The sequence below is a fragment of the Quercus lobata genome, chromosome 11 (assembly GCF_001633185.2).
Source record: "Quercus lobata isolate SW786 chromosome 11, ValleyOak3.0 Primary Assembly, whole genome shotgun sequence".
NCBI lineage: Eukaryota > Viridiplantae > Streptophyta > Magnoliopsida > Fagales > Fagaceae > Quercus > Quercus lobata.
This window is the reverse complement of record NC_044914.1, coordinates 24187949-24260037: the sequence shown is the minus strand read 5'-3', so window position 1 is coordinate 24260037 and position 72089 is coordinate 24187949. Positions and strand designations below refer to the sequence as shown.

At 33.3% G+C, this 72089-nt stretch overlaps 2 protein-coding genes across 18 annotated transcripts; both read right to left on the bottom strand.

Moving 5' to 3' along the window:
• Positions 1–14582: 14582 nt before the first annotated feature.
• LOC115968134 (MADS-box protein JOINTLESS-like) lies at positions 14583–43508 on the bottom strand. Of its 15 annotated transcripts, XR_004086670.1 has the most exons (13): positions 42943–43218; positions 42222–42452; positions 35037–35115; positions 33758–33822; positions 33569–33668; positions 33432–33473; positions 32457–32495; positions 32238–32368; positions 24769–24836; positions 24570–24623; positions 23896–24018; positions 19075–19208; positions 14583–14669 (listed from the first exon to the last, which is right to left on the bottom strand). XR_004086670.1 is itself a non-coding variant. In XM_031087401.1 (12 exons), the coding sequence occupies exons 3-11, from the start codon at positions 42425–42427 to the stop codon at positions 24571–24573; spliced, it is 783 nt and encodes a 260-aa protein (XP_030943261.1). In that variant the 5' UTR covers positions 42428–42452; positions 42943–43029; positions 43236–43508; the 3' UTR covers positions 21562–24018; position 24570. The 15 variants fall into 15 exon arrangements, 9 of the variants coding, with proteins under 9 accessions (XP_030943261.1, XP_030943262.1, XP_030943260.1 ...); XR_004086669.1 differs by lacking the exons at positions 14583–14669; positions 19075–19208 and adding an exon at positions 21562–23593; XR_004086671.1 differs by lacking the exons at positions 14583–14669; positions 19075–19208 and adding an exon at positions 21562–23380.
• Positions 43509–64587: 21079 nt separating this feature from the next.
• LOC115968132 (beta carbonic anhydrase 5, chloroplastic) lies at positions 64588–68839 on the bottom strand. Of its 3 annotated transcripts, none has more exons than XM_031087396.1 (10): positions 68555–68839; positions 68412–68470; positions 67867–67934; positions 67607–67775; positions 67474–67522; positions 67007–67120; positions 66850–66903; positions 66185–66267; positions 65921–66026; positions 64588–64997 (listed from the first exon to the last, which is right to left on the bottom strand). In XM_031087396.1, the coding sequence occupies exons 1-10, from the start codon at positions 68636–68638 to the stop codon at positions 64797–64799; spliced, it is 987 nt and encodes a 328-aa protein (XP_030943256.1). In that variant the 5' UTR covers positions 68639–68839; the 3' UTR covers positions 64588–64796. The 3 variants fall into 3 exon arrangements, with proteins under 3 accessions (XP_030943256.1, XP_030943257.1, XP_030943258.1); XM_031087397.1 differs by having other exon boundaries at positions 65921–66023; XM_031087398.1 differs by lacking the exon at positions 67867–67934 and having other exon boundaries at positions 67607–67774; positions 68555–68837.
• Between the last annotated feature and the right edge of the window lie 3250 nt (positions 68840–72089).

Sequence of the window (72089 nt, the reverse complement as noted above, 5' to 3'; positions counted from 1 at the left end):
AACCTAACGGCATATGATTCCCCTTTGGTAAGTTTCGAGAGGAAGACCGTTACTCTAAGGGGCCAGATCAGACTGCCCATACAGACCGATACAAATGTGGTAGAGATGGATTTCATTGTAGTTGACGCTTATTCACCTTACACAGCTATAGTGGCTAGACCTTGGCTTCATGCCCTAGGGGCTGTCTCTTCTACACTACACCAAAAGGTGAAATACCCGTCGGAGGGCTAGGTCAAAGAGATTGTGGGGAATCAGACCATGGCCAAATAGTGCATAGTGGCTGCCATCTCACGCCAACCTAGTGCTGAACCCTTGGCCTCTACTAGAAAGGGCTTATAGCAAGCAGCCACCCCGGCATTGCCGGTAATGAGTCAGCCAAGGAGGTAAAATGTGAAGATCTAGAAAAGGTAGCCGTTGGCGTTGATCTAGAAAAGTTCTTTCAAGTCGACTTGGAACTACCTCCCCAAGAGAAAGAAGAACTGATTGGGTTTTTTAGAGAAAACGTGGACGTGTTTGCATGGGACGCCTATGAGGCCCCAGGGGTTGATCCGAGCTTCATCTGCCACCACCTAAATGTTAACCCATCCGTTACTCCCAAGAAGCAACCACCCCGGCACCCGTCGAAAGAGCATGCCAACGCTATTAGGGACGAAGTGATGAAGCTCAAAAAAGCAGGAGTTATCAAGGAAGTTTTCTATCCCGAGTGGTTGGCCAATATTGTAGTGGTAAAGAAGAAGAGTGGGAAATGGCGAGTTTGTGTGGACTTCACAGACTTAAATAAGGCGTGTCCAAAAGACCCGTTCCCCATGCCTCTGATAGACCAGTTAGTGGATGTAACTGTAGGCCATCCTCGGATGAGTTTTTTGGATGCCTTTCAAGGCTATTGTCAAATACCACTAGCCTTGGGTGATTAAGAAAAAACAGAATTCGTGACTCCTATTGAAAATTACCACTACAAAAGTGATGCCTTTTGGTTTGAAGAATGCAGGGTCTACCTACCAAAGGATGATGACTAGAATGTTTAAACCACAGTTGGGTAAGAGTATTGAAGTCTACATAGACAACATGATGGTAAATAGTAAAGTGGTGTCCGAGCACATGGGAGACCTTGGAGTCATTTTTGACATCTTAAGGAAACACAAACTGCGTTTCAATGCCTTTAAATGCTCATTTGGTGTCAGGTCTGGCAAATTTTTGGGCTATATGGTAACTCATAGGGGAATTGAGGTGAGCCCAGATCAGATCAAAGCAATTCACAATTTGCAACCTCCTCGGAACCCCAAAGAAGTCCAGAAACTCACTGGAATGATCGCAGCCTTGAATTGGTTTATTTCTAGATCTACGAATAGGTGCCGCCCTTTTTACCTCCTGATGAACAAATGGAAAGGATTTGAGTGGTCTGAGGACATCGCTTTGGCCTTCCAGCAACTTAAGGAATACCTATCCCAGCTACCTATTATGTCCAGCCCTGAGGCCGACGAGATTTTGTTTGCCTACATTGCGGTGGCCACTCATGTTGTAAGCTCATTTGGTGTCCACTCATTTGGTCAGCCTTAAATTTTTCCATCCCTTCCTCAGACTCTACCAAACTCTTAAATCTACCCATCCTCGGGTTTAGAGAAGCTAAAGAAAGTTGGGAAAAAGAGGCAAAGGAAGTAAGACATAGAGAAAGGAAAGTAAAGAAAATTTAAAAAGTTTGGAAAAAACTTACAAGGATGAGGAAAGTGTCCTCGGACAGGCTTTTGAAGAGACACGAGTGAGTGAGAAAGGTTGGCGGATTCAACGTATATGCACAGGAGCTCCTGAATGCAAAGGTAATTTGGGCAAATTGATTTAAATGGGTATTTATACCCAAATCGAAGTAGCAGCGGGAGTTTTCCTGCTCATGAGTTGGAAAAAATCTCCATCGTTGGATTGCCATCGCGACGTAGAATGTGGGGGTCAACCAGCCGTAGGAATTTAATAAAGATACGCTCTAAATACTGAAGCGTCAAGAACATTCCTTGGGCAGTTAAAAAGGCACTAACGCTGGTAGAAGACAAGACGTGATAAGCCTAAGGTACGACCGAGGACATCAAAATACTCCTTTTTGTCCGAGGTGCCAGACAGCAAAATTTTGAGGAGCTATTATGGGGTCATAGAGCCCAGTGATATACATCCACCTTTTGTACTATGCCTGAGGCCCATGCTGAGGCCCACAATTGCATATGAAGAAGATAGTGGTGATCATGGCAACCCAGGAAACCGCGCCGAGGACAACTCTGTCCTCAGCTAGCCAAAGTCGAGGTAGAAGAAAAATGATTTACCGACAAAGACAATCTTCCAAAGCACTCCAAGGAAAAAGATAAGTACAGCAAGTAAGCACACTAGAGCATGGCGATAGAGCAATTCCAGGAAAAGTTGCTGCCTCCATATTAAATGCTCCACAACTAACACTCTGGTCGCATTAATGTGGAAATGATACATGAGCAGTGGCTTTTCAGACTCACAGCTACTATCTAAGAGCTTTGGGAGAAGGTTGATCTGACAAAGACCAATAACAGCAGATCTGACCTGCACGTGTATGGTGGAGATGAATGAGGAAAGTAGTATATAAGGAAGAAGGAGCTCTGAGAAAAGGGATCGGAGATTTTACTAGAGAAAACACTGTAGCAATCTGAACTAACTTTGTAACCATTATCACTGTCACTCAAGAAATAATAAGTTGAAGCTCCTCGGACTAGTGCTGAGGATTGAATTGCTTGCTAAAGTCCATATTTGTTTTGCTTATTCATTTTCTAAATCATTTTCAACGGTTGCTACACTCATTAAAGCCTAGTTCTTCTACCTGCTCTCTACGAATTTATTGTATTGGGCTTGCTGGGCTTGAATTCACTTATCCCCTAGGTATAGTGCTCAAACTCAGTCCCTACACTAAGGTTACAACCAATTTTGTAACTAAATTTTGTCTTATATATATATGATTACATCATCATTAAACCCGAATTAATTTATCTATTTAGGTTTTTTACTATAATATTGTTTCTATTCTTACTATTTGCATGAATTTCAATTTTCATTCCTAAATTTAAATATAAAATATAAAAAATTTTCATTCTTAAACTTTTTTAAGAATCTTTTTCAATATTTAGGGGAGAAAATAAGGACAAAAAATAATTAAAAAAAATAATTTAGGGATAAAAGAATATAAAATTTAAAATCTAAGGACGAAAAGTGTAACTTTTAAAATAGTTTAGGGACAAAAATCATGACTCATACAAATTTTAGGGATGAAAACAATATTTGTTCCTAGATTTTTACTTTTAAAGTTATCTTATTATAGCCTTTTTTTTTGTCTTAAAATGCTAAATGTGATTCACATGAAAACATTTTTCATGTCTTAATAGGTTACGCTGAAACGACTTCCAAATTATAGGGGACTTGCGTAATATATTATTATTTTCTAGTTAATCACAAATCAAATGGCCAAGGTCTTACTTTGACAAAACTTAATTAAAAAATAATTAAATTAAATTCATAAAAAGGCTAAATTGGGTGGAATAGAGGTAGAGCCAAATATATTGGAATTTTGATCGAAATAGAAAAGAGAGGTCAGTTTGGCCTACTAGCTAGTTTACTCGTTTTATTCGAAATACTTTAATCTGAATTAAAACATAACTTTTTTTTGAGCAAATGAATTAAAACATAATTAATAATTAAAGGAATGAGTTCCCTAGAAACAACTTCTCAGAATATATATATTGTAAATCATACCTATAAGAAGACTAATTTTGGGGCTCATAATGTAACTAAATGGGCTCTTTTGTGTGATCTTGTGGAAATATTTCCCATCTCTTTCATCTAATATTTTTGCCTAGGGAACTTGGAAAAAGAAGGGTTTCATCCCTTTTTTCTGTAATTTACTTTTTCATGTTCTTAAATTATTCAAATTTACACAGCAAAAAAAAAATAATAATAATAATAAAATATTTAATGGTCATCATGATCTCTTTTTGTTTGATGCTCTTACAGGTTAGACAACCTTAAATTATTTTGGTCATGGTTGATAATGAATGTACCACCCTGAAAGTAGACCCCGGGGTAAAAGAAGCTTATTACAAAAAAGTGTTTGATATGATTTTTATTTTGCATTATCGATATGAATGCTGTATTGATGAGAAATCTCAGGCATTGATTTCTTTGTTTTGTGATGCCTTGACAAGATGATTTTTTATCCATTGATGAGAATTATACTAAGTTGACCATTAAAGAGCAGGGTGGGCCCAAGATAATTTGAGGCCTTAACGAAAATTTTAAAGGGACCTTTTATATTTAAATATCACTTAAATAATATTTAGTTTATTTTTTATTATATATTTTTTATTTCAAATCTATTATTAATTCATACTTATTAATATGACTAATTCACCCAAAGTGAGTTAATGATATTTACTATATAGGTTTTACAAATTAGCATATCATCAATAAAAAAAAAAATTTATTCAAACATTCATTTATTATACTGTTTAAGTGATACTAATCATATTACTGTCACATCAATTTGTAAGTTTTTGTTGTAAAATTTATGCTAGCTTTATCGTTTTCATTCATTTAATGGAGATTAGGTTGCATTTCTATTAATTCATATATATATATATATATATTTTTTTTTTTTGAAGAAAATTCTAAACTTATTATAAATTTTATTACAAAAAACTTACAAATTGACGTAACAATGAGATGACACTTCAACAAAAGAATAAATAAGTATTGAAGTATTTCTTATGATTGATGACATGTCAATTTATAGGACTTATGTAATAAAATTTGTAATATACTAGCATAACTCTAATATTTTAGACTTGGAAAAAAAATGAACACCTAACTCACATTTTTCTTTAATTAAAAAAAGAAACTTACTTGCCCCATATTTGGGGGCCTTTCTATGTTAGAGCATCTCTTGCAGATTCTCCAAATTTTTGTACTGTTTGGAGAATGAACAGTGATTTTTACCTTTTAACTACCCACTTTTTCAAATATACTTTCCAACATATTCTCTATCCCATTCTCTATCTCATTTAAATATTATTTTTTTCATCAATTCTTTATTTTTTTTTTATCATCATTTATTCTTTCTATATTTATTCTCAACAATTATATTTTTTTAATGAAAAGTGTTATATTTACAACATTTTTTGCAATACTTTCACCAGAATTATAACAAAATCTTAAATGAAAAGTTGTTACTAATTCTAATTTGAACTCATCACTGAAATTATATTTTTACTCACCAATATTAGCTAATAACAATATGTTACTTAAGATTTATTGTGAAAATATTATAAAAATATTATGGTAGTATTTCCATTCTTTCATCCATATGTTTCCTTTTTATTTTCTTTTATTTTCTCTTGTTTTTTCTGCACCACACACGTATACCCATATATCTCATCCTCTCCTCTTTTTTTTTTTTTTCTCTACTTTCCACTTGATTCCAAAACCTCCTTCTCTATTTCTTTCTCCAGCTCTCTCATTTTCTATTCTTTTTCTTTTCTTTTTCTACCATAATCTAGCTTTCTCTGTGATACGTCTCACATAATCTTGCTTGCCTTTTAGTGTCATTATCTTCAAACACACACAGACACGGATGGAGAGAAAGGAGAAATCACCCTTGCTCCACCACACCGCCACCGCTACTGCTCCACCACACACATACGTCTCTATTTTTTTTCTTGATTTTTTATTGTTGTTCTAATTTTTTTTTTCTTTTCTGTTGTTGTTGTTGTTTTGATTTTAGATTTGTTATTTAAATTAAATCAGTTTTATGAGAGCAAGAATTGTTTTGTGAGAGCAAGAATTGTTTTGTGAGAAGAAACAAAGAGAGAGAGTGTAAGACCCAAAAACAAATCAAAGAAGAAAGAGAAAGAAGTGATAAAATATTAAGTGCTGGAATTTTTTAATGAAAAAAAAATCAATTGCTAATCTACAGTAGCCCATCAGACTTGATGAGCTATTGTTCATGAGCAAAAAAAATTTTGAGTTTTAGAGAGACTGTTGGAGCACTCTTTTCCTCTTTTTTCCAGTTTCATTCTCTACCTTTTGGCTATACATACTCTATTGGAGATGCTTGGCCTAAGGCCATGGCCTAGGCCTAGGGCCAGCCCTATAAAGAGCATACTTGCAACAGCTATCAATAGAAAGCAAATGATCATTCCTAAAAGTCTATGAGATTTTCAATTTGCAGGAGAATTTAAGATTAAAACACAAATAACCCAATACAGCAGATCGATGAAAACAGTAGAAATTAATTAACATCGATAACAAAACATTAAAAACCTATCATGATAATAACTAAGAACTTGCTTATGAATCTAAAGGAATTAATTTCATAAAATATCATAGAGTAACAAGTACAAATAATATACGTGCTTGCATGAATACCTTACAAAAATCCTAAGAACGAAAGTGTGACACTTCCCAAGCTTTTAACATGTTTGACTAATTAAGCTCCACACATAATTGTGTAACTACTTCAATGGTGTTTAATGTGCAACTACTATGCCTGTTGCCGGTGAGTTTAGATGATGAAAGCTCGAAAATGTGTTAATAACACAAGAGCTGTTTAGATCCCTAATTAAAATTATGGCTAGATTGTTTTTACTAACTTATCTAAATGGGGAAACAAGAGTAAATGAAGCGCAATAAACTGATACTACTCTAGTGCATAAACATGAACAACAAATATTAAAAGTAAAGTACAAGAGTAAGGAAAGAGAAATGCAAACAAAAGATAACATGCCGATGTGTTATCGAAGAGGAAACCGAAGAACTCGGCAAAAAACCTCTCCACCGCCTTCCAAGCGATAATCGATCCACTAAAAAATCAGTTGAGATACATGGGTTAGCAAGAGACCTTCCAAGCCTAATCTACCCGATGTACCTAAACCCTCCAAGCTCCTACTTCAACAAGACTTCTCGGAACCGTGTCTTGTCTAGCTCTCCGGATCCCGCAATCCACTCGATTGCATCTGCCAAGCCTCACCGGCTTCTTTTGGCAATTCCCCAAAGTTTTCCAAGCTCCAAAACACTCTCTACACTCTGAATAGGTGTGGGTTGTGTTTGGGTACAAATCTCCTCTTAAGGTATGACAATGAGAGAGGGATGGAGAAAAGGCTGCAATGATTTCTCACTAAGAATGAGTAACTTTCTCTTAAAAAGATGGGTGTGTGTTGTAGAAAACCTATCTAGGGTTTTTCTCTCTGAATGACCTTTTTTACATTTGTGGGTAATAAGGGTATATATAGCATGGGTGAAGGGTAAGCAAGTCACACAAAAAAAAAAAACTCCAGGCAGAAAGTTTCGCGACTATCTCGCGAGAAAGCCTTACTCGCGAGACACTCACAAAAACGACAGCCTGACATGATTCTTCAGCTTTCAGTCATGTGCTTCTCACATGCCTTTTTGCGGGAACCCTTCTCGCGAGCTTCTCGCGAAATGCACTGATCTTCAATTAAACTTGAGTCTTCACCAACTTAATACTAAACTCAATACAATAAAATCCCACAAAATACAAGGAACAAAATTAAAGCAATTACAAAACTTTTTGTCATGGAATAAAGCCAACATAAAACATAGTTGTAAATCACAATTTACAATCTCCCCCTTTGGCTATTCCGTGACAAAACACCCTATAACAGACTCTAGACTTAAACGTGAGTTTGGAAACAATGGCAAACTCACTCACACCTAAATCTAGAAATTGTGATGAACTTGAAACATGTATACTTGTAACTTGAAATACTTGCCCAAAATACATTAGACCCTCAAGGTAAATCAAGTGATAAAAGGACAGGTATAATGTAACAAGTAAATTGCGATCAAGTAAATATCATGTGAAACATGTGAGCATCTTGACGATACACTAAAACGGTCATATAAAAATGACTACAATGATTATATAGCAAAGCAAATGATCATCCGAACATGCAACCAATAAAGCACAATAGCATAAGGATAAAAGCATGTCCAACACAGAAGCATGATGCGATGAGAGCAGTAAAGCATAAATGATACTAAATATAACTCAAAACACCATAAAGCAATGAGAAAACAAGCATAAAGTAAAACAGGAAAACAAGCATAAAGTAAAACAAGGTTTTCTCATAAAAGAATGTCTTCTCCCCCTTCGTATATGCATCTCCCCTATGACTTTCTCCACCTACAAATGTGCACGAGGTAGAATTACTCTCCTTAAGAGTGTGCACATGAGTCATATAGAAATGACGATACAAACCTGTATACTCTCTGGTATACTCTCCCCCTTTTTGTCACGAATAGACAAATAAGATAAGAGGAAGGAGGGAAAGAAAAGAAGATATGAGCAAGGGTGAAAGGTGATGCATGAGGGGTGCAAGATGAATGAGAAAATGAAGCTCAAACGAAAGACAAAAACATCTAAAAAAAATACTATAAAGCATAAAGAACATGACATGCTAAGGATGATGGAACATGATGTAAACCTAGGCATGACATAGACACAAGAACATGTTAAGTGCTAAAAGGTCTAAAAAGACTTAACTAGCATAAGAAAAGTGCAAAACATATTAAGTGTTAGAGTGTGTGCAGCAAAGGTGCATCTAGTGTGCAGATGAATGAGAAAATGAAGCTCAAACGAAAGACAAAAACATCTAAAAAAAATGCTATAAAGTATAAAGAACATGACATGCTAAGGATGATGGAACATGATGTAAACCTAGGCATGACATAGACACAAGAACATGTTAAGTGCTAAAAGGTCTAAAAAGACTTAACTAGCATAAGAGAAGTGCAAAACATGTTAAGTGTTAGAGTGTGTGCAGCAAAAGTGCATCTAGTGTGCATATGAAATGCATGACCAATGCATGAATAAGCACTCACGGGGCAAGGTGTATAAAACACACCACCAATGATCAAAACATGATAACCATGAATAATTATGGTGATCCCCAAAATTTGGTACTCATTGGAGTCCAAAACAACGAAAAAATGCCATTTGAGCATTTTATCGAACACTTAGAGTGCACACACTACACATGTATATTAAACAATGTATGAATATATGAAAATCTTTCCTAAATACATGTTATTTTTGCCATAAGGGGCCAACATCAAAAGTAAATCATCATTTAAAACAAAGTCCAATTAAAAAGATTGACAAAAAAATAAGTTTTCCAACTCCCATTTGAGAAAATCTCAACTATGAATATAAAACCCCTAAAAACATAATCTAATGATCAAAATTAATTAAAAACATTTGAATTTAGTTGGGTTTTGATGTAGAAACATTAAAACAAGGGTTTGGGAGAGGATGGGAGACGTTTAAAACAAATGACCCATAAAATGCCCTTTAAAAAGTTGATCTGGAAATTTTCGTGGGAAGCTTACTCGCAAAAGTTTTCGCGGGTAAGCCTTACTCGCGAGCTACTTACGAAATAGTCGCGAAACTCTCTATCCAAAGTTGAAAAACTTGAGATTTTGACCTTTAAACTCCCAGTTGAGTTTACACATGAAATGGGTCATGAAAACACCTAGAAAACATGTTTTTCATACAAAAACAACTTGAAAAAATTTTGAAAAACATGGGTGATACAAATCACTTCCAAAAACAAACAAAAAAGAACAAAAAATCTTTTTGGTTTGATCCACATATGGTTGAGCATACACATATCACATTTGAACATATACAATTACACAAATGAAATAGATATTCATTGAGCATTAAACTTGTGTGTTGTGTGTGTGAATCAAGTGTGGAATATTCCTTAGACTAGAGTGAAGCTTCAATGATCAATTCAATCAAGTCAACTAGTATTAAGTCAAGTGGTTTATCTCAATTATAGAAATGAACATATATGACCTCCCACAAAAATGATTACAAAATCTTTGAAACTTTTCATTTGTCTTCTTTGCAAATCATAACATTTGATCATTTTTTGAACAATACATCTCATTTTTGAGATTGGTGTTTGAAATTTTTTATATTTCAACATTGAGAGTTAGCCTTTGGCTTTTTGAGCACCATACATTTCAATACAAAAGTCGCTTTCCCTTCTTCCTAGTCAAATACTAGTATGTGCGACAGGCTTTTGCAGCTCATAATCTCTTTTTCATTTTGAGATTTATATTTGGTGAGCTCTATTGCAAAAAACATAAAAATAAAGGTGGGAAGATATATAGGCACAAGTCTATGCAAGTATCAAGACCATCAAGACTATTGACCAATCATTCATGATAAACTTGAAAATCTATTTACAACAATCACACATAATTTTCAAGATTTCTCCCACAAAGATAAATGTGCATACATAACAAGTTAAGTTCATAAATGCACTACACCATTAGTACGAAGGTACTAGGCCAAACTCACATGATATATGTGCTTAAACATATACGATCAAACTTTTTCAATTTTTCACTTTTTATGTGGTTTTTGATTTTTTACTTACACAAAACTAAAACAGAAAAAGTAAGATCAAAACAAAAGCAATGCATACAAATAAATGCAAAATGCATGATAATGAAGCATCTAATGCATGAAGATTCCTACAGATCGAAAGAATTAGATCAAGGACCAAAAGAGCAAAAGTTCAACCATAGGAACCATTCTTCATCCAAACGGAACGATTGTTTAGAATAAGTGTCTCATGAGAAGTGAGACGAGAACTGGAAGAATAAGAACCGGAGATGCACATCAACAAGGAGGTAAGAACATCAAAGACTTTTTCCAGAAACTTACCATTTTCCTCCAAAACCGGTTTAGCTTTCATAGCACACCTTCCAAACAGCTCAAGTTTCTCTTTTCTTTTTATTCTTTTAAGAGCTTGAAACTTAAAGTAATGAGGTCTTAGATAACCAAAGGCACCACAATGGTGACAAATAATGGGTTTAGGTCCACTAGGCTTTTTAGGGAGGGATCTAGCACCATGGTTTTGTTCTTTCTTCAACATGGGACATTAAGGTCTTATGGGACCAATCACACTGCAATGGTGGTAAGTAAGAACAAACTTAGATCCATTCAATTCCCTAGGATGGGACCTAGACAGAAGCTTAGGCTTAAGAGCCTTTCTTTTCACTTTTTGATTTCTTTTGTGTGGAGGAATGTATACGGATTTGTCCTTTGAGGTAGAACACACAATAGGCACAAAATCAGGTACCACAACATGATTGCAACAGATATTTTCATCATTTTTATCAACAGGTTCAACAATCAAACACTTGGCATGCATCTTAAGAGATTCATTTTCACATTTAAGATCATCAACTAGTTTGTTAAACAAAACAAGTTTAGCATCCAAGTCCATATTAAGACATTCAAACTCTTTCAACTTTTCAAGAGAATTTTCAGCAAGCTTCTTATATTTTTCAACCAATTTATTGGATTCATTGAGTTTAACAATCAAATCATCATTTTCACAACGAAACTTGCTCAAATTCTTATAAAACTTCTTAGCTCATTTCTTAAAGAGTTTGTCAACAACACCCATAGATTCAAGTAACATGTCATCACAATTATGAGGATTAGTACTCATAGAGGCATTTTCACAAATACATGGCATGTTACAATCAACAATATTCATAGAAGCATACAAAACATTATCCATGGCAAAACACACACGGGGTCAAGGATCACACTTAGGTAATGAAACCAAAACAAGTGTACCCATTCTGATACCAATTGAAAGCTTAAAAATGTGTAAATAACACAAGAGCTGTTAAGACCCCCAATTAAAATTACGGCTAGATTGCTTTTACTCTAACTTATTTAAGTGCGGAAACAAGAGTAAATAAAGCGCAATAAACCGATACTACTCAAGTGCATAAACATGAACAACAAACATTAAAAGTGAAGCACAAGAGTAAGGGAAGAGAGATGCAAACACAAGATAACATGCCGATATGTTATCGAAGAGGAAACTGAAGAACTTGACGGAAAACTTCTCCGCCGCCCTCCAAGCAATAATCGATTCACTAGATAATCAGTTGGGATACATGGGTTAGCAAGAGACCCTCCAAGCCTAATCTACCCGATGTACTTAAGCCCTCTAAGCTCCTACTCCAACAAGGCTTCTTGGAACCATGTCTTGTCTAGTTATCCAGATCCCGCAATCCACTCGATTGCATCCGCCAAGCCTTACGGCTTCTTTTGGCAATTCCCTAAAGCTTCCAAAACTCTAAAACACTCTCTACACTTTGAATAGGTGTGGGTTGTGTTTGGGTACAAATCTCCTCTCAAAGTATGACAATGGGAGAGGGATGGAAAAGAGACTATAATGATTTCTCACTAAAGATGAGTAGCTCTCTCTCAAAAATATGGGTGTGTGTTGTAGAAAACCTATCTAGGGTTTTTCTCTTTGAATGACCTATTTTACATTTGTGGGTAATGAGGGCATATATAATATGAGTGAAGGGTAAGCAAGTCACCAAAAAAAAAAAAAAAAAAAAAACTTCAGGCAGAAAGTTTTGCGACTATCTCGTGGAAAGGTCTTACCCGCGAGACACTCGTGAAAACGACAGTCTGACACGACTCTTCAACTTCTAGTCATGTGCTTCTCACATGCCTTTTCGCGGGAACTTTTCTCGCGAACTTCTCGTGACCTAGTCACGAAATGCACTGATCTTCAGTTAAGCTTGAGTCTTCACCAACTTAATACTAAACCCAATACAATAAAATCCCACAAAATACAATGAACAAAATTAAAGCAATTACAACACTTTTTGTCATGAAATAAAACCAACATAAAACATAGTTGTAAATCACAACTTTACAGATGACAGTGACACTATACGTACCGGTAACTCCCCACTACAGCCAATCTCATTGCCATTAAGCTCAAGCTACTTGTCAGCAATCTTTCAAAGAATTCAAAGTGGGTAAAGCTACACTGAGTCTGTCATGTTACTAGCTTTGGATTTGGAAAGAGATGTTTTTCAAGGATACTATTGGAAGCTGGAAAGGCATCTGCCAGTCTTAGTTGAGGATTAACTTGGGCCTTGGCCTGGAAAAAACATGGGCTATTTTGTTTGTGTTACTATAATAGTTGCAACTGTTACCTGAAACTAGTTCAAAAGGCAAGGTAGATCCTATTTACATGAGACAATCCACCTAGAGCATCGTGCTCGTAGATTCGGGGAATAGCAAGGACTTGTTGAGCTTTTAAATTTTAGAACCCGTTTTCCTCCCTCCTTCTTTTTTTTTTTTTTTTTTTTTTTTTTTTTTACCTATGTGTTTGTTTCTTCAAAAAAAAAAATAAAAAATTAGGTCTGCAAGAGGCATTAAGCACTAGCATCTGAGTATGTAAAAAAAATCTATTTTATATTCTTAAAATTTACTTTATCTATTTTAACATTTTATTTTATAACTCACTCAATATCATAGTTGTTATTTTTACATACAAGTTATTAAAATAATATAAATTACACCATCAAGTAATATAAAAAACTAATTATAAAGAGAAAGAGAGAGAGTGAGAGGAAGAGAGAGTATGAGAGATTAAAATATATATTTTTTCTTTACAACTCACCCACACCTGGATAAAGCTCAATTTGAGCAGGTGGTTTGCTAAAATAAGAACTAGGGGTTTTTTACACCCCCAATACTAGTGATGTTTTTTATTCTGAGTTCTAATCTCACTTTTTGTTTCTTGATTGAATTGTAGGTTTCTTCTATAAAAAAAAAAAAGGCTAAAATTCAAAACACATCCTTTATGTTTTACCAAAATTCATTTCAGTCCTTTAACTTTGCTTTCATCCATTTCATTCCTCTAAATTTCAGATTTATTCAGTGAAGATTTTTCCATAAACTTTTGTTATATATTGTGGTTAATTTTCCAATTTTTTAAATTAAAAAAATTAATTAATGATTGAAAAATATTTTCCAATTTTTTTTTCAAAAAAAATTAACAAAAGTTGACAGAAATTCCTTAATTGAATAAATCTGAAACTTAAAGAAGTGAAATGAACAAAAGCAAAGTTAGACAGATGACTAAAATGAATTTTAAAGAAACTTAGAGGGTATGTTTTGCATTTTAACAAAAATAATAATAATAATAAAATTTTAAATAAATAAATAAAATTCCCATAACCCAAAAAGAAGAATAGCAGCTTAACCCTTCAGCCAAGCAGACATAAAGGTCATTTTGATAGCTACCCACACATACTGAGGGTAGCCGAATTTGCCATATTTATGGTTTCAATTTCCAATCAGAAACAGAATTGAGTTGCAAAGCACAGCACACTCTAAACAATTGTATAACAAGAACATTTCATTGAGACACAAATACAACAGGGTGTATATATTATATCATATTATTGTTCAGTAAAATGATACAGATCAACAGTAGGTTATGGTTGTGTTGAATTCTATAAATTAAGACTATACGCTGTCACACTCAATGTAAGTTTCAGAAATAAGAAAATAATAATATCAACAAAAACAACACTTGTAGCAAAATTCAGCACCAATAAAATCTGTTTTTGACTGGAAGTCTGCTATTTTTCCCCAAATTGCTACCCTTGTAATCCAGTGTCCACTTCTCAAATGTACAGTCAACAAAGTCATAGTACCCACCATGCACAGAGAGTTCTCCTTTAGCCACTTTTTGTTCTATCCATGGGTAAGTGAGCAGGTTCAACAAGGAATGGTCGACTGGTTCCTGTAATAGTAACGTGTAAGAGTCTTAAGACATTCATGCAAGAACTTCTTATAAATCTGACATATTCTTATACTTTCAGAGCAACTTTCATTAGTTGCAAAAACTTTTTTATAAATCTAACAGTTTTTTTTTTTTTTTTTTTTTCAGCCATAAATCTGACATATTGTCATATTTTCAGAGCAACTTTCATTAGTTGAATGAGCTGTTCGATTTGCACAAACCTCTGACAAATGGAGACCCACCCCAAGTAAGATCTGCATACTTCTGTCCACAACCTTCATTCAAGCAGAATTAGCCTCACTTTTGAGGAACTGCCTTGTATTTCTAACCCCCAGCATATGTAAATTTTGTGCAAAAAGAGTGGCACTTTGCCAAATTTAGCCAAGAATCTAAAAGAGTGAAACCAACCCACGGAGAAGAAAAGAAGTGTTAAAAAGCACTGTGAATGGGTACGGTAAAGAAGATTTTAGGAAGAAGAAGAACAGGGAACCCTACCTTAGCTATATAGTACATCCAAGCTCATTGAGTTAGCAAATTAATTGCAACGGATGGTAGGAAATAAAGGGATTGGCCAGATTTCCTATTTTCATCTTTTGCCTTTCTTTGTTTCAAAGTTATTGTCGTTTGTAATGCTGCTGTTGTCATCTCCCACAAAACCAGAAACGAATCCACCAATGGTTTGAAGAGAGAGAAAGAGGGAATGACTGAGACCAATAGCTTTTAGAGAGAGAGAGAAAGTGACTGAGACAGAATGAACTAGGTTTAGATTTTGGGGGGGACCATTACTATAAGTTCAAGAAAATTAAGATTCCATTTATGGCCGAGCAAAGGGGCTGTCTGCAATTTCAGAATTTGGTCATATATGGTGAAATTTTGGTAAAGGGAATCTAATGAACATTTGTGGAGCATTCTAGGCATATATATATATATATATATATAACCTATACTCAATTGCTTCGCAAAAAAAAAAAAAAACTATACTCAATTATTAATTTAAATATTACCTGTGTTTGGCACCAGCTTATAATATTAGCACATTTTTAACAAAAATTTTTAATAAAAAATTAAATAGGTTGTTTCTAAATGGACACTTTAGTGTGTGATAGTCAATCTATACATACAAGTTTTTGTGCGATGGAGGATAAGGACTGGAATTAAAGTTTTCAAAAATGAGATTCATAACCATACACTTAGATTATATTAGAGTTGAATTTCTATTTCAGATCCAATATATATATATATATATATTAATATAAATAAAGGTGAAATATTATTTTGATCTACAAATTTTATCAAATTTTTGTTTTTCATTCCTCAAACTTTACTAAAAATTTATTTTTCGTCCTCAAAATTCACCAATATCAGTTCATGCAACGTTATGTAAAAATACATGATTACTATAGTAACCATATAAATTTACAGTATCACTATTTATTTTGCATTTTTTTTTATGTATTTTGAGGATGAAGAAAAAGAGTGGATGGTAGTCATTGTATATGAAGAAAAAAAACAATTTAAAAAATCAAGAATAATTGATATTTTAATTTAAAATGTTGTAAAATAGATAATCTGATATAAGTATTTTGAAAAGTGAACGAATAAAATAGAAAATATAGGTTCTTCTGTTAAAATAATAGAAATTCTTGCACCATTAATTCAAATTTTCTAAACTTTATAAAAAAATATTTTTCAATAGTTTAGAATAAAAAATAGAGGAAAAAAATTTTCAATAGTTTAGAATAAAAAAAGAAAAACTTTTTAAAGTTTAATGACAAGAACCGAAGTATTTTTAATAATTTTAGGACAAAAAGAACATTTTAATAATTTAAAAATGAAAAATAAAAAATAAATTTTTAATATAGTTTAAAGATGAAAATAATATTTTAACTTATATGTATAACAGTGAAACGTTAAAAAGTTTTATTTCTATGCATTATTTTATATGTTGAGGATTTCTTTCCGTACAAATGCCATGCCGACAGAAATCATGACATGCTTGTACCCTCGTACGCATCATGTCTCCCACCCCTCTAATTCTTGCCTTATTTACCACTCGTTTATTGCTTTTTTTAGGATTTCCCATTTCATGATTTTAATTTTGTAGTTACTCTGATAATTTTGTAGTTACTCTGTTGCTTTTTTTAAGATAAATAGTTAAATACTATACATATGCACTGACTATACGATTCTTATTACCAAAAAAATTAAAAAGACTATACGATTCAATTTCATTTCAATTTGTCTTTTGATTCTTTCTCTCTCTTATCAATGTTCTTTTTAAGGGGCTGCTTAGATACAACTTATTTTTGTTAAAACAGAAAACTGAAAATTGAAAACTAAAAACTGAAAACTCAAAATACTGTAATAAAATAATTTTTAAATAGGTGAATAGCATCGTGGGACCCGTGAACAATACGTGAACAGTGTCTTTTGTCCCTTGCACAGTGCTCACATGTGATGTTACTATTCATGCGCTAGAAAAAAAAAATGGCAGAAAACGCAAACTTGGGTTTGGAAATGTGGATCCAAACTCACACTAAGGGTCCGTTTGGATACAACTTATTTTTGCTGAAACTGAAAACTGAAAACATTGTAGCAAAATAATTTTTAAATGTGTAAGTAGTATCGTGAGACCCATTTTTAATATATTTTTATGAATAAAGTGGTTGTGGGTCTCATGAATAGTGCTGCTACAGTGTGTGAACAATATTGCTACAGTATGTGAATAGTGATAATTGTCCCCTAGCCTAAAGCAAAATGAGTATAAAAAAGAAGAAGTAAAAAACGCAAACGCAGTAGACGTGACGCGGATCCAAACACATGCTAAGTGTTTGTTGGACTAGTTTATTTTTTGTCAACTTATTTTACTATTCAGCTTATTTTTGTTACTATTTATAGGTCCCACTGCACTTTTTTGATACTATTCATGAGTTTCACTGTATTATTTCAATTAACATTTATATTTATTTACAGTATTTTCAGTAAAATTTTTTCAATTTCAACAAAATAAGCGGATCCCAAACAGACCCTAAGAGTGTATTTGGATACCGTTTATTTTGCTGAAATTGAAAAATTATTACTGAAAGTATTGTAGATAAAGGTAAAAGTTAGTTGAAATAGTATAGTGAGACCCATGAATAGTGCCAAAAAAATGTTGTGAGGCTCATGAATAGTAGTAAAAATAAGCTGAATAGTGAAATAATTTTAATTTTTAATCATAACCCAAACGCACACTAAGTTTCTTTCAGTTTGCATTTGACATTGATAAAAGTTGTCAGCTTATTTTTGCTACTATTCATGGATCTCATTGTATTCTTTCAGCTAACTTTTATCTTTATTTACAGTATTTTCAGCAAAAAAAAAAAAAATTTCAGTTTCAACAAAATAAATAGATCTCAAATAAACTCTCAGTGATTTTTCTGGTCCAAATACTACTTTCAATATTCTTCCCTCTTTTTTTTCGGGAGCACAAAAAAAAAAAAAACAAAAGGGTTATTTGAAATTTAACTTCTATTTTTGAACCCCACTATAATATGGCAGGTAAGAAAAATAGGTTAATTTCTTATTTCTTCTTTCTTTTGTTTGATATTATCATAGAAAAAAAACTAGATTTTTCTAATAGTCTTGTTAGGTTAGTTTTATGCATGAGATTCATAATAGTCTTATCATATAAATTAACAGCAAGTTGAATATAACGTATATTAAATTTACTGCTATCAAATTATAGTGATCAAATTGACAGTGACCTTAAAATAATACTTTTGCTTTAAATAAAACCAAACATGATTGCTACTAACTGAAGCCCTCAAATAAGTGGGAAAAGTTGGCGAGCATGGGTCGCAACTCATATAAGAGTCTAGATGAGAATTTTCTAGGCATGTCTAGTTGTTAGGCCTTATAAGCACAAATGCTCAATTGTCAACAAAACACCAACTCTGAGATCTATGAGTGTTTTAATCTATAGAATCCCTTGTTTTCGTTTTCTCTAGGCAAACCTAAATTGAATCAAGAGGAGAATTCGTCTCATTTACTAGTTGGTTTATGAGGTCGTGTGGAATGTTGGCTTTACAAAGCCTTGTCAGAAAGTTTAACAAAATATTCATAAGAAAGAGAGGAAATGAAAATTTTATTAGACAAAATTTCAAACTCACAAATAAAGAGATCAAGATACTACCTTGAGCACTCTCTACAACTTTTTCTCTTGAACACTTTCACACCACACCACTACCTTATTTTAGGGGGTGAAGTTACGAGAGCTGTCATTAATGTAATGACACTCCATTTCATAATAGAAAATTTTAGAAATGTAGAAAACTCAAAAACACAAATGTTATGCAATGACAATAGACACAAACAATTATTAAAAAACAAGAGACACAAATTGTTATGGAACATCAAAAGACACCTTTTGGTTTACCACTTCCAACACAGAAGCCATGCTTTGTAGATGAGATCGAACATCCCCATGCTACTCTCCTACTGCTCAGCTATAAGTCTTGTTACCATCTCCTTCTTTTTTTTGAAAGGAAGCCCTGTTACCTTATTTGCATGAGATAGTGAGAAAGTTAATACAGTTCAACCCCTAATTCATGTATAAATTTCTGTGCTCATGTCTTGCTTCATGAGATTCATATGATCAAATATACTTTCTTTTAACCACATATATTCATTCTTACACCCGGCTTCGGATGGTGTAGGAACCAAGCCCATATTAGTACTCAGTAGTAGTAAGCGCGAAGTGTATGGGCAAGATAAAGGACCCAAAGCATAGCTGCAGGGTGGCCAAGAATCTTAGCCACATTTAAGCTCCGGGAAATGAAAAGGATAATTTATAAGCTCCAGGAACGGTTTAGCTCCATTCCGCGTGGTTTTTAACCATGTAACTAAGGCCTTTGTTGGGAGTATTCAAATTTCATCATACTTTTTAAGATCTACAATTCCAAACATGATTGTATAATGGCTGTAATGGTGTTTAGAGCAACTATGTCTGTTGCTTGCAGTGAGTTAATTAGATGGCACTGCATGTGTATTGAGAGCTCCCTATTATAGGCAACGGCATTGCCATAAAGCCCAAGTGTTAGTCCATGTCTTGGCGCTTGGGCTAAAAATGTCACCGATTGTGACAGACATGCTCATCTGTAATATTACAAGCTTTGGACAGAAAGTTTGTAGGGAAATTGTTGAAAACTATTAACGCGTTTGCCAGTCTTAGTAGGGTTAACGTGGCCTTGGCTTGGGAAAGAGTCCAGAAAACATGGGCTAATATGTTAGGGTTTTTTTATTTAATTTTTTTTTATGGGATATTATGTTAGTGTTTGTTAACTACTATAAGATGAGTAATGCTCCGGATAGATTCATAACATTTTTTATAAAAGTTAAGTAGTTGACAAATTTTAAATAATTCTAATCTAAATTTATCATTAGCATCATTTTATTAGAGTAATTCTTAGATATTCTCGAAACACAAAAAAAAAAAAAAAAAATTATGCTTTCTCCTTTCATATTCTTAGTAAGATCTACTCATTAAATTTATAATGAAATCCACCATGAATATGAAAAGAACGAGCATAATTTTGTTGTATTATAAGAAAATCTAAAAAAATTTCATTTTATTATTACTATTAACTACTTGTCATCTTCACGGTTATAATTTATAAAATATTTTGTGCAAATTTTGGAGACGTTTGACTAATTGTTATAAGATGCTATTTGCCTCCCATTACCACAATCCACCTAGAGCATCGTGCTCCTAGATTCGGAGAACTACATGGACATTTTGCGTTTTAAAGGTTAAGGGACAGCACGATCAGCTTTAATTAATTATTTCCCAATGCAATCTCACTTTTTGCACTTACTGTTTCTTTATCAAATTATAGTTTTTTTAAATAGTATCTGGTTAATGTATGCCTTAGCGCTTGTATTAACCATTCATAATAAGAAAAATTTTATGAAAAATTTAAAAAGTTGTCAATCAATTAGTTACTTTTTCATTTTTTCATAAAAACTTTCCTAAAATAATTAACTAACATATGCACTTAAGGCATACATTAGTAAAACCCTTTTTAGAATACAAAAATAGCTTATTTAGCTAAAATTGAAAATTTTTTATTAAAATTAATGTAGATAAAACAAAAAACTAGTTGAAATAGTATAATGAGACCCATGAATAGTAGCTAGAATAAAACGAATAGTAAGAAAAGTAAGCCAAACTGTATAAATATGAAAAATAAAAATAAAAAAACCCTGCATTTTTTGATTAAAGTCAAACGCAACTTTAGAAAAGAATTAAAAAATAAATTAAAAATCATTCCCTCACCCCCAAAAACAGAAAAAAGAAAAAAAAAAAAAGAGAGCAATGCAGCTAGCTCTTTAGCCAAGCAGGTATAGGTCATTTTGATAGCTACCCATCAGACATCAGTCCATCATGCACAAAGGGTAGCCGACATTTACATATTTATGGTTTCAATTTCCAATCAGAAACATATTTCGGTTGAGTGCAGGGGCACAGCACACTCAAAACATTTAGATAACAAGAATATTCCATCGAGACACAAATAAAAAGTGGTGTATATATTACATCATTGTAGATTGGGAAATTTTCGATCAATTGCAAATTCCCATGTACCATCACGCATGTTCGAGAATTGCTTATTTATGTAACTTATTTACTTAGTGTGAGGTAAAAAGCTAAGAACTTAATTTTCAAAAAACTAAAAATAAGATTATTTGAAATAAAGTTAAAATAAAAAGTAGTGTAAATTCGGCAAAAATACATAATTTAATAATAATAATAAAACTAGTTTTTAATCTATTGTCAAATGTACACTATAATATGTTCAAAATGGTCAATTACAATGTGTCACATACTACTTAATGGGTCTCACTATCGTTATTCAAAACCAATGAAATATTCCAAATGTCATTGAATAAAAATTACAAAGAATACCTGAAAGCCAATCACATGCCAACACATGTTAATATTTTAATTTAAAGTGTCATAAGTAGTCTAATTAAATGCTACCATGTGTTATTTTAAATTAAGACAATTTGCCTAATCAAATGGCGATGTACATGTGTCTCTTTGAGAACCCCCTCCATTTAAATTATGAAACATGTCATCAATCAAAGTCAATCATATGCCATTAAACCTTCTCAAAATTCTTATAAATAGAGACTCCCATTGATCTTGTAGGATGACATTCATAAGTCTCAAAACTCTGCTAGAATCAAGCTCTAAAGCTTGTAAGAACTTCAAGAATTTCAACTATTGAAGGTCTGTCAAATTCCAGCTCCAATGCCACGAACAATTTCTACATCAAAATCTTCAAATACGAAGAACATTAATCCCTCCAAGCCTTAAAGTTCTACTAAAATCGAGTTCTGAAGCCTCCAAGAATTTCAATAATTTCAAGTTTTGAAGCTCTATCAAATCAAGCTCCAAAGCCCTAAAGAACTTCTACATCTAGATATTCGAATTTGATAGACATTCATCCAAATCATCCTTCCAACTATCAAAGTTCTACTGGAGTCAACTCAAAGCCCTAGAGACTTCAAGTACTCTATTCCATCAAAGTTTTATTGGATTTAAACTTTAATGCCTCCAGAAAATTCCACCACAAATCTTCAAAGACGAAGAACATTCAAATTACATGAAGAATGAGAAATCTCTAACAAGCGCACAACAAGAGATTCATTGCAATTTCATTCCAAAGGAGAAGATAGAGAAGAGAATTCACCTTATTGGCTATAATGATAGTGATTGAGCTAGAGACATGGACAATAAAAAAAGAGTACTAGTGGTTTTGTATTCGATTTGGGTGATACTGTGTTTACATTGACTTCTAAGAAGTAAACCTAAGTACGTTGCTGCTACCTCTAGTGTTTGTCATGCAACTTGGCTTAGAAGTTTGTTGAAGGAGTTGCAAAAGCTACAAGAAGAAGCTACAAAGATATTTGTAAACAATAAATCGACACTAACTCTTGCCAAGAATCTAGTCTTTCACTACCAAAGCAAGCAAGTCAATACAAGGGTGTCATTTTATTCGAGAATGTATTGCTAGAAATGAAGTTCAACTTGAGTTCCTGAAATCACATGATCATATTGCAAATATCTTCACTAAGCCACTAAAGTATGACACCTTCTACAAACTACAAGCTACAAGCCTTACTTGGAGTGATAATGAAAATAGGTTTAAGAAGGGACGTTAGAAATTAAACTTGTTTTTAATTAAAATTTCATTAATAACTGTGAGTTTAATAAGTTAAATAAATTGCAACAAATGCATGTGGGGGGTTTCTTGAAGTTATGTCTGGGATTTTATAAATATAAAAGTTTAGAAAATAAATGTAGTTGGAATTAAGAGGATAGATGGAATAGTATATATAACCGATGCATCAGAAAATTTCAAAGCAAGAGTGAAAGAAGAGAAATACAAGTGTTAAAGAGCTCTCTTACACTTCCCTCTCCACACTCTCTCCCCTTGTGGCCTTGTGTGTGCTTTGTGATTGAGTTACTTTCTTTGAGTAGCGTGAGTGTTTGGGAGTGCAAGTGAGAAAAGGGCCACTAATTATTCCAGAGTAATCCAGTGTCCACTTCTCAAATGTAGTCAACAAAGTCATTGCAGCCACCATGCAGAGAGTTCTCCTTTAGCCAGATTTTGTTCTATTTATGGGTATGTGAGCAGTTTCAACAGGGAATGGTTAACTGATTCCTGTAATAGGATCGTGTAAGAGACTTAGACACACGACATGCAAGAACTTTTTATAAATCTGCGTATTGTCTTTTCCAGAGCAACATTCATTAGCTGCATGAGCTGTTTGGTTTACACAAACTTCTCACAAATGGAGACCCACCCTTACCAAGATCAGCACCATTCTGTCTACGACCTTCATTCAAGTAGAAACTGCCTGGTATTTCTAACCCCCTGCATATGTGAATCTCGTGCATAACCTTTGTGCAAAGTTGATTTAGCCTCATTTCTAAGGAATTAGCAGGCATTCTAACCATGTCTAAAGGGAAATTTTAATAATAGTCATAAAAGCCCTCAACTTTTGTTTATTGGGTAAGGAAAAGAGAAATTTAAAGGAAAAAAAGTTTCAGAAGAGTGGCAGTCCTGTTTATAAAAGAATGCTGGGCATCTTCAATAATCCATTCAACGTGTGAAGCATAAAATGCACTTTGTGTTAGCCAAGCGATAAACATTTCTGCATTAATATTGTTATTTACCTCAAATATATGACACATGCAAAAGGCTAATATGCTCCTGTAGGCATGTACTTCATCTTGCATGCTCATAGGGGCACGAATGCCTCCACAACGACTGTGGCCGATGACTTAAATGTTCACAACCTGCAAAAGAAATTGTCCTACAATAAAAATAAAAAGAAAAAGAAGAAGCAAAACCTCCTCAAGATTTGTTGCCGAATAGCTGCCCATTTTGTTTTATATTTTAGATGCTAAACGTAGAATTGTCAAGTCATTGAATTTATATTCTTTAACTTTTCAAGAAACTTATCGTTCAGGAAATTGAAAAATTGGTATGGTTATGATTTGATAAATACTTTATGTTTAAATTCAGATTCCTAAACTATTTCTAATAAATTTTTGAAGGATATACTTTCATTTCTGAAACTTGTTTTCCAAAACACAATTTCATTCGCTTACTCGAATTTATACTTTATAGTTTTTGTAGGACTTTGGACTGTACTTCTCCATAATCATTATTTGGTCCTGGCACCCTATTTTTATGACGACATTTTATTTCCAAGTGCTTAGCGAATTATTATGTCACCTTGGCCACCATCAATAAAACAACATACATGAAACGGCATCTAGGATACATAAGTTATGAAACAAATTAAGAAGCCTATGTACTAGAATTCTAGGCACAAAATACATACCTCAAGAGAATTTACAGCAAATTCTAATGCCACATTTATTTCTGAGAGTCCACCCTGCAAAAGCAAAGAAGGAAAAAAATGAAGGGTAGAAAACTAGAAATACTTCGTGGCCTCAATTTTTTCTACTGAGAAGTAGACATTCAAAATAAATGAAATGCAATGTGATATGCACCTCAAATGGGGGAACCAAATTAGCTACCTTTCGGACCATGAATGCTTCTCCTGGTTGAAACCCCAGGATGAATGATCAGGGGCAAACCCTTGAGTCTGCACAAGCAATTATCATGAACTGTACTGGAACTCAGTTTTAATAGGCTGTATATCTATTCTGATTTTCAGAAATAAATTGAGCAAAAAAGCCATAGCTTATCCATCCAAGATGTTCTCAACATTTGTGTAACAAGTGGAATAAATTATTTGGGAAAGGATTCCGTCCCATTTAAATCGTCCAATTTCTCTAAACAGAATATCACTTCTCTAGAAATTCATGGAAATTATTAAGCATGCTATTAGTCTCACATCTGACTCTTACAACTGTTCTAGGCTTCTAGCTGAGCTGGTTCTAACTATAATATAACTGAAGCTGATCCACATTGTGTTTTTGTGTTTGTGTCAAATAATAAAACTCCAAAGCCACAGAACACCCCCCCCCCCCCAAGAGTCTAAAAATTTCATAGTTCACATGCAGAATTCGAAGAATCAGAGATGTTGCAATTGTGCCCTAATCTTTATGTAATGTCATCATTTCCAAGAGGTGTTAATAGCCTTTCTCATTCCAAAGTACTAAGAACTAGTGAAAACCCTTCATGGATCAAGTTTTTGTTTCTATTTTTAGTGATTTGAATTCAATTTTCTATGTCCCAAAAGTAAGGGGGAAAAAAAAAAAAAACCCCATTTTTCTCTATTTCACGAAGAACTTTAAAAAAGGGACCTAAAAAAGTCATTGACATTTGATTTATAAGTCTTAGCTAGCCCTAACATGTTAAACGAAAATTATGATGAGTAACTTGAGAGTGAATACCAAACTACATACATATGACGCAGTTTTGATATGTAAGCATATAATTTAAAATGTAGCTATATTAATTTACTTTCATTTTTTTCATACATATATATATATATATAGAGAGAGAGAGAGAGAGAGAGCCAAGACAACTACCGGTGAAAATGGCTGAAATTTGTGAAGTACAGGTCTTGAATTTTCTTTGGCGGCGATGGTTAAGATAATACATGCATTTTATAGGTCAAGGAAGACTATGAAATAGAAGAACAATTTACCCTAGAAAAATTCAATAAAAAGAAATAATAAAAGCACAGTGGGATCATATTATATTATGAATTATGATATCATTTTTCCCAATTTGTAGCAAGAATCTGTATTCCAAAATTATAGGAAGCACACAAGAGTTACTTGATGGAGCAAGATTTACTTGAAAGTATACATTAACAAATTTAGACCTTAAACCAAATGTACTCAAAAGCCCCATTCTTAATAAAGAAATGTGAAGGCGGACATGTAATACTTCAAAGGCAATCACACATAGATAAACAAACCTATTGCAGAATTGTGATTCAATTTCATGCCCTGAATTGTCATCAAGAACTCGAACTATGCAACTTAAGGAAGGGAGCAAACCCTACAAACATAAGCACAATTGTCAAAGTATAAATATATATGTTGTTTGAGGATTACCATGTCATCGATATTGGAAGAAATTACTGGAATTACTAATACTTTTGCTGCTCTTCAAGCATCTGAGTTCCAGTTCATCTTATGCAAATTATCAATAGTATGTCTTGCCAAGATCAGTCTCTACTGTACAAGCAACCTTTCCCATCACCTTCTACTTTATTTTCCATTGAAACAAATTTGATTTATCCATAAACATGATTTAGCATCCAAAATTTACCACATACATACTCTCTTTGAATCAACTGATGGAAATAAATTGGTCTTACAGAAACTTAATTACAACTCTGAGCTAGGATTTATATTTACTTCGACATGGCTTTTTTTTTTTTTTCTTTTGTATTTGAGAAAAGGGAATCCGTGTATGCTTCTTCATCTTCACTATACTTCAAATTCATTTAGGGAAAGGTAGCCTGCAAGACATAGAAACATGCACTAAGGCAAACGGTTTCTCTATAGTAGCAGCATGCATTTCTTGGCATGCAGTCAATGATGAGATTTTTTTTTTAAATTTTTTTTTATACAAGATAGAAATTCTACTCTAGCCTAATCTAAGTGTATATGTGTATGAAACTCTCTCTTGGAGACTTGAACCCTAGTCCTTACCCCCCTACACCTCACAAGCACTTATACCTGTGGAGTGACCATCGCACTAAGGGTATGCGGTGGTGTCAATGATGATAGTTAAGTTGCTACACAAACAAACAAATTGTTCAATGATGAGTTGAAAGTGACATCACCTTGTGGTTGCAACCATTAATTTCGCCACCAAATTTATCTTTCAGTACCAAATAAGCCCAGATTTACTTTAAAATGGATTTAAGAATATATTGTTAGAAGTTTAACTTGTTTTTAATTAACCTTTCATAAATAAGTAGGAGTTTCATAAGTTAAATGTAGTGGGAGGTATATTGACGTTATGTGTGGGATTTATAAATGTAAGAGTTAGAAAAATAAATGTAGTGGGAGTTAGAGGTTGGATGGTGTACTATATAAACCTATTCATCCATCAAGTTCTATGCAAGACTTGAAGAGAAATATAAAACATTAAAGTGTTCTAACTCTTCCCTCTCCACTCGCTCCCTTTATTTAATTTGTGAGTGTGAGTCTCTTCTATACACTAAGTAGTGTGTGAGAGTAAGAGAGGAAAGGCCCATCAATATTTTTTTGTTTTATTTCCAACAAAGTGGTATCAGAGCCAATCGGTTCATGGTGAGAATGGCTATTGCCAATGGGATGGTGTCATTCCAATTTGCTTGACTTACCAAACAAAACTTTGCAAATTAGAGTATCCGAATGAAGGCGTTGCTCGGATCCCAAGATGCGTGGGAGATTGTGGAGAAAGGTTATGTGGAGTCACAAGATGAAGAATCTTTGACTCTAAACTAAAAGGAAGCCTTACAAAAGGCTCGGAAGAAAGATCAACAAGCTCTTACGTTGATTTATCAAGGTTTGGATGAAATCATGTTCGAGAAAGTCACAAATGCAACTTCATCTAAGCAAGCATGGGAGATTCTTAAAAACTCTCTAACAGGATTTGATAAAGTGAAGAAAGTTCGCCTTCAAACATTGAGAGGCAAGTTTGAAGGTTTGCCCATGGAAGAATGTAAGGGCCCGTTTGGTAAGAGATTTCTAGTACTGTTGTTTGTATTTTTTGAAAATACATGTGGGTGAAAAAGTGTGAAAATACGTATAATATTGTTTAAACACAAAAAACTGTTGTTTAAACAACAGTAACAAACAGGTCATGAATCTATCTAAGATTATTTTTCAAGGGTGTTAGCAATTATAAATCAATTAAAGAGATATGGTGAGAACTTGGATGATGTTCGTGTGGTAGAAAAATTCCTACGGTCATTAACTTCTAAGTTTGACTATATCGTTGTGGTGACTAAGGAATCAAAAGACTTGGAGTCAGTGACCATTAACCAGCTCATGGGATCATTACAAGCCCATGAAGAAAGGCTTAATAAGAAGAAGCAAGAACCTTTGGAGCAAGTCCTACAAGCAAAGCTCACCTTGAATGAGAAAGGGTGGCGTGGAAGTAGCCAAAGAGGCCAAGGACATGGATGTGGTAGAGGGAGAGGATCTGGAGGAAGGAATGGTCAAAACTCTCCCAATTATGAAGAGAAGGGTCAAAGTTCACAATCCACAAGAGATCATGGAAGATGAAGTTTCTCAAGACCATACAGAAGAAGGTATGATAAGTCTAACATTAAATGTTATAATTGTCAAAAATATGGACATTATGCTTCTAAATGTAAAAATGCCGCTGACACTGTTGAGGAGAAAACTAACAATATTGAAGATAAGAATGAAGAAGTGGAGCCGACTTTATTGTTGGCATACAAAGAAGAAGACAGAGAAGAAAATGGTGCGTGGTATCTTGACTCTGGTGCTAGCAACCATATGTGTGGGAATAAAAGGATGTTTATGGAGATTGATGAATCGGTGGTCGGGAATGTTACCTTTGGTGACTCATCCAAAGTTTCAGTGAAGAGGATCGGTAAAATTCTTATCCGTTTAAAGAAAGAAGATCATCAATTTGTTTTTGATGTATATTGTGTGCCAAGCATGAAAACTAATATTTTGATTATGGGACAACTCCTTGAGAAAAACTATGATATACAGTTGAAAGATCATAGTTGCTTAATAAGGGATCATAAAAATAATGTGATGGCTAATGTGCCTATGACAAGAAATAGAATGTTCTTGTTAAATATTCAACATGATGTTATTAGATGTCTGAAGGCTTGTTTTAAAGATTCTTCTTGGCTTTGGCATCTAAGATTTGGGCACTTAAACTTTGGAGGACTACAGTTGTTGGCAAAGACGATAATGGTGAGAGGATTGCCTTACATTGAGCATCCTAACCAGCTTTGTAAAGGATGTCTCCATGGCAAGCAATCAAGGAAGAGCTTTCCAAAAGAAGCTAGTACAAGAGCAACCAAGTCATTGCAACTTGTTCATACTGATGTGTGTGGACCTATCAAGCCATCATCACTTGGTAAAAGTAACTACTTTCTTCTCTTTATTGATGATTTTAGTAATTAAGGCCTTAAGATCTGATAGAGGAGGCAAATTCACATCAAATGAATTCAAAGAATTTTGTGAAGCAAATGGGATTTGCTGCCCTCAAACAGTTCCAAGGTCACCGCAACAGAATGGTGTAGTAGAAAGAAAGAATCATTCAATTCTTAATATGGCCAAAAGCATGTAGAAGAGCAAGAAAATGCCTAAAGAATTTTGGGCTGAAGCTATAGATTGTGCAATCTATTTGTCCAATTGTTGCCCCACAAGAAGTGTACAAGAAAAAACCCCACAACAAACTTGGAGTAGGAAGAAGCCTACAGTTTCCAATCTTTGTGTATTTGGGAGCATTGCTTATGCACATGTACCAAATTAAGAGAGATCCAAGCTAGATGATAAAAGGAAGAAGTATGTGTTCATTGGCTATGATCCAAGCTCTAAGGGCTATAAGCTTGAGCACTGGAAAAGTCATTGTTAGTCGAGATGTGGAATTCAATGAAGAAGACACATGAGAATGGAGCAACCAAGAAGAAGAGAAGTATGATTTCTTTCCTCTATTTGAAGAGGAAGATCAAGGGAATGAAGTTCAAGAAGAGCCTATCACTCCACCTCCATCACCAGCAGCATCATCTCTCATTCATGAAAGTCCATCATCGTCATTACTAGAAGGAAGTTCTAGTGAAAGACCAAGAAAAATGAGAAGTCTCCAGGATCTTTATGATTCAACAGAGATTATAGATGGTTTAACACTTTTTTGTCTATTTGCTGATTGTGAACCTACAAGGATTTGAAGAAGCGGTGCGAGACAAAAAATGGAGAGATGCTATGGACGAAGAGATCAAGGCAATAAAGAAGAATGATACATGGGAGCTTGCAACTCTTCCAACTAGAAAGAAGACAACTGGTGTAAAATGGGTGTACAAGTTGAAGAAGAATGCAAAAGGACAGGTAGAGAGATAAAAAGCAAGATTGGTGGTGAAAGGCTGTAGTCAACGACAAGGTATTGATTATGATGAGGTATTTGCCCCAGTTGCTCGTTTGGAAACTATACGATTGCTAATTTCTTTAGTAGCTCAGAATCAATGGAGAATTTTCCAAATGGATGTAAAATCCGCATTTCTGAATGGCTACCTTGAGGAAGAATTTTATGTTAAGTAGCCTATTGGCAATGTTGTAGAGGGGCAGGAAGATAAAGTTTTGAAGTTGAAGAAAGCTCTATTTGGCCTGAAACATGCACCAAGAGCTTGGAATAGTAGAATTGAAAAATATTTCCAAGTTAATCGGTTTTCTAAATGCCCACGTGAACATGCGCTTTATTGTAAGGTGCATAAAAATGGAGATATCTTAATTTTTTGTTTGTATGTAGATGATTTGATTTTTACAGGCAACAATCCAAGTATGAATGAAGACTTCAAGAAAGCAATGACTAAGGAGTTTGAAATGACAGATATTGGACTTATGGCCTATTATCTAGGCATTGAAGTAAAGCAGATGAAGGATGGGATTTTTATTTCCCAAGAAGGTTATGCAGAGGATATTCTCAAGAAGTTTGAGATGTTAAATTCCAATCTAGTTAGCACCCCTGTAGAATGTGGAGTGAAGTTATTAAAGCATGACGATGAAGAGAAGGTTAATCCAACATTCTTCAAGAGTTTGGTTGGAAGTCTCAGGTATTTAACATGCACAAGACCAAACATTCTTTTTGGCGTTGTACTAGTTAATCGTTGCATGGAAGCCCCGACGATGACTCATTTGAAGACTGCCAAGAGAATTCTTTGCTATTTAAAAGGTACACTGGATTATGGACTATTGTATTCACCCTCTAAAGATTTTAAACTTGTTGGCTATAGTGATAGTGATTGGGCTAGAGACACTAATGATAGAAAGAGTACTATTGGTTTTGTATTCTATATGGGTGATACTACATTTACATGGACGTCTAAGAAGCAGCCAATCGTGACACTTTCCACTTGTGAAGCTGAGTACGTTGTTGCTACCTCCAGTGTTTGTCATGCAATTTGGCTTAGAAATTTGTTAAAGGAGTTGCAAATGTTGCAAGATGAAGCTAAGAAGATATTTGTGGACAATAAGTCAACACTAGCTCTTGCAAAGAATCCAGTCTTTCATGACCGAAGCAAAAACATCGACACAAGGTATCATTTTATTCAAGAATGTATTGCAAGAAAGGAAGTTCATCTTGAGTTTGTGAAGTCACAGATATACTCACTAAACCACTCAAGTATGACACATTCAACAAGCTACAAGCCATACTTGGAGTAATCAAGAAAACAAGTTTAAGGGGGAATGTTAGAAGTTAAACTTCTTTTTAATTAACCTTTCATAAATAAGTGGAAGTTTCATAAGTGAAATGTAGTGGGAGGTTTATTGAAGTTATGTGTGGTATTTATGAATGTAAGAGTCAAAAAAATAAATGTAGAGGGAGTTAGAGGTTGGATGGTGTACTATATAAACCTATTCATCCGTCAAGTTCTATGCAAGAGTTGAAGAGAAATACAAAATATTAAAGTGTTATAACTCTTCCCTCTCCACTCTCTCTCTCTCTTTATTTAATTTGTGAGTGTGAGTCTCTTCTATACACCAAGTAGTGTGTGAGTGTTTGTGAGAGTAAGAGAGGAATGGCCCATCAATATTTTTGTTTTATTTCCAACATATAGTATGTTAGTACTTAATGTAATGCTAAATCCAGAGAAATAATTAAACCTCAAGACAGATTTCTCAGTTTGGTCAAGTTCCTCTATTGAACTACAACTACATGCTTGAGTAAATATAAAGCCCCTAAATATTGAGGTTTGATGTAAATATACTTGGATTGAATCCTAAATCTTATTTCATACTTCATCCAGAAACACCCCCCCAACCCAAAAAAAAAAAAAAAAAGAAGAGAAGAAGAGAAAACATTTGAAATCAATGGAATTTTACAAACTTACCCCAACTTGAGAGAAGTGTCTGAACTGTCATTGTCTTGAGAAGGATCAGCTGAGTTGCAAATATTGCTGATTGACTCAGATGACCGACCTTGTTCAAGTACATGTGTTTGAGTGCTAAACATATTCTCCATCTGTGGAAGAGACATTTTTATGACTGAAATAGAAAGGGGAAAAAATGGAAAACAAAATAACGAAAAAAGAAAGAGAGAGACCTATTACCTGTTTTAATCGTTGGTTTTCTGCCATCAGTTGGGCTCCCTGCATTAAAAGAATAAGATGCACAGAAAATTATTAAGACATCTTAGCCTTAAACACAAAATACAATATAGTATGCCTATATGTACCAAACTTCTCATAGAGGCCCATCTTAAGAAATTGATACCCATTTATGGGGCAATCAAAATTGTATTAAGTCAGGTTATAGGATAAACAATTTAACATTCAGTTCTGAAATTATGAGGACAATATTTCAACTAAAGGTTCAATGGTGGTTGCTTGCCATGTGAATTCCTTTCCCTACGCAGTGCACATACAAAGACCTTGGCAAAAGGCTGAAAAAGTTTTACAAATCCAAGACTGCTCAGCTATATTTTTTATGAAATGTACCAACTTGCATCAACACCATTCATTTTGGATGATAAAATAGTTTGTTCTACAACTACTCATAATTTAAAACTATTTAATCACATTTACCAACAATATGGATTTAGTGCAGAAGCTTATATTATATTATTGTAGTCCTAACAAAGTCCTAACTATATTAATGTATTCCTAGGGTTAACATAGAGTTAGTCTACTACTAATTCCCTTCAATAAATACATTGTAATACACATAATTCAATGGTAAAGATGTGGTTAACACTTTCTACTGCTAATGTAGGCCTCTAAGATCAAACCACTTTAATTTCTTGTGTTCCTCTGCAAAAAAATAATAATAATAATAATAATAAAATAAAATAAAATCCTTGTGTTCTTTCTCTCTTACCTTCTCTGTCTCTTTCTTTCCACCTACTATTTCAATATTTTACCATGATAACATTGATTATGGAGCGGCTCATCACTAAAGCAAAGATATTTTTCGTTGAAACTATATGATCTTTTGCTTAAGGGCACTGATCTATTCCGTAAACCCATTCCCAAAATTATAATAATTCTATAAAATGTCTTGCACAAATTTAAAGTTTGGATCATCACCTTTCGCTGAAGGACAGTGATCTCTTCCAGAAATCTTTCACCCTGAAAGACAAAAAGGTTTCTGATATTAAGAGAATATGCATAAATTTCAACACTCCACAAGAATTACAGCAAACAGAGATAACACAGAGACAAGCCTTTGTTTCTAGAACACGGCTCAAGCCTACTTCAAGCACTTTCTCTAGTTTCCATAATTCTTCTATATCCATTCCATGGAGCTCTTCTCCCTTAATTTTCCTGTTAGGTGTACACATTTCTCAACATTAATTTAATGTGGTATGTGCATGTCTTTTCAGTAACAAGTTGATAGCAAGGTAGTTGCATACCTCAGTTCACGTGTTTTCTCCTCAATTTCCTTGCTCAACATGGTGTAGGAGGTACTGTTCTCAAGCTAACATAAAGAATTTCCGTTCATGAACACTTTTTTGTCATGTGATGTGAGCACTTTTAATATATCAATTGTTCTAAAATATGTACACAATTCCAATCCATCTTTCAATAAGAAAATTTAATGCTGCCCTAAATGTTAGGGTCATCATTTTGGGAGTGCCACAAGTAGTCTACGTGTTTCAAAAAAATGTTCCTATCTATTCTTATGGTGGTAAAATTTCAATAAAATGTAAGTTTCAAAATTGTTATGAAATTTTAATGAGAATGGATTAAAAAATAATCTAGATAATTTTTGCTTATGACAATGTTAAAATTTAACTGCATCAATATTAAATTGAAACAACTGGAATACAAAGATGGATAAATGGAAATACACGTAAAGATAAGCTTCAAAATGAGATAATCCACTTAAAGTTAGGAGTGGCCCTATTGATGAAAAGACGAGGGAGAGTGACTTGAGATTTGGTCATGTTCAAATGAGAGTGATTAATGCACCAGCATAAAAGAAGAAGTTAATTTAAGGTAATGGAAAAACGGTAGATGAAAACCAAGAATAACATTGGTACAATTAGTTAAAAAGGACTAGTAATGTAAGTAAGTAATAGACACTACATATCCGGATGGAATAGAATGAAGGAAAAACACGTGGCAAACCCTAATATATTGTTAAGGATCCATAATTGACCGCAAAAAATTTGGGACTAAAGATTTGTTGTTGTTGGATGGTAGTTTTAAGATATGGCTATGGCCTATGCCACTTTTTGGTTAAATTATTTCATTTAGGCATTTGTTAGTCATTAATTTTTGTTGTTTATGATAATTATTTCTTTTTTATATAACTTGTAATTTAAAATTCAGAATAAGATCTCCTCTATTTTGGGACGTTTCCTAGAGTTTGTAGGATTTTATTTATAATTTTGACTTTTTTGGAAATTTTTAATATTTCTAGCCTAGTTTTTTGCTTGAAACCATTAGGGTATTTTAGGGTCTACTTGCCTATTTATATGCCACCATCAAGGTAATTCAAAATTTCATTAATAAAATTTCTATGGTTTTTTTCAATTTTGTTTTTCTAGCGGACTTCAAATTTATCCTCGGGAATTAAAGGAACTTCTTGTAGATTCAAAAAAGATTATATTGAAATACTGTTCTGTTTCTTATGACCTTTTACCTGCATGACTTATTCACCAACTAAAAAAGTTCAAAACATCATACCTGCAACTCAAGAGACGGTTGGTCCATTTTTCCAAGATTATCTGAGTGTAGATTATGTCTTTCAATTACCTGCTGCATACTTCATACAACAAAAGGATAGCCCATTCAATTATTCTCTCTCTCTAATTTTAATAAAATGAATATGAGGATGAACTTATAAACTACTATAATATACTACTATTTCTGACTAAAATCTAAGAAAAGGAAATTTGAGCTGGTGACTGAAGAATTATTTATCTCATGTTTGCATATCTACTGTTGTATCCAGGCTAACTGCGTTCTCAATTAAAATGTGAACCACAAATGATATTGACACAAACTATATGCAAACTTCTAATTGCAAACCATAAAAGGTGATCATTTATATGAACCCACAAACTATTTATATTGATTGACACAAGGGTTACATTAATTTCTTACTTATTTACAAACATCAAATAAAATGACTTAAAACTTTTTGATTTGGTTCTAGCTATTGCATTTAAATGTTACAACAATTAAAAATTACAGCTTGCAGGTAAAATCTCATAGAAGAATAAAATCTACATCCATAAGGAAGAGCTTTGCACTATTACAGCAATGAAAAATGTATGCAGAAAGTGTTAGTTTGTACAATCTCCATTTTGTTTGATATGGTTACAGAATCGATATGAATGATAATAAATAACATATTGTAGCATTTTAATATTATATAATGAAGACATTGACTACTATCTATTTGAGTGTTTTAACAAAGGTAAGTATAATACGTTGAATAAAAATTCTCTACAAGAATTACTAAAAATATAATGAAGATAGTGTGTCAAAATAATTTCAAAAATATTATATTTGAAAAAAAGGGTAGTATTAGTTGTGCAAGGAGTAGTGTAATAGAATTAGTGTGATACTAATACCCCGGATTATCCAGATTGGATTGGGTTAGTGTGTTTTGTACGGACGCATGTTGAATTTAATATTGGACATTTATTAGTTCTATCTTCTTCTTCTTCTTCTTCTTCTTCTTCCTTTTTTTTATATACAAGATAGAAATTATATGCTAGCTTAATCTAAGTGCATATGCATGTGAAGCTCCCCTCTACAGACTTGAACCCCGGCCCTTACTCCCCACACCCACAAGCACTTATACTTGTGAAGTGACCATCGCACCAAGGATGCGCGGTGGTTTAGCTCTATCTTAGTTATATAATCAATTACAAGAAACATTAATTATAACTTGACTAGGGTTTTTTTTTTAGTATAGAACATATGTTACTAGAGGTCTCTTCGAGTTGTAACAAATGATATCAGAGCCAACCTAGTAATGCCATGTAGCTTAAGGACACTACGTACATTGCAACAAGACTCCAATAAGGACATTAAGAAGTTGGATGGGAGAAATTGTGATACCCCAGATTATGTGATTTGGATTGGATGAGTTTTGCATCAAGATACATTAACTGATTGGATATGCCAATTTGAGATGAATTAGAGATGAATCAAATTTGGAAATTGCACAACGCTTAGCTATTTTTGAAGGCTGATGCTAAGCTTGCTCAACGTGATCAACAAAAAGGTTGCGTTGGTCGACAATTGGTAATGTTCAAAGGTGAAAGCTCTAAGAATGGAGAAGGTAGCTCAAAACCTAAAATTTATTCTAAATATCAACCTAAGATAGCTCTAAAAGGTTGTGCTGGTGAACAAACGAGTCAAGATGGTTGACAATCTTCTTGTTTTTAGGTGTGGGCAAATTGGTTATCCTACAAACCAATGTCCAAAGAAAATGGTATATGTGTATGTGACTTTTGGACGAAGATAATGGGTATGATGCAATGTGAGGAGATTGAATTGAATAAGGTGAATATTAGGTGATCCATTGGACATTTGTAATTCCTAAAATGACTCAAACAAGGATTGACTTAGTCATAGCATCTTCAAATGCACATGCAACTCCCATGGAAAGGTGTGTTCCATTATCATTTATGGAAAGTTTTGTGAGAACATTGTTGCACAAGAAATGGTGGACATGATTTAAGTTGAATATGGAACCCTATCTTAAAGCCTTAATGAAAAGCATGGTTGAAGAAAGGTAAAGAGGTAAAGGTAACTAGAAGATATCTTGTTTATGTTGAAATGGGAAAGAATTATAAAGATGAAGTTTGGTGTGAAACCATCCCCATGGATGTTAGTCCTTCCCTTTTTGGGTGTGGCTTTGGCAATATGATATCCATATGACAGCCATAGAAATACATATACCTCTAAAATTAGAAAGTTAAAAAAAAATTTAAATAAATAAATAAATAAAAAACTCCTACATCTTCCAAAGAGGAGAGTAGTGATTTTCTAACTTTGTCCAATTGTAATATAAGGTAAAAAATACTAGGGTGGTGTACATATTGGTGGCTAAAGGAAAAAGGAAGCTTATTAGTGTACTGATAACCTATCTAACAAAGTGCACTATTTAATGAATCTGAAGGAGCATGAAGAATTGAATACAGAAGTCATGGAGATTTTGAAGAATGAACATTTTTGAGAAAACATGATTCCTTACGTAGTATCAATCTTACTCATGCCAAAGGAGGATGGCACTTCATGGATGTGTGTTGATAACCGCACCAGTAACCAAATTATTATCAAATATTAGTGCTATATTTTAAGAATTGATGACATGTTGTAAAAATTGTAAGGTTATGCCGGGAGAGAGTGTAACAACTCAGTGTAAGGCAGTGGTACTAGATATTTGTATGAGAAACTAGAAAAGAAGAGGAATTAAACCCAAAAAATAAAAATACAAGTAATAGGTGGTAGGGTTTGAAGGGGAAGAAACAAGATTTATTTAAAAATAATCATAGAGAGCACATGGAATTTAGATGAAAATGTTGATAAGATGTAGAATGAAAAGACTAATGTTATTGATAGAGTGGCTAAAGACTGACTTGGAAAATCTATAGGACATGGGCGACCGAACAGGGAGACTTGGCGGGGGAATAAGGAGGCTCAAGCAATAAAAGAGAGAGAAATATAGAAACCTACCTAGATGTTGAGTCAATGATGCTAATGAAAATTAAAAGTGGCGAAGAGGGAAGCAAAAAGGGCTGTTCAAGAGGCTAAATGTAAAATTTTATAGCAAGTTGGGGACAAAGGAGGGAGAAGAATATTTATAAACTTACTAAGACAATGAGAAATGAAAACATGACTTGAATGATATTTGATGCATTAAAGAGGAAGATCAAAGAGTGTTGGTAAAAAAAAGTACCTTAAAAGAAAGATGTAAAAGTTATTTTGATAAACTTTCTAATGTTAACAATATAAAAGATTGGAGCAAATTAAATAACCCAACGAAGGATAGATACTGTAGATTTTCAAAGAATTAGGATGACCTAGGTAAAGGACACATTAAGGAGGATGAAAATAGGAAAAACCGTGGGACTGGATGAAATTTCCATTGAAGTTTGGGAATGCTTGGGCGGTGTGGATGTATGCTGGTAGACAAAACTTTTCCATAAGATCTTGAGTGTTAATTGTTAACAAAATGACTAGTGATTAAAGAATTAATTTAATACTGGTGTGTAAACAAGTTAAAGCATCACAAGTGAGTTTATTATCACTATAGGTTTAAGTCAAGAATCAATATTAAATCCATATCTCTTTAGACTAGTGATGGATATTTCTACTTTATTACATAATTTTAATAGATGAAATTAGAAGGGGAGTAATGCCAAGTAAGAAATTTAGCAAGACACTCTAGAATCCAAAGGCTTTAAGATTAAATAGGACTAAAATAGAGTACGTGGAATATAATTTTAGCAAAAGTAGAAATAAGGATGAAGGGGTGGTTAATTCAATAGTCAAGTGATATTAAATAGAAGAAGCTTTTGATATTTGAATCAGTAATTCATAAAGATAGATGGATTGAAGAGAATGCGAATTATGAGATAAGAGAAAAGTTGATGAAAAGGAGAAGTGCATCAAGAATATTGTGTGATCATATAATATATATCAAGTTAAAGAGAGAATTTTATAAGACTGCTATAAGACCAACCATGCTCTATGATACTGAATGTGAAGCTGTTAAGAAGCAACATATTCATAAAATGAGTGCAACTTAAATGAGTTGTTAAGATGGATAAGTGAAAATACCAAAAAAAAAAAAAAATAGTATTAGAAATGAGGAAATTCAATTTAAGGTAGTGGTGGCCCCTATTGATGAAAAATGATGAGAAGAATCACTTGAGATAGTTTGATCATGTTCAAAAGAGAGTGATTAATTCACCTACGAGAAAGAATGAATTTATTCAAATTTGAGGAAATTAAAAATGGGAGAGAAAGACTGAGTCACTACTTTTAACAAAAAATACAATTCTCCATAGATCATGCATTATATACAATTAAATGTTATAGCTTATAACTTAAATGTAAGTACAAGGGGTTGGTCTAGTGATTCCTAGGATGTCATGAGATCCGTGAGATTCTGAGTTTAAAACTCCTACCCAAAATCTTTGGGTTAAATGTTTCAACTTATAACTTACATGTGTCAATTCATGGGATTGGTCTAGTGATTCTTACGATGTCTTGAGATCCATGAGGTTTTGAGTTAAAGACTCCTAACCAGCATTTTTGGGTTACCCACAAGAAATTCTTCTCTATAATAACTTGGTATGTATGGGATATAGAAACTATACACACTCAAGGAACAATCAGCTGCTCGTAGATCTCTAGACATCCTCGTTAGCCACCGAAAAAAAAAAAGCTTATTACTCATTAGTTGCTAAGCAAGTTTTACAAATACTTCTGGCAAAATTCATGTGCATGGAACATCCTCTCTCGGAGTGCCTTCTAATTTCCTTCAATGTGGGTGACAAACTCAACTTGATTCTAGTGTAATCGAGTGTGCTAGGGTTTCAAAAGATTATTTTTTTCCCTTATCCCCTTTAGATATAGTGATGATGTGGTCTATTAGAGTATAAGGAGTTTTCCTATGGTAATGATGCAGTACATATTAGAAATCGCATTACTAAGGGTAGCACTAGACGCTTATTTTGAGGGAGATTAATGTTTCTGCTCTAGGAGGCTCATTGGGAGGGAGATCAGTGTTTTTGATTTAGGAGACATGTAATATGTATGCCACGTGGACAAAGAAATATGCAAACAGCTAAAATAATGTCTCTTTTGGACAATCAGATTCTAAAACATAATTTGGAAGGTCTCTATTTTGCATTTACGACTATTGGACACATTTCCAAATTTTAATATTGCAAATTTATTATAATAATTTAATTCACCTATAAGACTAACTATAGTCTATAGTTCTAAAATTAGGCTGCTAAAAAATATATATATTCAAAAAATGAGTATAATTGAAATGAGAATATTAATAAGGATATATGAAAATACAAGGAAATATAGGACTTGAAATGAGAAAATTTTCTTTAAGATAAGGGTGGCCCCTATTGTTGAAAAGATAAGAGAGAGTCACTTGAGATAGTTTCATCATATTCAAAGAAAAACGATTAATGAACTGGTAAGAAAGAGTATGATACAAGTTTAGGAGATAAAAGAAAGATATAGGAAACAAAAATTAACATTAATAAAAGTAGTAAAAACATAACATGTCACTTAAAGAAGTAATGAAGATTATGACTTCAAATTAATAGTATTACGGAAGAGAATATATGTTGTTAGCCCTAACTAGTTTATTAACTGACCCTAAAATTTTGAGAGTAAGGCTTAGCTAATGTTGTTGTTGTTGTCTGACCCTAAAAATTTGAGAATAAGGCTTAGCTATTGTTGTTGTTGTCGTCATAGTATTGCTTATATATTTCACATAGAGTAGAATAATTTGTTTCTTTCTTCTCAATCAAGAAAACTTGACAATCTCAATATAATAAATTGCACACCCTTTGAACTTTCGTCGTACACTCAAAATGCAAGGCTAATGATGTTGCTTGTAAGTAGAATAACAATACAACTAAGTTGATATTAATATGTACATATGACTATAGAAGATAGTGAGAAGGGTTATTTAACGAGATCAGACCTATTGAAGAGGCCAATAATAAAGAAATTGCATAAATTAAGGATATTGATAAGACAACATTTTTTTTGGTGTTTCACGATAAAGATTTGTCTTTTAAAGCATGTACAGTCCACTTCGCATTTCCATCCTCATAAAGTTGCTCAAAGCTCTTTATCTACTTCTTTTGAAGTTTGTTTACTGAAAATTGTTTATCAAAAGAGATTGGATGGTGAGGTTGGGGCTTGTTACGTACCTAGTTTAAATTAATATATAATAACATCCCTCATTTTTGTGTTGGAATCTCTAGCATTAGGTTTTATATATACATTAAAAAAAAAGTGTTCAAATTGGCATATGTTACTCTACATAAAAAATTATAATTCCAAACGTTGCTCCTAAGTTTGAGTCCTATAACTTTGCTTGATATTTTATGAAGAAATCATTACAGAAATGCTGTGAATAGATTAGTCAGGATAACAAAAGAGGATTCAAAGAGGTGGAAGTGCAAAAGCACAAAGACCATTAGGCATTAAAGGAAGAGTTGAGGCAGCTAATTGAGGCTTTACACTAAGTAGATGCAACTCTAAAACTTAAGAAAAATAAAATGTTAGATTAGCAATATTACAAGACACAATAACGGGCTAGTAGAACTTCAAAACAAGTCCCCCCCCCCCCCCCGCCCCCCCAAAAAAAAAAAAACCTTCAAAATAGGTAGCAGCAACATTCGTTAAACCCTTGTAGGTGATATTAAAGTCTCTCTTTTTTTTTTTGCCAAAAGAATTCATATTTTTTTTCTGTTGGCAGTAACATAAGATTTTATAGTATTTTTTTTTTCTTTATTTGATGCTACATAGTACAATTTTCAATCACTTCTCTTTCTTTTTTCCAAAAGAATTCATATTTTTTCTTCTTCGGCAGTAACCATAAGATTTTATAGTACTTTTTTTTTCTTTATTTGATGTTACATGGTACAATTTTTCAATCACTTCTGATTTGTTCAGCCTTTTTCTTAGAATCTCATTATTTTGAGCAGCTGGGTCTCTCATCTTCTCTCTCTCTCACCTTAGAAGTGATAAAATCATAGGGAATGCATGAAAAAAATCGATCAAGGAATGGACAATGACATATTATTCTATAAATAGGAAAAGGGTTTTTCTATAAGTAGAAATATGTATGAGACAAGAGATTGAAACCTTGAGCTGGCGTACTCAAAGAGCTTTCCAGTTGCAGAAAAGACTATGAGAGCAATATCAGCATCGCAGAGAGTAGAGAGCTCAAAAGCTTTCTTAAAAAGCCCCCTCCTCCTCTTTGAGAAAGTCACCTGCCTTGCCGTCGTGTTGTCGATCTTCTTAATCTGAATTTTCTTCCTCGTCATTTTCCCTGATAACTGATCACACATTTTCCCTGATAACTGATCACACACCCTTCACATCAAACCAAATTATCAGTCTAAACTAGTATTATAGAAATAGAAACTCTCTTTAAATAATAAAATTCATGCAGAGAGGTACCAAATGTGATATGTAGATCGAGAATATATAGTACGAAAATAAATGACTCAATGTTATGGGTTTCAGATGGTAAAGATCAAAATAAAATCTATTTATACTTGTACGGAATAATTAAGTATCAGATCGAAGATAGAGAATGGGGAATTAAGCTGGAATGTAAATCATGAACAAAATAACAATAACAAAAAACAAAAAAAGACAGAAAGCATTCATCAAAAAAAAAAAAAAAAGACACAAAACAACAATTAGCCTGTAGGCCCTGTACACAAACGCAAACTCGAACTCAATGTATCAGATTAAACTAGAAATAAATAAATAAAAAGATCTTATAAAAATATGAGAAATCAAATTGCACTTGCTCTTCCAAAAAACGAGGGAAAAATAAAATAAAATCGAAGCAAACCTTCCCACAAAATGTCGATTAATTTAGCAGATCTTCAACAAGTCTTGCAGTGATAATGGAAAGAGAGAGAGAGAGAGAAGGTTTGTACTGTGTAGAGAAAAGACAAAGGAAAAGAAGGGAAAGATGGGTTTTGTAAAGAAGAATAAAAAAAAGCGGAACTTTGCCAAATTTAGCCAAGAATCTGAAACCAACCCACCTCAAAGAAGGAAAGTAAGCAGAACTGTAGAAGCACTATGAGGTAAAAGAAGAGGAAGAAGAAGAAGAAGAATAACAACAACAACAGTGAACCCTACCTATAAAAGTACTCCTAGTATGTCCAAGCTAGCTGCTATAGCTCATTGAATTTGCAAATTTTAACGGATGGTGGGAGATAAAGGAATTGGCCAGATTTCCTATTTTCATGTAGTAATACCCCCTTTCTTTGTTTCAAGGTTGTTGTCGTTTTTAGTGCTGCTATTGACATGTCTCACAAAACCAGATACGAAGCCACCAATGCTTTTAAGAGAGAGAAAGAGTGAGACCAATGCTTTTTAGAGAGATACAGTATGATCTAGTTTTTTGGTTTTTTTTTTTTTTTTTTAAGGGTCTTTTTATGGGGGACCATTATTGACTTTTATTCTAGTTCAAGAAAATTTAGATTCCTTTTATGGCCAAATAAAGGAGTTGTCTGCAATTTCAGAAATTGGTCGTTCAAAGTTTGAAGAAAAATGGTAAAGGGAATTTAACGAGTATTTGTGGATGAGTGGCTTACATAATACATACACAAAAATAACTTATCAATAAATAATCAAGTGGATATTTTCTGATAAAAAATAAATTAAAGTGGATATATATTATTTTATATGGTGAGGATTGCTTTCCGTACAAATTGCCATGCCGCTTCACTGGAAAGAGATTATGACATATTTGTACGCTTGCACTCGTCATGTCCACCCCCTCCAATTCTTACCTGATTTATTAGCTATGCTGGATCACGTAAAAGCGGTACAACTTGTGACACATAAGACCTTGTTTGGATTTTTTTTTTTTTACCACTCATCACTTCCTACTTAATTTCCGTCACTCATCTCTTATCACTTAAAACATCCCACCTTATTTGGCACCATTACTCACTTGTCATCACTCAATATTTTTCACATTATTTATAGACCCCATTCCTGTCACTTGCTCAGAGCAAATCTGTTTTGTTACCTGCGAAAGGTTTTTATCCCCATCTTTTTCCCTTTTCTCATTTTCCCTTCCCCTTCTGCCCTATCACCCTCCCAAAGCATAAACCCAAACCCATAAAAATTTCTCAAGCTCTCCGACGTGGGTCCAACAACGCGATCTCCTCCACCAAAGCCCAGCAACGCCGACGAAGTGTGAAGAGACACAAACCCAGCAATTCTCATTTACTGTTATAATCAAAACACAAACCTAGCAAGACCCATGTGAGTATATTATCAAATTTATGTCTTTTTTATTTTCCAGCAAGACCCAGCAATTCTCATTCACTGTTTTTTCTTCCTTGCAACTCAGTGCGCGGTAGTTGCCGGAAGTCCCACTCGAAGCCCATTGGCGAGTCCAGTCATCCATCTCCGTCGACACAAGACTCTCCGGATGCTCCTTAACCGCACGGACCTACGATTGTCTCGCTGAAACGACTTGCCATCAGAGATGGACTCCAATCCTAGATGTCATTGATGAAACGAAAACCCCCAACCTGAAGAAACGAAAACCCAAACATCAAAAAAAGAAAAAAAAATTAAACAGAGAAGCAAACACCCAACCATCAATCACCCATTATGGGTTGAAATAGATCTAAACCATGCGAAATACCACCATATTACCAACAAATCAGATGTATAAATCGAGCTCAAATGTATAAAATACCTTCGAAGTGGTGAAAAAGCTAAGAAAGAGGTTGGGGAGGAAGATCGGTGCAGCGGCGCGAGAAGGGTGTTTCCAAGGTCGGGGCGGTGTGGGTTGGTTGAGCTCCAATCAGTGACTGCATGTGTGAGGAGGTGAGGGCAAGGCAGAGGCAAGCTCAGACTTGTGGTGGTATGAAAATGGAGTTGTGATCTGGTAGTGTGAAATATGTGAAGTGTGAAGGGTGTCTGTTGAAGAGAGCCTCAAAAGACGCGCTGGTGTGACTTTACTCTGATTGTAGGTCCCACTCATATGTGTTTATTTATGGAAATGCTATTGAAAACAGAGTTATGAAAATTGAAAACAGCTAAAATGTGTTTTCAGTTTCCATAACTCATCACTAAAAAATCAGAAAATTGAGTAATGGAAACAAAAACTAAAAACAACTAAAAACAAAATCCAAATAAGCTTTGAGTCATAGGTCCCACCATTTTTGAGTTATGAGTTATGAAAACAGAATTATGAGTTATGAAAATCAAAAATCCAAACACCCCCTAAAGTTGCACAATTTGTGGCACAACTTACACTGTGGCACAAGTTGTACTGCACATCCATTTATCACTCATAACTCACTCATACATAATACTTTTTTACCATTCACAACTTGTTATGTAGTGTCACAAGTTGTGCCACTTTGTATAACACAAACATAACTCGATTAATTACTGCTAATAATTATTGCTCTATTTTGAGGATTGCAATTTTATTTACAGCATTAATATTGGTGGTGTCAAATTGTCATATTGCCAAATTTAACAACTAATATAAAAAAATAAAAAATAAAAATAGGGCTGCATTAGTGGAGCTAAAGGGATAATTTTTGGCTCTTGAGTTACAATGCACAGCCAATTGTTATACTAAAAAAAATATTTTTTATTTGTCCTCTTGGTTGTGATTATGATTGTTTATTGTAGTGGATATATTATTTTATTGTATTGTTTACATTATTTTAATGTGCTGAATGCTAAAAAAAACAATTGATATTGAGTGTAAAGTGATGTGGTAAAATAAATTAAGTAACTTTTTGTAGTGCCATTACAAAACACGGAATTATAATAAAACTAAGAAAGCGAAACAAGGCAAGAAATAGTAGTCGTGGAATTATCTATTACAAAACACCCCAAGGTAGAATGGGGGAGGAGAAAACTACAAAATTCTGGTCTTGGAATTTCATTTAGTAGTTACTGTTAAAGCATTAGTATTTCGATGGTTAAGAGCATTCACATCAATTTGTCTAAATATTTTTGTTTATTTTAGTATAAGAACCTACATTTTCTATTTTGTACAATCACTTTTACAAATACCAACATTTGATTATCTATTATACACCCCATTTTATTTAAATAATCATTTTATTCATTTATTATTACTATTTTTACCTTTATTTGTTCTCACATTCTCTCTCATCTCTCTTGACCATCATGTTCTCCCTCATCTCTTAGCTCTCTTCTCTCTTGACCCCACAAAACCTCAATGGCTAGACCTCTCATCATCATCTTCTTCTTCTTCTTCTTCTTCTTATTTGATGATTCACATGGATTTGTATATGGATTTGATGATATGGTTTTGTATATGAGTTTAGTGAGTTTGAGATCTAGATTTAGGAAAACCATATGGGTTTGATGAGTTTGAGATCTAGATCTAGGATTTGTTTAGTGGATTTTATGAATTTGCAGAGCATTTTGCTAGGATTTAAGAGAAGATAGATAAGGAAGAGAGCTAGGGGAGAAGAGAGAGAATTTGATGTGAGAAGTGAGAGAAAAAATTATTAAAAAAATAAAATACAAAGTTGCAATAACCGTGTATATTTACACAATTACTGTAGCAAAAATTAAAATCTACAATGTTTTAAATAGACTGATATAGACAGTTTTTGAAGAAAAAAGTGTAAATATGACAAATTTTACTTTATCTATTTTAACACCACATTTTACAATATACCCAACATTAAATACCCTATTTTTTACCACTTTATTGAAATATTCTTTCTTTATTTTTTAATTCTTTCTTTTACCTCTCTCTCTCTCTCTCTCTCTCTCTCACTCTCTCATTAATACTTTGGCACTTTACTGTAGCTAGGCACTAAAAAATTTGACTTTTGACACCATTGATGTAGTTATTTTAGCACATTTGATATAAATTCTTTGAAGCTTGGTTCATTCATGAGTTTTTCTGGTTCAAATGAATTTATTTTGTGGTGTATTTTAAATGACAAGACTTTAGCATGTAGATTTGGTTTTAAGTGATTAAAATTTGAATACCTTCTTTGAATAGTTTTAAAAGATCAATAAATTGGATTTGAAAACTCCACTAAAGATTGGATTTGAAACAAATATATATATATATATATATATATAAGATAGAAATTATACTCTAACATAATCTAAGTGTATATGTGTGTGAAACTCCATCTTGGAGACTTGAATCCTGACTCTTACCCTCCACACCCCATGAACACTTAATACTTGTAAAGTAGCAATCGCGCTAAGGGTGCGCAGTGGTGGATTTGAAATGATATTTAAAATCAATTGATTTGAAATCAAATTCAAATATAAATTCATGATTTGAAAACATAACTTTGTACTGTTTTAAATATTCTTCTCTCCTTTGTTACTTTCTTTTGGAGTACCCAAAAACAGAGTTACAAAAGCTATTTGAAAATTTACTTTTCTTAAAGCACTACCATCAAGTGTACCTAATGCCAAATATTTGGCATTTGGCACACCAAACACAAACCAATTCTCATTAGGTATTCCAAATCTCAAAAATTTTGCCACACCGTTACAGTACCGTCTCAAATATGAGATGATATGGACATCAATGCCAAAAATATTTTGGCTTATTTTATTTACTTTTCTCTCTCCTCCCATCACATATCTCTCTCTCCGTCTGCAACACATCTCTCTCTCTCTCTCTCTCTCTCTCTCTCTCTCTTTGTCTGGTTCTCTCATCGCCCTCTCGCCACGCCGATCTTGCCATCATCGATCTCACCACGCTGATCCCACCATGCCACGCCGCCGAGCTTCGTACCATCACCATGCCATGCCACGCCACCGAGCTTTGTACAGTCACCACGCCACACCGCTGAGTTTCGTACCGTCCACCACGTCATCGGAACCTCCCACCATCGGATCTCTCTCAATCGGCCTACTGTGGTGGGTTTTGCTTTTGGGTTTGTTTGATTTGGTGGATGTGGGTTTGTGCCAGTGGTGGCTGTCGGTGTTGTTGCGGCAGTGGTTGTTGGTGGCTGTTGTTGCTATAGTGGTGGTTATGACATTGTTGTTGTTGTTGTTGTTGATGATGATGATGATAGGGAGGAGTTAATATATAATTTTAATGTGTAGTAAATATTATTTTAATGTATAGAATTGAATGATAAAATATCTGATAAATGGGATATTGTAAAATAATGTGGTAAAATAATAAAATAGGTTTTTGATGTGTCAAAATGATATTTCTTATAAAACGGCTGATGAGAATGCTCTTATAGAACCATTATTAGTATGACACATACTAGATCTTTTATTTTTCTTTTACTTGAAACTAGCGTATAACTCGTGTATATGCACAGTACAATTAAAAAAAAATTCAGTTACACACATATATGGATTCAAATTATACTCTCTCTTTCTCTCTCTCTTTTAGTTTTTATGTTAATTTATTTTGGATATACACATGAGTTTAATCTTTTTTTTTTCTTTATTGTTTATTGAGTTTTTGATGAATTATTTATATTAAACCCTTCGTCTTTTGCACCTCATTAACTCACCTAGAACAAAAATTTTAAAAACTTAAATAGGACACGTGGTACAAAATTAGACAATAATTGGAATCCAATTTTTTAAAATCTAATTGGATTTTCTTTCAACTTTACCTATATATATATAGATTATCAATAAATAAAAAAATTAGAATAATAAAATTGCTGATTCTTAATTTACACCATTATTTTTATTTTTTTTAAGGAAAAAGGAAAGTCACTTATTAGGTTAATTTTTCTAGTAGTCGTGCATGAGATTTGTAATCCATGTTCTTCATGTATAATTATTATATAAGGATCGTTCATCAAAAAAAAAATTATTATATAAGGATCTATTAGAAAAATTGGTACGAAATATATCCCTTTTCTATTTAGCAAGGTTGCTCTTAGAAAAAAAAGAATGGGTAATTGTTCCACATTACTTAAGAGAGTGTGTAGTGTGAAATATAACTTATCACACCCTCCCTTAAAAGTTACCATGGCTTTTTAGTGGAGTTGTGGTGTGCCTTTGTGTTAGAATCCTATTTCCCTCTCCCCTGTGTGTGTTTATTTCTCAAAAAAAAAAAAGGTTGCTCTTAGATATAAGCTTGATGGATCTTAATAAGGATACCGGTTTAGAATGTGATTATTGCCAATGGCTTTCGCCCATGTAGACTTGTAGAGTTGAAGTTCACTAACAGTGGTACTCTCCATCCTAGCAATGGTACTGGATAAAAGGTATACTGACCCTCTTAAAGCTATGATAGGAGGAATTCAATCTAATCTTGTTAATGGATTAGTTTGGTTTAACATCAAGCCAAATTACTTTATTTCAATTAATGATCCTAATTTAGAAAACACAATTAGGATTAGAATAAAAACAACATCTTTGTTTACATGTTCTGGCACTACAAAAAATATGTTGGCACTTGTTACTGTATTTGCCAAAATCCTAACTTACAATCAAATTTACTAAAGAATATATATTGATTGGCACTAGGTGTCCAAAGCAAAGCACCAACTAATCGTGTGGGTGCATAGGCACTCGACAAGGAGTTTCCCGCAATTACTAAAGAATAATTTTGATCTTTATTTTGACTAATCAATACATCTTTTCTAGGAATAAAATATCCATCAAACTCTAATTGTTTGTTAAATCTCTTCTAGTTGATTACCATACGGGCTTTGGGTTTGGGGTGGGATATAGTCAAGAAAAGCACACTAAAATTGCAATCAACCAATTAAAGACACATGCCAACAGGACCACTCTGTAGACTAGTGGCAACTGGCAACAACTGAAACGACAAAAGAGTAAATGAATCACGAGCATACAAAGAGAAGTATCGTAAGAATACATTAATACTCCTTTAATAGCCCGTTTGGTAGCTCATTTTGAGCACACTTTAACATTTTAAACAACATTACACACTTTTTCACACACTTTTTCGCCTACACGTGTATCAAAAACACTCAAACAATATTACTCAAACTTCTCTACCAAACACCCATTAAACAATTCTAGGTGAAGTCTACTTGCCTAGAAGGTAACCAGGACTTCCCATAAATATACAAATTACATAGAGGAGGGCAATAAGTTTGGTGCAAACAAAAAGTTTGGAAAAGGGAAAGTTGTGCCATTTTCGGTGGTCCTAGCATAACTCTTAGAAAAGTGTGGTTCCCTAATTTGCCAAAACGTTAGCACATTTATTTGCTTCTTATACATATATGTACCGGAATGGTCCTGCAATTAGAAATTAGAGCAGTGAGATGGGCTTGCTTCTTCATACATGCATGTACTATTGTACTTGAATGGTCTTCCAATTTTTATTGCAATTTATCAACAACAACAACAACAAAAATTAAAATTTAGAGCATTGAGAGAGGGAAGAACATGAAAAGTCCCATTTAGTAAACAAACTTGTAATTGTAAAGAATCTATTTCTAAAGTTCCATACCCCAACTTCCAAGCCAATGATGATAAACCATCACAAACTACCCATAATTCAACAATTAAATAGGAGGTTATACCAATTTTACGAGGTAAGCCAAGTATTCTTGTCAACTCATTACTCTTTAATCCATAATTGATTTCTTTTTTCTTCTTTTAATTAGGTGCTAAAATTTACAAACGATAAATCACAATAAATATATTAAAAATCATGGGATTTGATTATAATAATTCAATCCTAATGATATTCTTTGTGATGTTCATGTTTGTAATTTGATCCCCACCTCCCCATCCTTCATTATCTACCTATCTTGTAAAAATAAAAATAAAAACAACTTATATTAAATTACATATGAATTTGTCCCATGATAAACGCCCCTTTCCACCATATTATAGTAGAATTAGAGTGAAATCCAAGTAATTCAAATTCTTTAAAATGATCTTCTCCAAAAAAAAAAAAATTAAGTATGTTTCAAGAATGAATCTTTTCCCAACCTCCATGTTAGATGAAAAGTATAAATTTTCCTTTTTGGCCAATGAAAAAAACAAAAGAATTAGAAATTCACAAATGGTAAATCAAGCATGGTCCTTGTGGACATATGCATTAATGTGGAGCTCAGAGAAAACATAAGTTATTGTAGAAAGTATAACTTGCAGCGATTAAGGGCCCGTTTGGTAGAGGAGTTTGAGTAATGTTGTTTATATTTTTTTGAAATACGTGTAGTGAAAAAAATGTGTGGAAATACGTGTAATATTGTTTAAAAATTGAAAATGAGTTGTTAAAGAACTCTACCAAACAGGGCTTAAGGTTTAGACCCTCAGCCTACATGTACTATCGTAGAGGATTCTAGAGGGAGATTTTTTAAAGAATTTCAAAGGGGAGAAGATTGAAGATCGATTTCTGCTAAAATTAATCAATATCTTATCCCTTAAGATAAGATTTCCTCCTAAATTAAATTTTCTAATCTTTCAAGACATAATTTAGGGTTTTGAAAATATGGTGGTGTAAGGTTGAATTTATTCAACCATCTAATTGGCTTTATTCCGTACCAAATTTGCTTGTAATTCAGCATTTAGTAACCCTGTATTTAGATGGGTTTGATGTAAGGGTAGTGACTGAGATAGAGTGAAGATTGCTCAAGAGTGTGCAAGAAAACAGAGACTTGCGGCTGAGACTCGCGGGTGACTCGCGGCTGCAAGCCGCCAAACGCAGAACACGTACCAAGCATGCTGGAAGGTGAACAGTCATGCAAGCTGGAGCACTACAGGACAAAACAGGACAACTGGCCGTACGGTTATCTCGCGACTGGATCTCGCGACTTAGTCAAGCCGCGAGGTCAAGCCGCGAGCCACCCCTGTTTTGTAAAACCTGACGTTTCACATTCCTCTCCCACTCCAGTATAAATACCCCTTTTACCCACAATTGTAAGAGAGCTTTCAGAGAGAATTTTGAGAGAGAAACCCTAAAGAAAAACAAGATTGATTCACCCACAATCTATACATTAGAGTCTCTTCAAATTCCTCAACTCTCTTTCTCTCTATTGTCAAATCATTGAGAGGTATTATACCAAACCTGATTCTCACCATTATCATTACTGTGAGAGAGCTGTTTGGATTTCTGGGAAGCAGTTAGGAAGGAACCAATCTTCATTGGTTGATGCTACGGTTTAGTAGCGGAATCCGGGAAGTTAGAAAAGAAAAAGGTTCAGCGCAACCTCGTTGGAGCAAGAAACTTGGAGGGCTTAGGTGCACTGGGTAGATTAGGCTTGGAGGGTCTATTGCTGTCCATGTATCCCAACTGTATTTTCTAGTGGATTGTTTACCACTTGGAGGGCGGCGGAGAGGTTTTACGCCGAGAGCTTCGGTTTCCTCTTCGATAACACATCGCATGTTGTCTTTGTGTTTGCATCTTCCTTCCTCTCTATCTTTGTCTTTTTATTATCTGTTGTGGATTGTGTTTTGTTTTGGCTTAGATAGTTTTTAACCAATTCCATATTATAGCTTATGTTAAGTTTCCGCACACTTGTTGTTTGACATATTGCTTGAATTGGTTAAGTTGTAATTTGGGGGTCTAAACGTTCAAAGGTATTTATACACGTTATTGAACTTTCAGGTGGGTTTGCCAATTTGGGATGGTCTAAGCCAATTGAGAGCATCTCCAAGAAATCAAGAGTTCAAATTTTCCTTCCCTTATTGTAACTATTAAATTATCAAAAATAAATAAATCTTTCAATTTCATTTCATCCTTCTTCTTAAAAAAAAAAAAAAGTTTTATTTATATATTCATTCATTCCCTATTTCATTCTTTGACAAATTCTCAAATATAGTGTTAAAAGTCTTAGTAAAAGTACGTTAGTTTGATAAACCTAGCTATTATTGATCTAAGGCTAGTTTGGTAAAGGAGTTTGAGTAATGTTGTTTGTAGTTTTTTGAAATATGTGTGGGTGAAAAAGTGTGTGGAAATGTGTGTAATGTTGTTTAAAACCTAAAAATGAGTTGTTTAACAACACTCCCAAACGGGGCCCTAGTCTTTCTAAAACTCCTCCAAAAATTAAAAAAATTAATTATTAAACCAAGGTAATTTAATTTTACTTATTTACCTTTTTTTTCCTTAGTAAGGGTCTATTTAGGATCCGCTTATTTTGCTGAAACTGAAAACTTTTTGCTGAAAGTACTCTACATAAAGGTAAAAGTTAGTTGAAATAGTACAGTGAGATCTATAAATAGTACCAAAAAGTGCAATGGAACCCATGAATAGTAACAAAAATAAGCTACATAGTAAAATAAACTGGTTTTTTAAGCTGAAACCAAACGCTCACTAAGAAGGTTTAATCCTTTCAGTATACACCCGAGCCTTGTGCTTAGTTGTATTATCCAACTCTCTTATAAAGGGCACTTGGATTCAAACTCTCCTTCCTCCACTTGTTGTAAGCAAAACCAACAACAAATTAAGCATAAGAATCCGTCTTTGTAAAATGAAGTGAATAATTAAAAGGGCCAAAACCAACAAGTGGATGGAGAAATTATTTCGTATACTCATTGCACTACGCCTCACTTTTATGTTAGAGAGAAATATAGTATACAAGGAATGGAAAAATCTCTCATGCGCCAGACACATAAGATACTAGCTCACTAGGTACACTAAATAATTTCACTAGTAAATGTTTCACAATCTTTCTTAAAAAATGTCTTATAAACTTCAAGTATTAAAGAAAAATACATATAAAAACCTTTCAAGGTGAAAACACTTATTTATCATTTGATTAGAGGATTAATGAGCAATTCCATGTTTAACTTCAAATACTTAAAGGAATCCAAATAACAAAGGTATTTCGATACCTACCTCAATTTTATGAGAATTTGGATTCCCTTTTTTAAAATATGGGTATCCATGTTCCCAAAATTTGGGAAAATATTTTTTTTAAATGACAATTATATCTCTAATTTAATATCCTTGGATTAACTAAATAGGAATATTTTCCTAATCACTAAGAAAAAAAATTTCCTCATTCTTTTGATAATCATTCACCCAACTTAATAATTAAATAGCACACTCTTCTTTAACGGGATATCTTTCCTTTGTGTCTTCTCTCACTATATTTTTGGATCTTCCACTGGGAGAGTATCCACCCCATTTTGTACCCCATAAAACTTAAGGCCTCATTCCCCAACTACAAAATTTTAGGGATTTATTGCCAAGAGGCTGCAGTCAAGTAAGAAGCAAGAGAACTCAAATTATTTATTAAAAAAAAATACAAACTAGCAAAAACCCTAGCTTTGCGTCATAGGTATTGATATCTTCAATCTTCATGTGCAACCTCAAGACTGTGTGAATAGGGTATGAAGCCTACATATGCAGGCCTAAGTTCGTGGAACTACTTATGAAAACAATTTCTTGCAAAATAGGACACAAAACTAATCCCACATTGGTAGGAAATGGTTATGCACCCCAAATTTCAGTTATAAATAGCCCCCACAAACACACTTTTCAAAACACAAGCAAGTATTCCCGAGAAATATGAACTAGAATCGCTAAAAAAATGATTCCAGAGAGAGTTCTTCTCAAAATTCTTTAAGTTCATTTCATTTTTGCTTAGCCAAGGCTTCTCCTAGGTATTTGGTGCTTCAATTATAAGGTTTACTAACCTACCATCGACGATAGGAAAGGTCAAAATCAAGCTTTGACTTCTTACCTAGTACGTAGGTCCTCTCTTTTCTTTTCTTTTTTTAATTTTGCTATTAATTTAAGTATATTATTTATTTAGTAGTTTTATTTATTTGCTTTCTAGGTTTAAATTCCTTAGGTGAGATTAAATATAGAGAATGGTTTCTACCTTAGGGTGTGCACATAGGCTCAATCATACATATGAATCATGAGGAGCTTGCATAATCAACCTTGGTCATATGCACATAGCCTCAACCAGGAACCTATATTTCCTTATTTGTTTGCCATGTTTGCCATTTGTTTGATTGTTAACTTTTAATAAAATGCTAGTAACATGCCTAGGGTTCAATCATTCTTTATTAACATGATTAGGATGTTTGATTTGTTAAGGATATATTTTTATGTAATTGACATATCTTATAACAAAACGCACTTTACTTGTAATTGGAGATACCTAAGTCAAGAAAGATGAATCTATAGATCTCAATACCTCCTCGATACTTGTTGATCTATCAAGATTTAATGAAGCTCGATACCTCGATCTCTCAAGCTGACTGATTTCGAAATATAGCCTACAACATTTGGATTCTAATTGGCTATTGTTTATGGGTTTGTGTAAATCTAATAGGAATAAGAGAGCAAACCTAATTGGAATAGGAGAGCTTATATAAACCTAATAGGAATAAGAGAGCCAATTCAAAAGGTCCATTAAGCTCCTATATAAGTAAGGTGGTAGAGAAAGAAAACCCCAACCCTAGAGAGCTTCATAAGGTTTTCCTTTTTGAAATCCTAGATCTTCCAACAAAAGAAAGAGATCTTGTTGCAATTTTTGTGTGTCTTTGGGTTCTATACCAAGCAAAGTCTCTAGCACCAACAATTGAAGATCTTATTGGTGTTTTTATGTGAAGCTGCTGCAAATCAAATACAACATTCAAAAGGGTTGTTATGAAGTTAGTCATATATTAGGATCCATGCAAAAGAGTTAGTCATGTACTGAGATTCATGCAAAGAGAAGAAGTCTCTATAAAATCAAGACCAATTGAGGATTGGTGTAATGATTCAACCGTAGATTAGTATTTTGGGATAGACCAGGTTTGGGGTAAGATTCCTTGTACTTGCAATTTCTTGATTTTGATTAGTGATTCTTGGGAGTGGTGACTTGAAAATCACTCGGTGGAGTTTTTGTCTTGTGAGAGGTTTTCTCTATTAGTCAATAAATTATTGTGTCAATTTAATTTCCGCTATACCCTAGATTATTTGGTGATTTGTTCATGCCTTCAGGATTTGCATGTAATTTGACCTAATTAATCAACTTGGATAATTGAATTAATTAACTAGGGTCAATCTATAACCCAACATGATTAATTAGAAACACGTTGGGAAGATTGAACTGAATAGAGACGTGATTAGGATTAGTTGAAGAACATGCTTGCATGCTTGGTTTTCAAAATTCTAATTGCTTTGTGTGTGTGTGTGTGTGTGAGAGAGAGAGAGAGAGAGAGAGTTGTTGTATAATTAGGATAGATCCATTAGAGGGATCCTTCTTAAAATGAAGTCATTGAATATGTAAGTGGAGCTCAACTACCTCGTTGGTCAGGCTTAGGTGCCTGGCACATTCTTAGGCCTATTCTTCAACTTCAAACTCAATGCTTGATTCATTGGGCTTCTATATAGGGGTCATGATTGGTTCTTGGACTTAAACTAGGTGGCGACTACCATTTTCTTTGCTTGATCCACTTGCTTGGTGGCGTACTCCCAACCCATATCTAAGTTGCTCCATACCAAGTTACAATCATTGGCAACAATGAGACCGCTTATAGTGACAACTTCGTTGAAGATAGAGAGTGAGACTCTATTATTCTATAGTCATAATCTAATTAATAAGGTCCTCCTTAAGAAGTGCAGCTTTTTTCCTTTTGCGCACACACACTTGCATATTGAAACTCCTGATGGTGTTAGGTTACAGACTCTAGCTCCACTCAAGGTTTGAGTTCCTTAGTTGGCAAGTCAATCCATTAATGTTGTTGTAAAGTTGTGATTTACAACTATATTTTATATTGGCTTTATTCCATGACAAAAAGTGTTGTAATTGTTTTAATTTATTTTCTTGTATTTTGTGAGATTTTATTGTATTGGGTTTAGTATTAAGTTGGTGAAGACTCAAGCTTAATTGAAGAATCAGTGCATTTGGCGACTAGCTCGCGAGAAGGGTTCCAGCGAAAAGGGCATGTGAGAAGCACATAACTGAAAACTGAAGAGTCGTGCCAGGCTGTTAGTTTCGCGAGTATCTCGCGGGTAAGGCCTTCCCACGAGGTAGTTGCGAAACATTCTACCTGGAGGATTTTTAAGTGTGACTTTTTTACCCTTCACTCCTACTATATATACCCTTATCACCCACAAAAATTGTAAGGAGGCCATTCAGAGAGAAAAACCTTAGATAGATTTTCTACAACATATACACCCATCTTTTAGAGAGAAAGATACTTATCCTTAGTGAAAAATTATTATAGCATCTTCTCCTTCCCTCTCCCATTGACATACCTTGAGAGGAGATTTGTACCCAAACACAACCCACACCTTTTCAGAGTGTAAAGAGTGTTTTGGAACTTGGGAAGTTTTGGGATTTTCCAAAAGAAGCCGGTGAGGCTTGGCAAATGCAATCAGGTGTATTGTGAGATTTAGAAAATTAGATAAGACACGGTTCTGAGAAGCCTTGTTGGAGTAGGAGTTTAGAGGGCTTAGGTACATTGGGTAGATTAGGTTTGGAGGGTTTCTTGCTATTCGTGTATCCCAACTTGTTATCTAGTGAATCAATTTACCACTTAGAGGGCGGCGGAGAGATTTTTCGCTGAATTCTTCGATTTCCTCTTTGATAACACATCGCTGTGTTAACTTGTGTTTGCATCTCTCTTCCCTTACTTTTATGCTTTATTTTTATTGTTTGTTGTTCATGTTTATGCACTAGAGTAGAATCGGTTGATTGCGCTTCATTTACTCTTGTTTTCGCACTTAAAATTAGAGTAAAAGCAACCGAGCCGTAATTTTTAATTGGGAGTCTAAACAAGCTCTTGTGTTTTCACACATTTTCGAGTTTTCAGTTGTAATGATGAATATCAACCAAAATGACACATCCTCTTAAAGTTCCATTCCACCATGGTGGTGATACCACACCAACACACTATCTACTAGACATCCTTAGCTCCCAATTCCAAAAGAGCATTCTCATGAATCTTGGTTCCAAACCCGAATCTACCAACTCACACTTACAGTGATCATTAGTGTCTTATTGATCCAATAGAAAGTGTAAAGTTGTGATTTACATCTATGTTTTATGTTGGCTTTATTCCATGACAAAAAGTGTTGTAATTGCATTAATTTATTTCCTTGTATTTTGTGGGATTTTATTGTATTGGGTTTAGTATTTAGTTTGTGAAGAATCAAGCATGCAATGAAGATCAGTGCAATTTCGTGACTAGCTTGCAAGAAGTTCGCGAGCAAAGGTTTTCGCGAAAAGGTCACATGAGAAGCACATACTAGAAGTTGAAGAGTCAAGTGCTAGGTTGCATTTCGTGAGTACTTTACAAGATAGGCCATCTCGCGAGGTACCCGCAAAACTCTTTACTTGGAGGATTTTAAGTGACTTTCTTACCCTTTACCCATACTATATATACCCTCATTACCCACAAAAGTAAAAGAGGCTATTGAGAGAAAACCCTAGAGAAGTTTCTACAACACACCCAATTTTTAGATAGAAAGAGAACTACCCATCCTTTAGTGAGAAATCTCTGTAGTCTCTTCTCCTTCTGCTCTCCCATAGTCATACCTCGAAAGAAGATTTATACCCAAACACAACTCACACCTATTCAAAGTGTAGAGAGTGTTTTGGAACTTAGGAAGCATTTGAGATTTGTCAAAAGAAGTCGATGAGGCTTGGCGGATGCAATCAGGAGGTATTACGAGATCCGGAAAGTCAGTGAAGATAAGATTCTGAGAAGTCCGTTCGTAGCAGGAGCTTGGAGGGTTCAAGTACATTGGATAGACTAGGCTTGGAGGATCTTTTGTTATTCGTGTACTCCAACTTATTCACTAGTGGATCGATTTCGACTTGGAGGATTGCAAAGAGGTTTTTTGCTGAGTTCTTCGATTTCCTCTTCGATAACACATCTTGGTGTTATCTTGTGTTTGCATCTCTCTTCTCTTACTCTTGTGCTTTACATTTATTATTTATTGTTCATGTTTATGCACTAGAGTAATTATGGTTTATTGCTTTTCATTTACTTTTGTTCCGCACTTAGATAAGTTTGAGTAAAAGCAATTAAGCCGTAATTTTTAAAATTGGGGGTCTACACAAGTATTAGCGTTTCATATTAATTAAGCTTTCACAAAGGACTATTTGGCTTAATCAACATCAATTTCTCAAAACAGCCATATCTGCAAGGAGAGAAAGAAATGAAAAAATTTGGAACTAAGAGAGAGAGAAGACATAATAAGGTGATTTGATGAATTGAAAACCTGAAAAGACAATTTATGCAAAAGTTATGGATAATTACCTAAAGAAGAGGAGGGATGCCACATAAATTTTAAGAAGTCTCTCAATACACAACATCCAAGCCATTAAGTGTCTCAACCATGATGATAAGAATTGACTCTCATTCCACAAGTTTTGTGATGAAGTTTTAGAAACAATGAGGGAATAAACAAAAAGAGTTAAAGTTAGGTACAATTCCTTAAGTACAATATTTTAGATACCCCAATTAAATTTAACTATGTGATTAATTGACCAATGTAGTTGGATCTAATTTTCCTTTAAAAATAATATTGTTTTTGCTGTATTGGCCAACCATGTGGGTAAATTTAATTGAAGAATCTAAAATACTGCACCTCAAGAATTATATATAAATTTTACCCTATTAGAAATTATACAAACAAAAATGCTATGAGTACAACAAAACTCACAATTTTTGCTATAACTTCTTACATGGGCAAGTTGTGAATAGTGAAGTAAAAGTGGTGGATTCACGTGAGTTCATAACTTCACCACTTACAACTAGTCACATGAGCAAATTGTGGCAAAGTTCTAGATTTTGTTGTAATACTAGCATTATCTTATACAACAAGTAATTTGAACCCTCTCTCTCTATATATATATGTGCTCCGTATAGGCGGGGCTAATTTTAAGAAGGATTTTGTTAATGGTGTCTTTTTCTAATTTGTGTTGTATTATGCAAATGCTCCAATGTTCTACTATCTAGTTGATTCAGATGCTGTACAAAGTGTGCAAGTACATATAATGCTCCATGAGCCAAGCCCAGATACACTCTAACCCATTCTCACCGTACATTTTGCCTGACCAATTCAACCTGAGAGCAAGAAAAAGGAAAAAGGTTCCCCACAACATCTCAGAGGCGATTGATGATAAATCGAGTAAATATCAAATACGTGAGAAGGGGTATGAGCATAGTTATCAATTTGTTACTTAGAAAAAAAATTATCAATTTGTTGAAGAGTTTCATTTATTTTATTTTTTGTTATTGCTTCTTTGGATCAGCTATTGAAACAGAAAATATTGGCCTCAATATATGCAAAACAATAAACCTTTTTAAGTTTACCAATATAAGCATATACATTCTTCTCATATATATATATATATATATTTATACATACACACACAGTAATACAAAACAAATTCATTTAACTCCTTTATACACACAATACAATAAGTTTATACTTCTTAGAATCCCCCTTTTTCACTAAAATTTTATTTTATACAAATTATATTATTTTCTCTATAGTTTGGAGGTTGTTTCTAAGTTCTAACTATACCCTAAATCTTAAAAAATTTCAATTAAATATTAGATTCTAAAAGATTTCAATACAACCAAAGAATAATCGTTAACTAAAAGTGATGAGAAACTAAGTTAATTGCATATGAGACTCATTTGGTCACTAAAATAACTCGCATGAACATCAAGAGATATTTTATTAGGAATATATATATATATATATATATATATATTTATATATAGACAAATTTTAACTACAAAATTGGTTGTAGTTTAAGGTTATAACCTTACTCAATAAAATAAATATTACTACATATTTTAAAAATCTAATCGTTGAATTGTATTTTTTTTTACGCTCTTAGTACACATGTAAAATTTTGTGTCAATCGAATATTATTTACTATATGATCTGTAAACTTATATTTTATGAATAATTTTAAACTATAAAAACTTGTAATTTAAACAATTTATTGATAGCATAGCTATTAAATTTTAACTTTTTAGAAATTTTGTAAGTATGGAAAATGTAAGAAGAATATGTAATCCAATGGTAGATTTGTCAAAATTCATCTCCAATAAAAAGATAATGAGTAAGTTTGTAACCTAAGGCTACAACCAATTTTGTAACTAAATTTTGTCTTATATATATATATATATATGATTACATCATCATTAAACCCGCATTAATTTATCTATTTAGGTTTTTTTACTATAATATTGTTTCTATTCTTACTATTTGCATGAATTTCAATTTTCATTCCTAAATTTAAATATAAAATATAAAAAAAATTAATTCTTAAACTTTTTTAAGAATCTTTTTCAATATTTAGAGGAGAAAATAAGGACAAAAAAGAATTTAAAAAAAGAAAAAAGAATTTAGGGATAAAAAATATAAATTTTAAAATCTAAGGACAAAAAGTGTAACTTTTAAAATAGTTTAGGGACAAAAATCAAGACTCATACAAATTTTAGGGATGAAAACAATATTTGTTCCTAGATTTTTACTTTTAAAGTTATCTTATTATAGCCTTTTTTTTTTGGTCTTAAAATGCTAAATGTGATTCACATGAAAACATTTTTCATGTCTTAATAGGTTACGCTGAAACCACTTCCAAATTATAGGGGACTTGCGTAATATATTATTATTTTCTGGTTAATCACAAATCAAATGGCCAAGGTCTTACTTTGACAAAACTTAATTAAAAAAATAATAATAATAAAATTAAATTCATAAAAAGGCTAAATTGGGTGGAATAAAGGTAGAGCCAAATATATTGGAATTTTGATCGAAATAGAAAAGAGAGGTTAGTTTGGCCTACTAGCTAGTTTACTCGTTTTATTCGAAATACTTTAATCTGAATTAAAACATAACTTTTTTTTGAGCAAATGAATTAAAACATAATTAATAATTAAAGGTATGAGTTCCCTAGAAACAACTTCTCAGAATATATATATATATATATATATATATATTGTAAATCATACCTATAAGAAGACTAATTTTAGGGCTCATAATGTAACTAAATGGGCTCTTTTGTGTGATCTTGTGGAAATATTTCCCATCTCTTTCATCTGATATTTTTACCTTGTGAACTTGGAAAAAGAAGGGTTTCATTTCTTTTTTCTGTAATTTACTTTTTCATGTTCTTAAATTATTCAAATTTACACAGCAAAAAATAAAAAAATAAAAAATAATGGTCATCATGATCTCTTTTTGTTTGACGCTCTTATAGGTTAGACAACCTTAAATTATTTTGGTCATGGTTGACAAAGAATAGGGCCGACCTAAGATAATTTGAGACCTTAGAAGAAAATTTTAAAGGGACCTTTTACATCTAAATATCATTTAAATAATATTTAGTTTATTTTTTATTATATTTTTTTAAATTTCAAATCTGTTATTAATTCATACTTATTAATATGACTAATTCACTCAGAGTGAGTTAATGATACTTATTATATAGGTTTTACAAACAAGCATATCACCAATAAAAAAAAATTATTCAAACATTCATTTATTATACTGTTTAAGTAATACTGATTTTATCACTGTCACATTAATTTGTAAGTTTTTTGTTGTAAAATTTATATTAGCTTTATCATTTTTCATTCATTTAATGGAGATTAGGTTACATTCTATTAATTCTTTTTTTTTTCTTTTTTTTTTGTTTTTTGTGGAGAAAATGCTAAGGGGCCTTAGGCCATGGCCTAAATGGCCTAAGCCTAGGGCCGGCCCTATAAAGAGCATACTTGCAACAGCTATCAATAGAAAGCAAATAATCATTCCTAAAAGTCTATGAGATTTTCAATTTGCAGGAGAGTTTAAGATTAAAACGCAAATAACCCAACACAGCAGATCGATGAAAACAGTAGAAATCAATTAACATTGTTAACAAAACATTAAAAACCTATCATGACAATAACTAAGAACTTGCTTATGAATCTAAAGGAATTAATTTCATAAAATATCATAGAGTAACAAGTACAAATAATCTACGTGCTTGCATGAATACCTTACAAAAATCCTAAGAACGAAAGTGTGACACTTCCCAAGCTTTTAACATGTTTGACCAATTAAGCTCCACACATAATTGTGTAACTGCTTCAATGGTGTTTAATGTGCAACTACTTTGCCTGTTGCCGGTGAGTTAAGATGACAGTGACACTATACGTGCTGGTAACTCCCCACTACAGCCAATCTCATTGCCATTAAGCTCAAGCTACTTGTCAGCAATCTTTCAAAGAATTCAAAGTGGGTAAAGCTACACTGAGTCTGTGATGTTACTAGCTTTGGATTTGGAAAGAGATGTTTTTCAAGGATACTATTGGAAGCTGGAAAGGCATCTGCCAGTCTTACTTGAGGATTAACTTGGGCCTTGGCCTGGAAAAAACATGGGCTATTTTGTTTGTGTTACTATAATAGTTGCAACTTTTACCTGAAACTAGTTCAAAAGGCAAGGTAGATCATATTTACATGAGACAATCCACCTAGAGCATCGTGCTCTTAGATTCGGGGAATAGCAAGGACTTGCTGAGCTTTTAAATTTTAGAACCTTTTTTTTTTTTTTTTTTTTTTTTGTCCGTGTGTGTTTGTTTCTCAAAAAAATTTTTAGGTCTGCAAGAGGCATTAAGTACTAGCATCTGAGTATGTAAAAATACATCTATTTTATATTCTTAAAATTTACTTTATCTATTTTAACATTTTATTTTATAACTCACTCAATATCATAGTTGCTATTTTTACATACAAGTTATTAAAATAATATAAACTACACCATCAAATGATATAAAAAACTAATTATAAAGAGAAAGAGAGTGTGAGAGGAAGAGAGATTAAAATATATATTTTTTCTTTACAACTCACCCACACCTGGATAAAGCTCAATTTGAGCGGGTGGTTTGCTAAAATAGGAACTAGGGGTTTTTTACACCTCCAATATTAGTGATGTTCTTTCTTCTGAGTTCTAATTTCACTTTTTGTTTCTTGATTGAATTGTAGGTTTCTTCTATAAAATAAAAAAATAAAAAATAAAAAATAAAAAAGGCTAAAATTCAAAACTCATTATTTATGTTTTACCAAAATTCATTTCAGTCTTCTAATTTTGCTTTCATCATTTCATTCCTCTAAATTTCAGATTTATTCAATGAAGGTTTTTCCATCAACTTTTGTTATATATTGTGATTAATTTTTCAATTTTTTAAATTAAAAAAATTCAATTAATGATTGAAAAATATTTTCCAATTTTTTTTTTCAAAAAAAATTAACAAAAGTTGACAAAAATGCCTTAATTGAATAAATTTGAAACTTAAAGAAATAAAATGAACGAAAGCAAAGTTAGATGATTGAAATGAATTATAAAAAAACTTAGAGGGTAAGTTTTGCATTTTAACAAAAAATAATAATAATAAAATTTTAAATAAATAAATAAAATTCCCACAACCCAAAAAGAAGAATAGCAGCTTAACCCTTCAGCCAAGCAGGCAAAAAGGTCATTTTGATAGCTACCCACACATACTGAGGGTAGCCGAATTTGCCATATTTATGGTCTCAATTTCCAATCAGAAACAGAATTGAGTTGGAAAGCACAGCACACTCTAAACAATTGTATAACAAGAACATTTCATTAAAACACAAATACAACAGGGTGTATATATTATATCATATTACTGTTCAGTAAAATGATACAGATCAACAGTAGGTTATGGTTGTGTTGAATTCTTTAAATTAAGACTATACGCTGTCACACTCAATGTAAGTTTCAGAAATTAAAAAAAAAATAATATCAACAAAAACAACACTTGTAGCAAAATTCAGCACCAATAAAATCTGTTTTTGACTGGAAGTCTGCTATTTTTCCCCAAATTGCTACCCTTGTAATCCAGTGTCCACTTCTCAAATGTACAGTCAACGAAGTCATAGTACCCACCATGCAGAGAGAGTTCTCCTTTAGCCACTTTTTGTTCTATCCATGGGTAAGTGAGCAGGTTCAACAAGGAATGGTCGACTGATTCCTGTAATAGGAACGTGTAAGAGTCTTAAGACATTCAAACATGCAAGAACTTCTTATAAATCTGACATATTCTTATATTTTCAGAGCAACTTTCATTAGTTGCAAGAACTTTTTATAAATCTAACAGTTTTTTTTTTTTTTTTGAGCCATAAATCTGACATATTGTCGTATTTTCAGAGAAACTTTCATTAGTTGAATGAGCTGTTCGATTTGCACAAACCTCTGACAAATGGAGACTCACCCCTAGTAAGATCTGCATACTTCTGTCCACAACCTTCATTCAAGCAGAATTAGCCTCACTTTTGAGGAACTGCCTTGTATTTCTAACCCCCAGCATATGTAAATTTTGTGCAAAGTTGATTTAAGGAAATAGCAGGCATTCTAACCCAGTCTAAAAGGGAAATTTTATAACAAGTCATAAAAGCCCTATACTTCTGTTTATTGGGTAGAAACAGAGAAATTAAAGGAAGACAAGTTTTAGAAGAGTGGCAGTCCTGTTTATAAAAGAATATTGGTTATAGTCAATAATCTTAAATTTGTGAATCATAAATTGCACTTTGGTTATGTATAATCAGGAAGGCAGAAAGGAGACATCTAACTAAACCCAATATCCAAAGGGTGTAATAATTTGCCCTTATTTTAAGAAACTTTTCTCTATTGTGCTTCTGACACCTCCACCCACAAGATTCAATGAACCCAATATCCAAGTGCTGATTTGACTTCATAGAGAGAATAATATTTCCACCAGAAGGGTGTCCATTTCATCAGATATAGTGGGCACCAAACCTAGTAATCATTTTCCGGATCCAATATTGGATAACATATTTATGTTGTCACCCAAATAAAGACATGAATATTTATGTTGGATCAGACATTTTCCTAGGAAGGGATTTGATATTCTGAATTAAGGATGAAAGTGATTACCTTCTCACAGTGCTTGCACTGCTGGTCAAAGCCTAGGTGGGAAGCTGCAGACTTTGTGTTTAAACTTGCATTCTTTCCAACAATTACCCAACTTCTAATGAAGCTACTGTATAGAAGAGTTTAGCCAAGTGAGAAGCATTTTTGCATTGTTATTTACCCCAAAGATATGACACATGCAAATGGCTAATATGCTCCTTTAGACATGTATTAAATGATACAAGCAAAAGACTAGGAAAAAAAGGAGTGGTGTTGTCTTAACTAAACCTTGAATCTACTTCATCTTGCATGCTCATAAGGGCACGAATGCCTCCACAGCGACTGTGGCCAATGACTAAAATGTTCTCAACCTGCAAAAGAAATTATCATTTCACCATTAAAATAAATAAATAGATAAATAAATAACAAACCTCTAGATTTGTTGCTGAATAGCTGCCCATTTTGCTTTATATTTAAGATGCTATACATAGAGTTATTAAGTCATTGAATTAATATTCTTTAAATTTAAAGAAACTTTACATGCAGGAAATTGACATAAGGTTATAGTCATGATTTGATAAATATTTTATGTCTATATTCTAATTCCTAAATTATTTCTATTAACTTTGCGAAGGAAAGATACACTTTGATTTCAGGACTTTTTTTCCCAAACACAAGTTCATTCTCTTACTTGGATTTATACATAAATAGTTTTTGTAGGACTTTGGACTGTACTTCTCCATAATCATTATGTGACTCTAGCACCCTATTTTTATCAAAGCATTTTATTGATCAATCCCATACTGGCCATATGGCATATCTCCAAGTGCTTGGTAAATTATTGTCACCTTGACCACCATCAATATAATATCATACATAAAATGGCATCTAGGATGAATATGTCCTGAAACAAAGAAGCCTATGAACTAGAATTCTGGGCACAAAACAATTACCTTAAGAGAATTTACAGCAAATTCTAATGCCGCATTTGTTTCTGAGGGTCCACCCTGCAAAAGCAAAAGAAAAAGGAAGGGAAGAAAGACTGTGGCCTCAATTTTATCTGCTGAGAAGTAGACATTCAAAATAAATGAAATGCAGTGTTATGTGCACCTCAAATGGGGGAACCAAATTAGCTACATTTCGGACCATGAATGCTTCTCCTGGTTGAAACCCCAGGATGACAGAGGGGCAAACCCTTGAGTCTGCACAGGCAATAATCATGAACTGTTCTGGAACTTGTCAGTTTTAATAGGCTATTTATTCTGACTTTCAGAAAAAAAAAATTGAGCAAAAGAGCGATAGCTTATCCATCCAAGATGTTCTCAACATTTGTATAACACAAGGAATACATAATTGGGAAAGGACTTTATCCCATTTAAATCATCCAATTTCTCCAATTTTAATCCAAATGTAAAACACATGGCATTTAAAAAATCCAATGATCTTAAAAAAACACATGTAAACTATACAAATTCAAATAAATTCCATATGTCTAAAGATCGGAGGGAATTGGAGGATTTAATGGGAGGGGATCTTATCCCTAATTGGTAAAGACCAAAGCAGAAAAAAAGTATCACCTTTGGTGCTTGACCCTCAGCAAGGTTTTGAAAATGTCCCAAGTTCTCCCTGTGCAAATAATATAAGTCAATCTAGAAGAAACTAACTGCTATAGAGCCCAACAACCTTAGGCCAGAGTTATCTGCTGCTTACTCGAATTTATGCTTTTTGAATCTTAGAAATCGATGTTTCAGATGTTGAAACAAATCACATCCATTTTCAGATTCAGTTAATCTATCCAGCCTGTTCTTGTCAAGTTTCTGAGTCAGTCCTGGAGACTCCTTCATAGCCTTCAATTCTAAACGTGAACCGGTCCTGACACTTGTAGCAGAATATAAAGAGGTTTGTGTAAATTTGAGTTCAATGAATTATAAAGCTGTTGCTTTTTAATTAAAATAGAGAAGTATTTTTATCTGTCAGGGTAAATAGTGAAGTTTGCACAGTAGTTGTATTCTCAAAATCTACAACTCTCCTGTTTCCCCTATAAGAAAATCACAAACAATAAGAATTAAAAGCTTATGACACCACACGGTAACCCATAACATCAGTATTATTACAAGAGAAACAGTCCATGGATCTATAGTTCTATACCCAGGCTCAAACAAAAGAAAGTTTATTTGTACAAAAAGCAATGAAATCATCACCCTTCTAGGTGAAAATTTCATACCCAGATCCTAATTTTTAGTTCAAAATGAATAACTATGGGAAAGAAAAAATTTCTAAAACTTTTATTGGTGTATAAAGAGGTTAAACTTCGACATTAAAACAAAAAGGCATTGAAAAAAATAAAGAAATTTCAAACATTCTCAACTCTATCAGAATTGGTATTGGAATCAATTTCAAACTACAATTAGAAAGAACATAACTGGTGCTCGTAAGCCTATTACAAAAAACTGCGTAACAACATGGAAATTAAACAAGTTTGACAAAAGAAATGCTGGTCAAAAGGGCCAGTTACTTGAAAGAAGTCGATAATCTGAAATGGGTCTGCTCAGTTTTCAGCTTAGGACCAAAGATCTGCAAAGAAAATGACAATAAATTATCAAAACCAGATAAAACTCAGAAAAGAGAGTGAAAGAGAGAGCAAGCAATAGGACTTACTGCAAATGTCTGGAATGAAGTTATTGGGAAATCAACTGAGGAATTGAAGTTCTTTGTGAAAGAGGTTGGAGAAAGAGTTGCCATTGGAGAGGTGTCAAGGTGAGGGGCTTGGATCGTGAGAGTGTGAAATGAATGGAGCAGTGAGTGGTTTGGGAGTATACATAGGAAGAAGAAGTTGGGTGAGTTGGTTGGATGGATCAAGAGACGTTTGTTATTTTTAATGTTGGTCTCCAAGAAAGACGGAGAAACCAAAGTTCAAAAGACATTTGATTTCATTTAAAGTTAATGGACAGCTAAAAAGTTGTTGTAGTACCATAAATAAATAAAATAAAATAAAAAAAGCTAAAAAGTTGTAGCATGATGTTTGGACTTTCCACTTTGAGCTGTGAATCTGTGGTGTAAGGCACTACAGTACGTGCCTCTTTAACCGGGTTCTAATTTTCGTGCTTCTTGTCTTTTTTTGTCTTTTTTTTTTTGTATGTATTTTTCTTAAGTTGGTAACTTGGCATATTAGTATATAGATTTTATTTGGAAGTTGTTTGTTCATTTATTTATTTTAATGAAATTACATTACAAAAATTAATTTGTAGAGGCTTAACGAGTTTATGTCATATTCGAGTTAACACAACAGATCTGTTTAATAAATGAATCGTGTTCATATCCAACTCAAAGAACTTGTTGGACATGTTTAACTAAATGTTATTTTACCAATATACTTTTTAAAACTTATGTATATAAACTTATTTTCTTTCCTAGTTGCATTCTCCAAAGCCTCATGGCTGCCTCTAACTCTTAGACCCCAATCTCACCTTATTTTCTTAGTCATTTTCACCCTTTTGTCATTGCGGTGCCAAGCCACCGTCACCGTCACCCTTTACTTCTCTCTATCACTTGAAACCCTAGTCGACATTGTCCTTTACTTTATCTTTGAACTCTTTGCCACCATCACATCATCGTTGTCGTCCTTTACTTTTATCTTTACCTTTTTCTATTCTCCTTAAATTGATTGTTGGGATTTGACATTAGCTATTGCAGTTTATTTTGTGTTGGCATATTGTAATTGATTATTTATAATATTGAGATATGCTTTAATTTTGAATGATTATTTGTGATGCAGTTACTCTGTTAGTTTTGAATTTTATATTAAAAATATATTTTTGTTTGGTTTTTCATAATTCACATCATTTGAATTAATACTAAAATTTGTGTATATATATATATTTTTGTTTTGAAAAAATTTGATGAACGGGTCAACATGACTAGTCCATTTAATAAATAAGTCATGTTAAGGTTGAAAATTTTTGGCTTATTTAATAAACATGTCGGGTTACTGTTGACCAATATAATTTAATACTCATGAGTTGACACAACAAGGACCTGACACGTGATCACAAATTGCCATCCCATAATAAATTAGTCACAAATCTATGCTATACGTGATGGAATAATACATGTTTGAATCGCATACAAAACATACGTAGCGGAAAATTAATGGATTTACTTCATTCGCAATCAATAACATGTGTTGGTGCAAACACAATAATAATGGAAATAACACAATGAGAAACTGAATAGTACTTTTGAATATTATTAATTAAATGAGAAAAATTACACAACACTATTTGAACTGAGACGCGACACTCGCTCTCTTTAAGGAGATTCAAGCCCTTGGTTGGCTAAACTTTGTAACCGGTGCAGACCTTTTCTTACTTGTCTCCCCCAGGATACAACAGCCTAACAAATGTTGTATGGCTAGAACAACTTCTGCACAAAGTGTTCAAGCCCAAAACTCCACCAGAAGAACACCTTTCTTTGGCTCGAAACCTCTCAAGTATTTAGGAATATTATTGAATTCACTCTCTCACACAATACTCTTTGCTTTTAATTATTTTCTTCATTCACTCTTGATACGAGATTAGTCCATAGCATAGCCGTATATATAGTCTTCCAACCCTTCACATAACCTATATGTTATTTATTAATTTAGAAAACTTCTCTTAATTTATTTAATCTAACTTATATACAAGTAACTCTTTTTTTAATAAATTATATAACTCATCTCTTTATTCATCTTCAGTTTTTTTTTAGTTTCAACATATTTAATTTAAAATGTACTAACATTCCCCCACTCATTTTAATATTAAATTTGGAAAATGAGAGATTATCAGGCAAAGAGGGATTATTATGCATCATGAAGGTGTGCTCTGCATTGATCCTTCACTTAGTGAAACAACAATCTCTATTCCAGAGTCAGTAGTGGTCTCCGACTTGAACTATGACTGCTTAAGGGAAATAAAGTATTGATGCTCACACATAATGATCCAGGTGTTCACATGAGCTTTTATAGCTAGCATTTTACGGCCGTGTGCTGATCCCAGTTTCATGAGTGTATTTGAGATTAAGTCCAAATCTCATAAGGAGGGGCCCCATCCCCACATTCATATAGGTGAAATTTTGTCAAGGGTGCTCCTGTAATTCTGACACCCCACTTATACGAGTTACAAATTTCATTAAGAGTTTTTTACTCAACCTCTCCACATTACAGGATAAATGCACTTACATCATAGGGATGAACAATTAAAAAATTATTTACAAAATAAATAATTAAAAAAAATGAATAGTGCATTTCTTACGACCATCATATGATTCGTTTTTCCCCTTGAACCCAATTTTCAGGATCTCTGGTCCTTGGGTTGGGTATCCTCATACATGGCTCATGATTGTATGGGCTTTAGTCCCATCCCCCTCGATGTATTCCAAACCCTTTCTTTTGCCAAGGCCTTGGTAAATGAATCTACAAGATTATCATTAGATTTAATATAATCCACAGTTATGATACCACTACTCAAATAAGATCGCACAGTACTGTATTTTCTTCTTATAGGTCTGGATTTACCGTTGTAGTAACGATTTTTAACTCTACCAATTGCGGCAGTGCTATCACAATGAATTAATATAGGTGGAATTGGCTTTTCCCAAAGTGGAATTTCATATAACAAATCTCTAAGCCAATTTGCCTCTTCACTAGCTGAAGCTAATGCTATTAATTCAGCTTCCATTGTTGAATTAGCAATTATTGTTTGCTTTTTAGATTTCCAACAAATAGCACCACTACCTAAGGTAAAAATATAACCAGTGGTAGAGAGAAAATCACCTGACAAAGTATTTCAATCGACATCACTAAAAGCTTCAATCATAGCAGGGTACATTTTATAAAATAAGCCATAACTTTTGATACCAATTAAATATCTCATGACTCGCTAAATAGCTAGCCAATGATCTTTACTAGGCTTGCCAATAAATCTGCTAAGCACTCCTACTGCATATGCAATGTCAGGTCTAGTACAATCAGTAACATAACGCAAACTATCAATGATATTAGCATAATCCTTTTGATTAAAAATCTCATTATCATTATTCACAGGAAATAAATGAACACTAGAATCAAAAGGAATAGCTACACTTTTGTGATCATGAAAATTATATTTTCTCAATATTTTCTCAACATAATGTGATTGATCAAGAAATATTCCAT

What these genes read in the sequence shown, in the direction of transcription:
- LOC115968134 (XM_031087401.1), bottom strand. Translation starts at nt 42,427, where the DNA reads ATGTGTGATCAGTTATCAGGGAAAATGACGAGGAAGAAAATTCAGATT. An exon ending in GAGAAAACACGTGAACTGAG is followed by an intron (nt 33,669 to 33,757) that starts GTATGCAACTAC and finishes TACACCTAACAG; the next exon opens with GAAAATTAAGGGAGAAGAGC. An exon ending in AAGCATTCATGGTCCGAAAG is followed by an intron (nt 24,624 to 24,768) that starts GTAGCTAATTTG and finishes TTGCTTTTGCAG; the next exon opens with GGTGGACTCTCAGAAATAAA.
- LOC115968132 (XM_031087396.1), bottom strand. Translation starts at nt 68,638, where the DNA reads ATGGCAACTCTTTCTCCAACCTCTTTCACAAAGAACTTCAATTCCTCA. An exon ending in TTCAAAAAGCATAAATTCGA is followed by an intron (nt 67,523 to 67,606) that starts GTAAGCAGCAGA and finishes TTATTTGCACAG; the next exon opens with GGAGAACTTGGGACATTTTC. An exon ending in CAAGATGAAGTAGATTCAAG is followed by an intron (nt 66,027 to 66,184) that starts GTTTAGTTAAGA and finishes TCTTCTATACAG; the next exon opens with TAGCTTCATTAGAAGTTGGG.